Source organism: Rutidosis leptorrhynchoides, chromosome 3 (assembly GCF_046630445.1).
Source record: "Rutidosis leptorrhynchoides isolate AG116_Rl617_1_P2 chromosome 3, CSIRO_AGI_Rlap_v1, whole genome shotgun sequence".
Lineage (NCBI taxonomy): Eukaryota > Viridiplantae > Streptophyta > Magnoliopsida > Asterales > Asteraceae > Rutidosis > Rutidosis leptorrhynchoides.
In genome coordinates this window covers 72,939,967-73,012,055 of record NC_092335.1, presented here as the reverse complement: position 1 = coordinate 73,012,055, position 72,089 = coordinate 72,939,967, and the positions used below count along the sequence as shown (strand labels likewise).

The 72,089-nt window shown below is 34.0% G+C and overlaps 2 protein-coding genes and 1 long non-coding RNA gene across 6 annotated transcripts; 2 read left to right on the top strand and 1 right to left on the bottom strand.

Moving 5' to 3' along the window:
- Positions 1-18,611: 18,611 nt before the first annotated feature.
- On the top strand, positions 18,612-22,388 carry LOC139896330 (uncharacterized). 2 transcript variants are annotated; one of them, XR_011776210.1, is made up of 3 exons: positions 18,612-18,743; positions 19,282-21,034; positions 21,141-22,388. It is a non-coding gene; the product is annotated as an uncharacterized lncRNA (long non-coding RNA). The 2 variants fall into 2 exon arrangements; XR_011776209.1 differs by having other exon boundaries at positions 19,282-19,721; positions 20,974-22,372.
- Positions 22,389-39,666: 17,278 nt separating this feature from the next.
- On the bottom strand, positions 39,667-42,215 carry LOC139896329 (UDP-glucose 6-dehydrogenase 3-like). 3 transcript variants are annotated; one of them, XM_071878955.1, is made up of 2 exons: positions 42,161-42,215; positions 39,667-41,388 (listed from the first exon to the last, which is right to left on the bottom strand). In XM_071878955.1, the coding sequence occupies exon 2, from the start codon at positions 41,374-41,376 to the stop codon at positions 39,934-39,936; it is 1,443 nt and encodes a 480-aa protein (XP_071735056.1). In that variant the 5' UTR covers positions 41,377-41,388; positions 42,161-42,215; the 3' UTR covers positions 39,667-39,933. The 3 variants fall into 3 exon arrangements, with proteins under 3 accessions (XP_071735056.1, XP_071735058.1, XP_071735057.1); XM_071878957.1 differs by having other exon boundaries at positions 39,667-41,376; positions 42,161-42,206; XM_071878956.1 differs by having other exon boundaries at positions 39,667-41,379; positions 42,161-42,203.
- A 3,264-nt stretch (positions 42,216-45,479) lies between these two features.
- Positions 45,480-46,439, top strand: LOC139900098 (uncharacterized). The gene has a single exon (XM_071882900.1). It carries the CDS (start codon positions 45,480-45,482, stop codon positions 46,437-46,439), a length of 960 nt encoding a protein of 319 aa, XP_071739001.1.
- Positions 46,440-72,089: the final 25,650 nt, after the last annotated feature.

Here is a 72,089-nt window from a genome sequence, read left to right as displayed (position 1 = left end):
AGTTAATCATCATCTTCATCAAAAATCACTTCAAGAATCAAGCTATAATCATCATAGGAAGAACACTTCAAGAACACTTCAAAAATCCCTTCAAGTTTACTAATTTACTTCCAAGCTTTCTAATCCATTCCAAGTAATCATCTAAGATCAAGAAACCTTTGTTATATACAGTAGGTTATCTTTCTTATTCAAGGTAATATTCATATTCAAACTTTGATTCAATTTCTATAACAATAAACTATCTTAATTCGAGTAAAAATCTTACTTGAACTTGTTTTTGTGTCATGATCCTACTTCAAGAACTTTCAAGCCATCCAAGATCCTTTGAAGCTAGATCATTTCTTGTCACTTCCAGTAGGTTTACCTACTAAACTTGAGGTAGTAATGATGTTCATAACATCATTCGATTCATATATATAAAACTATCTTATTCGAAGGTTTAAACTCGTAATCACTAGAACATAGTTTAGTTAATTCTAAACTTGTTCGCAAACAAAAGTTAATCCTTCTAACTTGACTTTTAAAATTAACTAAACACATGTTCTATATCTATATGATATGCTAACTTAATGATTTAAAACCTGGAAACACGAAAAATACCGTAAAATCGGATTTACGCCGTCGTAGTAACACCGCGGGCTGTTTTGGGTTAGTTAATTAAAAACTATGATAAACTTTGATTTAAAAGTTGTTATTCTAAGAAAATGATTTTTATTATGAACATGAAACTATATCCAAAAATTATGGTTAAACTCAAAGTGGAAGTATGTTTTCTAAAATGGTCATCTAGACGTCGTTCTTTCGACTGAAATGACTACCTTTACAAAAACGACTTGTAACTTATTTTTCCAACTATAAACCTATACTTTTTCTGTTTAGATTCATAAAATAGAGTTCAATATGAAACCATAGCAATTTGATTCACTCAAAACGGATTTAAAATGAAGAAGTTATGAGTAAAACAAGATTGGATAATTTTTCTCATTTTAGCTACGTGAAAATTAGTAACAAATCTATTCCAACCATAACTTAATCAACTTGTATTGTATATTATGTAATCTTGAGATACCATAAACACGTATACAATATTTTGACCTATCATGTCGACACATCTATATATATTTCGGAACAACCATAGACACTCTATATGTGAATGTTGGAGTTAGCTATACAGGGTTGAGGTTGATTCTAAAATATATATAGTTTGAGTTGTGATCAATACTGAGATACGTATACACTGGGCAGTGGATTGATTCAAGATAATATTTATCGATTTATTTCTGTACATCTAACTGTGGACAACTAGTTGTAGGTTACTAACGAGGACAGCTGACTTAATAAACTTAAAACATCAAAATATATTAAAAGTGTTGTAAATATATTTTGAACATACTTTAATATACATGTATATATTGTTATAGGTTCGTGAATCAACAGTGGCCAAGTCTTACTTCTCGACGAAGTAAAAATCTGTGAAAGTGAGTTATAGTCCCACTTTTAAAATCTAATATTTTTGAGATGAGAATACATGCAGGTTTTATAAATGATTTACAAAATAGACACAAGTACGTGAAACTACATTCTATGGTTGAATTATCGAAATCGAATATGCCCCTTTTTATTAAGTCTGGTAATCTAAGAATTAGGGAACAGACACCCTAATTGACGCGAATCCTAAAGATAGATCTATTGGGCCTAACAAACCCCATCCAAAGTACCGGATGCTTTAGTACTTCGAAATTTATATCATATCCGAAGGGTGTCCCGGAATGATGGGGATATTCTTATATATATGCATCTTGTTAATGTCGGTTACCAGGTGTTCACCATATGAATAATTTTTATCTCTATGTATGGGATGTATATTGAAATATGAAATCTTGTGGTCTATTGTTACAATTTGATATATATAGGTTAAACCTATAACTCACAAACATTTTTGTTGACGTTTAAAGCATGTTTATTCTCAGGTGAATACTAAGAGCTTCCGCTGTTGCATACTAAAATAAGGACAAGATTTGGAGTCCATGTTTGTATGATACTGTGTAAAAACTGCATTCAAGAAACTGATTTCGATGTAACATATTTGTATTGTAAACCATTATGTAATGGTCGTGTGTAAACAGGATATTTTAGATTATCATTATTTGATAATCTACGTAAAGCTTTTTAAACCTTTATTTATGAAATAAAGGTTATGGTTTGTTTTAAAAATGAATGCAGTCTTTGAAAAACGTCTCATATAGAGGTCAAAACCTCGCAACGAAATCAATTAATATGGAACGTTTTTAATCAATAAGAACGGGACATTTCAGTTGGTATCCGAGCGTTGGTCTTAGAGAACCAAAAAATTTGCATTAGTGTGTCTTATCGAGTTTGTTAGGATGCATTAGTGAGTCTGGACTTCGACCGTGTTTTCTTTAAAAATGATTGCTTAACATTTTTGTTGGAAACTATATATTTTTAACATATGAATATTATGTAATATATTAATCTCTTAACGTGTTTGATATTATGTGATAGATGTCTACCTCTAGAACAAGTCCCATTGACTCACCTAATAATAATGAAGAGTCAAATGTAAATTGGAATGATTCGTGGACTGATTCACAAGTTCCCGAAGAGGAACCGGAAGAAGAGTCGGAACCGAAAGAAGAATCGGAACCGGAAGAAGAATCGGAACCGGAAGAAGAAATAGAACCGGTGGGGGAAATAATAAAATGATTAAGTAAAAGAGAATCCTCAACCAACCAACCAAGGTTAATTATGGTCAATGGTGTTTCCGCCAAGGAAGCAAAATATTGGGAGGATTACCAATTCTCCGATGAATCGGATTCCGACGAGAATTCCGATGATGTTATAGAAATTACCCCAACTGAATTTAAAAAGGTAAAAGAAAATAATAAGGGAAAGGGCATAAAAATAGAGAAATCTAATTCCAACCCCGATGAACTTTATATGTATCGTCAACCCCCGAAGTCCTTAAGTTGTAACAATGACCCGGGAACCACTAAACCACCAGGTTTTTCTAAACCAATGTGGACAACGACGGCTCGTATTAGGGGAACATCATATATCCCTAGAAACTTGGCAAAATGAACCAAAACCGAACAAGAAGAAACGAGCGAGTCGGAATAAGATAGTTGTATTCGTGTGGTGTAATATATGTAATATAGTGTGCTTATGCTTTATGATATATGTAAAAATTGCTTGTATTAATAAGTATTTTTTTTTATGAATCTAACTCTTGTCTATTTTACAGTATAAAAACACAAAATGGATAGACAACCCAATATTTTAAGAGACCTACCCGGAGACATGATTGATGAAATCTTGTCTAGAGTCGGTCAGAATTCCTCGGCACAACTATTTAAGGCGAGATCAGTTTGTAAGACATTCGAAGAACGTTCCAAGAATGCCTTGGTTTATAAAAGGCTTTCGTTCGAAAGATGGGGGATATCACATTGGGAAATCCATAAGTTACGATGTGTTTACTTTGACGCATATATTGCGGGGAACCCAAATGCTATTTTACGCAACGGGTTAAGAAATTATTTTGACTCAGTATATCCGAATATAGGACTTCGTGATTTAGAAAAAGCGGCTAACATGCAACATAAAGAAGCATGTTATGCTTACGGGTTAGTAATGTTCGCTTCTCACCAAAGTTAGAACAAGAACATCGGGCTACAACTATTAAACAAAACGTTCCCACAAGTGACGGAGTCGGTAATTGGGGTAAAAAATGAGGTTTTTAGGTTATTACGAGACTGTTGGTCATTACGTAACCCTCATCCCTTTGACGACGTTACAACACGCTGTCTTATCAACGGCCATAACGGTTATGTTCCACAAGACCAAGGATGGGAAGTAGTCCTAGTAAAACCAGAATGCATGACTTGTTTCTGGACGTATGAATTACGTGTCTTTATTGCCTTTGCTGAACGACTTGTGTACTAGCTAGAATTATCTTCACAACTATCTTGTATCAAAGTTATTGTGTGCTATATTTCATGCTTTATGTAAAATAAGCGGTATTGTAAGTTTGTAAAATATTGTATAAAAGTTTGAACGCGAAATATTATTATAATCAGTTTTTCATATAGAATTGTAGTAGTTGAATTGTATATTAGCTACTAAATATGAACTTAACGGGTAGGTACTACCCGAATTTAAACTTATAAAACGCTAATATGAAGAAAAAGCTTTTATAAATGAGTTTATATTATGCTACGAAATACTATTAACTACTCTTAATATTCTGTATGATTAACTTGTTCCATTTGACTATTTTGAAGGAAATGGCACCGACTACTCGACACACCGTGAATATGAATGAAGAGGAATTCCGTACTTTTCTAGCTTCAAACATAGCCGCAGTACAGGCTGCGCTACATACCAACAATAACCTTGGATCTAGCAGTACAGGAAATCGTGTAGGATGCACCTACAAAGAATTCACTGCCTGCAAACCTTTGGAATTTGATGGAACCGAAGGACCGATCGGATTGAAACGGTGGACCGAGAAGGTCGAATCGGTGTTTGCCATAAGTAACTGTACTGAAGAGGACAAAGTAAAGTACGCTACGCATACCTTCACAGGTTCTGCATTAACATGGTGGAATACCTATCTAGAGCAAGTGGGACAAGACGATGCGTACGCACTACCGTGGTCAGCATTCAAGCACTTGATGAACGAGAAGTACCGTCCCAGAACCGAGGTCAATAAGCTCAAGACAGAACTTAGAGGGTTACGAACCCAAGGATTTGATATTACCACGTACGAAAGACGATTCACAGAATTGTGCCTATTGTGTCCGGGAGCATTCGAAGATGAGGAAGAGAAGATCGACGCGTTTGTGAAAGGATTACCGGAAAGAATCCAAGAAGATATAAGTTCACACGAGCCCGCCTCCATACAACAGGCATGTAGAATGGCTCACAAACTAGTGAACCAGATTGAAGAAAGAATTAAAGAACAGACTGCTGAAGAGGCCAATGTGAAGCAAGTCAAAAGAAAGTGGGAGGAAAACGGTGATAAGAATCGCCAATACAACAACAACAGGAATTACAACAATAATCGCAACAATTATCCCAACAATCGCAACATCAATCGCAACTACAACAAACGGCCCAACAACAACAACAACAACAACAGCAACTACAACAATCATCCCAACAACAATAATAATCGCAACAACAACAACAATCAGAAGCAGCTATGCCAAAGGTGTGAAAAGTATCACTCGGGGTTCTGCACCAAATTTTGCAATAAGTGTAAAAGAAATGGTCATAGCGCGGTGAAGTGTGAGGTCTACGGACCAGGGGTTAATAGAACGAAAGGAACAAATGGTGTCGGAATGAGTAATGGCGGAGCAAGTAGTGTCGGAGCAAGTTATGCCAATGTAGTTTGTTATAAATGTGGAAAACCGGGCCACATTATTAGAAATTGCCCGAACCAGGAGAACACGAATGGACAAGGCCGCGGAAGAGTTTTCAATATTAATGCGGCAAAGGCACAGGAAGACCCGGAGCTTGTTACGGGTACGTTTCTTATTGACAATAAATCTGCTTACGTTTTATTTGATTCGGGTAAGCTATATGAGTAGAGATTTTTGTGCTAAATTAAGTTGTCCATTGACGCCTTTGGATAGTAAATTTTTACTCGAATTAGCAAATGGTAAATTAATTTCAGCAGATAATATATGTCGGAATCGAGAAATTAAACTGGTTAGCGAAACATTTAAGATTGATTTGATACCAGTAGAGTTAGGGAGTTTTGATGTGATAATTGGTATGGACTGGTTGAAAGAAGTGAAAGCAGAGATCGTTTGTTACAAAAATGCAATTCGCATTATACGAGAAAAAGGAAAACCCTTAATGGTGTACGGAGAAAAGGGCAACACGAAGCTACATATTATTAGTAATTTGAAGGCACAAAAACTAAAAATAAAAGGTTGCTATGCTGTTCTAGCACACATCGAGAAAGTACAAACTGAAGAAAAGAACATCAATGATGTTCCCATTGCAAAAGAATTTCCCAATGTATTTCCGAAAGAATTACCGGGATTACCCCTAAGCGATCCGTTGAATTTCAAATAGATCTTGTACCAGGAGCTGCACCAATAGCTCGTGCTCCTTACAGACTCGCACCCAGCGAGATGAAAGAACTGCAAAGCCAATTACAAGAACTTTTAGAGCGTGGTTTCATTCGACCAAGCACATCACCGTGGGGAGCTCCTGTTTTGTTTGTCAAGAAGAAAGATGGTACATTCAGGTTGTGTATCGACTACCGAGAGTTGAACAAACTTACCATCAAGAACCGCTACCCACTACCGAGAATCGACGACTTATTTGATCAACTACAAGGCTCGTCTGTTTATTCAAAGATTGACTTACGTTCCGGGTATCATCAAATGCGGGTGAAAGAAGATGATATTCCAAAGACTGCTTTCAGAACACGTTACGGTCATTACGAGTTTATGGTCATGCCGTTTGGTTTAACTAATGCACCAGCTGTGTTCATGGACCTTATGAACCGAGTGTGTGGACCATACCTTGACAAGTTTGTCATTGTTTTCATTGATGACATACTTATTTACTCAAAGAATGACCAAGAACACGGTGAACATTTGAGAAAGGTGTTAGAAGTATTGAGGAAGGAAGAATTGTACGCTAAGTTTTCAAAGTGTGCATTTTGGTTGGAAGAAGTTCAATTCCTCGGTCACATAGTGAACAAAGAAGGTATTAAGGTGGATCCGGCAAAGATAGAAACTGTTGAAAACATACGCCAGTTTTTAGGACTAGCTGGTTACTACAGAAGGTTCATCCAAGACTTTTCCAGAATAGCAAAACCCTTGACTGCATTAACGCATAAAGGGAAGAAATTTGAATGGAATGATGAACAAGAGAAAGCGTTTCAGTTATTGAAGAAAAAGCTAACTACGGCACCTATATTGTCATTGCCTGAAGGGAATGATGATTTTGTGATTTATTGTGATGCATCAAAGCAAGGTCTCGGTTGTGTATTAATTCAACGAACGAAGGTGATTGCTTATGCGTCTAGACAATTGAAGATTCACGAACAAAATTATACGACGCATGATTTGGAATTAGGCGCGGTTGTTTTTGCATTAAAGACTTGGAGGCACTACTTATATGGGGTCAAAAGTATTATATATACCGACCACAAAAGTCTTCAACACATATTTAATCAGAAACAACTGAATATGAGGCAGCGTAGGTGGATTGAATTGTTGAATGATTACGACTTTGAGATTCGTTACCACCCGGGAAAGGCAAATGTGGTAGCCGATGCCTTGAGCAGGAAGGACAGAGAACCCATTTGAGTAAAATCTATGAATATAATGATTCATAATAACCTTAGTACTCAAATAAAGGAGGTGCAACAAGGAGTTTTAAAAGAGGGAAATTTAAAGGATGAAATACCCAAAGGATCGGAGAAGCATCTTAATATTCGGGAAGACGGAACCCGGTATAGGGCTGAAAGGATTTGGGTACCAAAATTTGGAGATATGAGAGAAATGGTACTTAGAGAAGTTCATAAAACCAGATACTCAATACATCCTGGAACGGGGAAGATGTACAAGGATCTCAGGAAATATTTTTGGTGACCGGGTATGAAAGCCGATGTTGCTAAATATGTAGGAGAATGTTTGACGTGTTCTAAGGTCAAAGCTGAGCATCAGAAACCATCAGGTCTACTTCAACAACCCGAAATCCCGGAATGGAAATGGGAAAACATTACCATGGATTTCATCACTAAATTGCCAAGGACTGCAAGTGGTTTTGATACTATTTGGGTAATAGTTGATCGTCTCACCAAATCAGCACACTTCCTGCCAATAAGAGAAGATGACAAGATGGAGAAGTTAGCACGACTGTATTTGAAGGAAGTCGTCTCCAAACATGGAATACCAATCTCTATTATCTCTGATAGGGATGGTAGATTTATTTCAAGATTCTGGCAGACATTACAGCAAGCATTAGGAACTCGTCTAGACATGAGTACTGCCTATCATCCACAAACTGATGGGCAGAGCGAAAGGACGATACAAATGCTTGAAGACATGCTACGAGCATGTGTTATTGATTTCGGAAACAGTTGGGATCGACATCTACCGTTAGCAGAATTTTCCTACAACAACAGCTACCATTCAAGCATTGAGATGGCGCCGTTTGAAGCACTTTATGGTAGAAAGTGCAGGTCTCCGATTTTTTGGAGTGAAGTGGGGGATAGACAAATTACGGGTCCGGAGATTATACAAGAAACTACCGAGAAGATCATCCAAATTCAACAACGGTTGAAAACCGCCCAAAGTCGACAAAAGAGCTACGCTGACATTAAAAGAAAAGATATAGAATTTGAAATTGGAGAGATGGTCATGCTTAAAGTTGCACCTTGGAAAGGCGTTGTTCGATTTGGTAAACGAGGGAAATTAAATCCAAGGTATATTGGACCATTCAAGATTATTGATCGTGTCAGACCAGTAGCTTACCGACTTGAGTTACCTCAACAACTCGCGGCTGTACATAACACTTTCCACGTCTCGAATTTGAAGAAATATTTTGCTAAAGAAGATCTCACTATTCCGTTAGATGAAATCCAAATCAACGAAAAACTTCAATTCATCGAAGAACCAGTCGAAATAATGGATCGTGAGGTTAAAAGACTTAAGCAAAACAAGATACCAATTGTTAAGGTTCGATGGAATGCTCGTAGAGGACCCGATTCACCTGGGAGCGTGAAGATCAGATGAAGAAGAAATACCCGCATCTATTTCCAGAAGATTCGTCAACACCTTCAACAGCTTAAAATTTCGGGACGAAATTTATTTAACGGGTAAGTACTGTAGTGACCCGAACTTTTCCATGTTTATATATATTAATTGAGATTGATATTTACATGATTAAATGTTTCCAACATGTTAAGCAATCAAACTTGTTAAGACTTGATTAATTGAAATATGTTTCATATAGACAATTGACCACCCAAGTTGACCGGCGATTCACGAACGTTAAAACTTGTAAAAACGACATGACGATATATATATGGATATACATATGGTTAACATGAGATTATGATAAGTAAGTATCTCCATAAGTATATTAACAATGAGTTATATACATATAAACAAGACTACTAACTTAAGGATTTCGAAACGAGACATATATGTAACGATTATCGTTGTAACGACATTTAAATGTATATATATCATATTAAGATATATTAATATATCATAATATCATGATAATATAATAATTTAACATCTCATTAGATATAATAAACAATGGGTTAACAACATTAATTGAGATCGTTAACTTAAAGGTTTCAAAACAACACTTACATGTAACGACTAACGATGACTTAACGACTCAGTTAAAATGTATATACATGTAGTGTATTTAGATGTATTAAAATACTTTTGGAAGACTTCAAGACATATATCAAAACACTCATACTTAACGAAAATGGTTACAGTTACTTTTCCATTCTTTTCTTTCATCAAGAATTCTAGTCGTATTCTTACCCGTATTATACACAGCTTCAAAACGTACTTACTATGAGTATATACCAATAGGAACTAGCATGGGATTCCACTCTTGATTATGTCATGTATGACTAATCAATTTTAACTTCTACCATGAGCTAGTCAACTAACTAGAACTCCTTTTAACCCCACTCACCACTCACCAATTACCACTCATCATTCACTCCATTTCACTTCCAATTCTCTTTCTAATTCTCTCTCAACACACACACACTATTATGAACGTATTTTTCCAGTAGTTAATCATCATCTTCATCAAAAATCACTTCAAGAATCAAGCTATAATCATCATAGGAAGAACACTTCAAGAACACTTCAAAAATCCCTTCAAGTTTACTAATTTACTTCCAAGCTTTCTAATCCATTCCAAGTAATCATCTAAGATCAAGAAACCTTTGTTATATACAGTAGTTTATCTTTCTTATTCAAGGTAATATTCATATTCAAACTTTGATTCAATTTCTATAACTATAAACTATCTTAATTCGAGTAAAAATCTTACTTGAACTTGTTTTTGTGTCATGATCCTACTTCAAGAACTTTCAAGCCATCCAAGATCATTTGAAGCTAGATCATTTCTTGTCACTTCCAGTAGGTTTACCTACTAAACTTGAGGTATTAATGATGTTCATAACATCATTCGATTCATATATATAAAACTATCTTATTCGAAGGTTTAAACTCGTAATCACTAGAACATAGTTTAGTTAATTCTAAACTTGTTCGCAAACAAAAGTTAATCCTTCTAACTTGATTTTTAAAATTAACTAAACATATGTTCTATATCTATATGATATGCTAACTTAATGATTTAAAACCTGGAAACACGAAAAACACCGTAAAACCGGATTTACGCCGTCGTAGTAACACCGCGGGCTTTTTTGGGTTAGTTAATTAAAAACTATGATAAACTTTGATTTAAAAGTTGTTATTCTGAGAAAATGATTTTTATTATGAACATGAAACTATATCAAAAAATTATGGTTAAACTCAAAGTGGAAGTATGTTTTCTAAAATGGTCATCTAGACGTCGTTCTTTCGACTGAAATGACTACCTTTACAAAAACGACTTGTAACTTATTTTTCCGACTATAAACCTATACTTTTTCTGTTTAGATTCATAAAATAGAGTTCAATATGAAACCATAGCAATTTGATTCACTCAAAACGGATTTAAAATGAAGAAGTTATGGGTAAAACAAGATTGGATAATTTTTCTCATTTTAGCTACGTGAAAATTGGTAACAAATCTATTCCAACCATAACTTAATCAACTTGTATTGTATATTATGTAATCTTGAGATACCATAGACACGTATACAATGTTTCGACCTATCATGTCGACACATCTATATATATTTCGGAACAACCATAGACACTCTATATGTGAATGTTGGAGTTAGCTATACAGGGTTGAGGTTGATTCCAAAATATATATAGTTTGAGTTGTGATCAATACTGAGATACGTATACACTGGGTCGTGGATTGATTCAAGATAATATTTATCGATTTATTTATGTACATCTAACTGTGGACAACTAGTTGTAGGTTACTAACGAGGACAGCTGACTTAATAAACTTAAAACATCAAAATATATTAAAAGTGTTGTAAATATATTTTGAACATACTTTAATATACATGTATATATTGTTATAGGTTCGTGAATCAACAGTGGCCAAGTCTTACTTCTCCACGAAGTAAAAATCTGTGAAAGTGAGTTATATTCCACTTTTAAAATCTAATATTTTTGGGATGAGAATACATGCAGGTTTTATAAATGATTTACAAAATAGACACAAGTACGTGAAACTACATTCTATGGTTGAATTATCAAAATCGAATATGCCCCTTTTTATTAAGTCTGGTAATCTAAGAATTAGGGAACAGACACCCTAATTGACGCGAATCCTAAAGATAGATCTATTGGGCCTAACAAACCCCATCCAAAGTACCGGATGCTTTAGTACTTCGAAATTTATATCATATCCGAAGGGTGTCCCGGAATGATGGGGATATTCTTATATATATGCATCTTGTTAATGTCGGTTACCAGGTGTTCACCATATGAATGATTTTTATCTCTATGTATGGGATGTATATTGAAATATGAAATCTTGTGGTCTATTGTTACAATTTGATATATATAGGTTAAACCTATAACTCACCAACATTTTTGTTGACGTTTAAAGCATGTTTATTCTCAGGTGAATACTAAGAGCTTCCGCTGTTGCATACTAAAATAAGGACAAGATTTGGAGTCCATGTTTGTATGATACTGTGTAAAAACTGCATTCAAGAAACTGATTTCGATGTAACATATTTGTATTGTAAACCATTATGTAATGGTCGTGTGTAAACAGGATATTTTAGATTATCATTATTTGATAATCTACGTAAAGCTTTTTAAACCTTTATTTATGAAATAAAGGTTATGGTTTGTTTTAAAAATGAATGCAGTCTTTGAAAAACGTCTCATATAGAGGTCAAAACCTCGCAACGAAATCAATTAATATGGAACGTTTTTAATCAATAAGAACGAGACATTTCACTAGTTACCAAATGATGATTCCCACATGTGTTAGGTGACTCACATGGGCTTCTAAGAGCTGATCATTGGAGTGTATATACCAATAGTGCATACATCTAAAAGCTGTGTATTGTATGAGTACGAATACGGGTGCATACGAGTAGAATTGTTGATGAAACTGAACGAGGATGTAATTGTAAGCATTTTTGTTAAGTAGAAGTATTTTGATAAGTGTATTGAAGTCTTTAAAAAGTGTATGAATACATATTAAAACACTACATGTATATACATTCTCACTGAGTCGTTAAGTCATCGTTAGTCGTTACATGTAAATGTTGTTTTGAAACCTTTAGGTTAACGATCTTGTTGAATGTTGTTAACCCATTGTTTATTATAACAAATGAGATGTTAAATTGTTATATTATCATGATATTATGATATATAATATATCTTAGTATGATATATATACAGTTAAATGTCGTTACAATGATAATCGTTACATATATGTCTCGTTTCGAAATCATTAAGTTAGTAGTCTTATTTTTACATATGTATTTCATTGTTAATACACTTAATAATATATTTACTTATCATTTAACATAATTAACCAAGTGTATCAATATCTTAATATGATTCATATGTACCTAGTAAGACGTTGTTATAACGATAATCGTTATATATATCGTTTTCGAGTTTCTTAAATTAATAGTCTCATTTTTATGTATATAACTCATGGTTAAAATACCTAATGAGATACATACTTATAATAAAATCATGTTAACTATATATATAACCATATATATGTCATCGTATAGTTTTTACAAGTTTTAACGTTCGTGAATCACCGGTCAACTTGGGTGGTCAATTGTCTATATGAAACCTATTTCAATTAATCAATTCTTAACAAGTTTGATTGATTAACATGTTAGAAACACTTAATCATGTAAATAAAAATTTCATTTAATATATATATAAACATGGAAAAGTTCGGGTCACTACAAAGAATGAGTGGGACCTTGGTGTCTTCCTCAATATCCATAATGACGAAATCGATGGGAAACGCAAACTTATCCACTCTAACTAGGACATCTTCAGCTATTCCCCGAGGAATCTTAACTGATCTGTCCGCGAGTTGGATAGTCATTATGGTAGGCCTTAAGTCATTTAATCTTAGCTTTTTGATTAACATGAGCTGAATCTTTGAAGCGAATTGACATCAACTTTAATCTCACATTCGATCTGATCAACTCGAATAGCTGCTCCACCGATTTATCTTTCCGTTTAAACACGCGGTTATTCCTTTCTTGCCAAATAAAATACACAGTTGCTGCATAACACAACTTAGCCACCACAACCATAGACCAATTACGACTAGCAACCTGGATCAAAATATCTCTACATAACTGCCACTCATCAACCATATCAAGACGAATTAGAGACCACATACGCCGCCAAACCAGACCCGGAAACGAACATTTGAAGAATAGATGTTCATGCGAATCCATGCATTGATTACAAAACACGAACAACAACACCGAATTAGTACGAATCTACCATGGTTTCAGCTTATCATGAGTCTTAAGCCTTTCACCCATTAACAACCACATAATAAAAGCATGTTTCGGGATACATTGAGAAAACCAAACCACTTTGAACCAATTCACCAAGGGACCTCTCGGTCGAATAGAGTCCCAAATAGCAGCAACAGACCCCGACTTGACTAAATTATCGTGACCCTTAAAAACCAATTTATCATCTTGCGCATAGAAAACTGGAAGGATAATCGATTGCAAAGCAGGGAAACGAATCGGCCAATCCATTGGCCAAACAGCACCACTCGGACCAACAACATCACACACTTTGTCATATTTATAGAACCCTTCGTTAACGATAATCTCAATTGGGATAATGTCAACTAACGGGCCTACATTAGACCAAATATCAAGCCAAACAAAAGGATTATGACCATTACCAACTTGATACACAAAAGAATGACGAACAAGAGGCCGAATCTATAACAACTTACACCAACTCCACGAGGCATTAGCGTCAACACCTATCTCCCAAAGGCTACGATCAGCAAGCTTATAATCTTTGACCCATTCAACCCAGATCGAATTCTTAGCTGTTAATAAACGCCATAGAAGAGAGGCCATAAGAGCCGTATTCCAAGATTTTAATCTTTTAATACCGAGCCCTCATTCCTCTTTAGGTAAACACACATCATCCTACCGAACCTTAGCCTTACCACGTTTGAGCTCACCTTGGCACCAAAGGAAACCACGAATAAGCTTTTCAATATCTTTAATAATAGCATCCGGAAGAATGAAAACCAAGCACCAATATAATTGCATAGCTGTGAGAACGGAAATAATAAGTTGAACCCTACCCGCAGAGGATAGGAATTTATTTTTCCAATCACCAATCTTAATACGTATCCTGTCTACCAACACTTTACAATCCCGATACATAAGGCGAGTCGAGACTAAAGGGACACCTAAATAACGAATGGGTAACGAACCAACTTCAAAAGGAAACACAAGGTGAATGAGCTGTTGTATCGGTTGGGGGATATTACAAAAGAAGACAGTACATTTCGGAATACTAGGAGTTAAGCCCGAGCACCGCTTGAACTCTTCAATCGCATCTCGAATCAACACCACCGAAGCAATATTTCCATGCGAGAAAAGGAATAAATCATCCGCAAAACACAAATTGATGATACGATGTTTCTCACATTTTGGGTGATATTTAAACATAGTTGAACTCTCAATGTTTCTTTTAAGCATTAACGTGAGGACTTCCATAACAAGCGCGAATAAATACGGGGACATAGGATCACCCTGTCGGAGCCCCCGTTTACCCTTGAAAAAACCATGGAGATCCCCATTGACACAAATAGAATACGACGTCGTTGAAACGCATGTCATGATCCACTTGATCATCAAACGAGGGAAACTGAACCAAGTAAGATCAGATTCCAAAAACTTCCAATCAACTGTATCGTAAGCTTTTTAGATATCTACTTTGAAAGCACAACGTGGAGTACCGCGATCAAGGTGATAATTTTTCATAATTTCCTGAGTAAGGAGGACACCTGGGATAAAAGCAGATTGGTTCTTACTCACAACATCATCAAGGCTACCTTTAATTCGGTCCGATATAATCTTGCTAATACATTTATAAATAACATTGCAACACGATATAGGATGATAATCATTAACTTTGTTTGGGACATGAACTTTAGGTAAAAGAGTGATAATAGTGTTATTAATTTCCTTCAGCAACTGACCATTACGGAAGAAGTCTTTGACAGTTTGAGTCACATCATTACCTATAATATCCCACGTCTCTTTGAAGAAAACTGCGGAGTACCCGTCGGGACCAGAAGATTTATTATCACCAATCCCAAAATAGCCTTTTTAACCTCATCATTCGAGATAGGGCGTATCATATGCATAGCATGCTGATGAGAAATTCGCTTCGTAAAGAGAGAGCTAGGATCATGCAAATCATCACAAACCGAAGTATTGCCAAGAAATTTAGTATAGTGTTGAACAGATACGTTAGGCACAACATTACCTTCAATCAAATTACCTTGATCATCTTGAATAGAAACTATGCGATTTCTATTCGCACGCCCTTTCACGAATTAATGAAAATAACTCGAATTTTGGTCACCAACCCAAAGCCATTCAATTTTAGATTTTTGTTTAAGAAAACACTCTTCTTCTATTATGGCAAGATTATAATCTTTCAAGGCCTGAGCAGCATTAGTACGAGCATGGTTCGAATACGGGTTACTGTCTAAAGCCTTATGAGCATCATTCAAAACACCTCTACATTGAATCACACGATCATGTAGATTACCTTTGCTCCACATCAATTTTCTAATTGGTTTCTTAAGGTTTCGCAATTTTTTCACAACCCTATACATAGAATGCCCTTGAACATTTACCTGCCACTCGTCTTCAACAATTTTTTTGAAATTATCATGATTAACAATATAGTTACTGAATTTGAATGGCTTTGGCTTACTTTTTACACCCACCGGGATCTTAAGGACAACGGGACAGTGATCAGAGATACGATACGGTTGAAAAATAACATGTGCATTCGTAAAATTATTAATAAAAACATCATTTGCAAGCACCCGATCGATCTTTTTCAATATACCTGTATCAGAATTTGGCCGCTGATTCCACGTGTATTGAAGACCACTATGATTCACATCCGCCATGTTCAAATTATCGAGACAATCTCTAAATTCTAACATCGCTAAAGTGCAACTCGATGAGCTAGCTGTGGACTCTTCAATATCAAGAGCAACATTAAAATCGCCCAATAACACCCATGGTTTATCACCAACATACCTCTTATGTAACAACAGACTATTCCATAAATGGCGCCTCTGGATATAGTAGTTATCAGCATACACGAACGACACAAAACTCTCCCAATCTCCATAAAGAGTCTTAACCACACAATGCACAACTTGATCCGTCATATCAATAAACATCAATTGTACCACACCCGGATCCCATCCCACAATAATGCGAGTCCCATTCAAACACACATTATTATTAGACGACCAACTCCAATTTGGAAAAACAAAATTACAAACGTCATTAAGTCTAGAAATAGAGACATGAGACTCTAAAACTGCACAAACACAAAGCTTATTACTAACCACCACATCACGAACCTCATTTTGTTTAGGGATTAGGTTCAAACCCCTTATATTCCAAGATGCGAGACTAATCATTGTAACACCCCTATACCGGGAGTGCTTGCCCCCTCAGATATCTTTGATGCAACAAATCTAGACGTCTCATCATCATTAACCTCAACATCACTATCCTCATCCACAAGATTAAACTTAACACTCAATTTGTTAACGTTCTCACCCCCACTGATATTATCGGCATTGAACACGCCAAACATGTTTGAAGTCTTAACAGTAGAAGATGATGGGCCTGCTTGCGGCTATCCATTATGAATGGGCTTTTCAACAGTAACCTTTTGTTTGGGCCTATAAATTAGATTTTGTTTCCCTTTGCCCACTTGAAAACTAACCTGCTTTGGTTTATCCCCAACCTTTGTCGTATGCTTCTTATTCACCACCTGAGTAAATCCATCATCATCGACCACCTTTGTTTTAACGGCCTCCTTGATAATTTGTTTTGGGCATTGAGCATTACGATGATCGAATACTTTGCAACAAGAACAACGAGGTGGTTTCCATTCATACCCGATTGTAACAACATCCGCGGTGCCCACTTTAATTGTATCTCTTAACTCTTTATCGGATGAGACTTCAATCATAGCCCGAGCAAAATTTGGACGACCCCATGCCTATAAACACATAGTACTTGTATAAGAATTAAGCATCATTGGTCTTCCAATCTTAGAAGCGATAATACTTAACCCCGTTTCAGTGAAACCGGTTAAAGGAACGTCATGCAATTTAACCCAAACTGGCACTTTGGTTAAATCTTCCTTTGTAAGTGAAACATTGGATGACCATACATTCAAAATAATTGGCATTGTTCTAATCATCCATGGGCCGTTTTGCATAACATTTAACATGCCTTCTTTAGAGGAGAACTTAAAGAAAAAGAAACCTTTAGCGTTCATCATGACCTTTTCTACCCCATATTTTTTCCATGTATTCATAGCATAGTTCCGGACAACCGGAAACGCCACTCTACGACCCAGAAAGTAACCATACAGCGTGTTCGTATACCTCTTAGTTGCTTCTTGAACAGACTCGACTGGAAGCAAAACATCAATAGATTCGTCCTGGGGTTGTTCCTGCTCAATGAATCTGAAATTAACAACATTTTCTTTCACTGAACCAGCAACAACCTTAACATATGAGATTGAGATTGGTGGAGTGTTCGTAACAGGAACTTCAACTTGTTTTTCTTCGGTATCTTTATCGCTAACCTGTTTCATATACCCATCGTTATCATCAGAGTCCTCATCGTGAACGCTAACATGATCATCATCAGTCTGCTTATTAATCGCATCAGACTTTCTCTACTCTTGAGAGTGTTTCGTTTTCGGTAGAGAAATGACTTATATTTATTTTAGAATAAGAGAATGATTGTCTACTTCCCACCGCCCCATAGACTTAACATGAGCAGTAACTTGGCCCATTAGGTACCAAGGAAATCACCAGCAGGCCAAGTAGGCCAGAAGCCCATATGCCCAACGAGGCCTAGTTGCTGAAACAATACCAGTGTAATCCGTATTAGGGTTACGGTAGTATATACTCCCTCCGTCCCTAAATTATTGTCCAGTATTCCATTTTGGGATGTCCCAAATTAATTGTCTACTTCCATAAATAGAAAGGAAAGGAGATATTTCATTGGTGGATCTGGAGAGAGAAGATATTTCATTGGTGGAGAAATAAAGTTAGTGGGATTTCCTAAAACTGTGTGTTTTTTGTTGGGGACAATTAATCTGGGACGGAGGGATTATAACATATAACATAACACTGCAATAATAAGTCAATGGCTTCAGTTCAGTTTACTATCCGAAGCATTTTATTCTCTATTAAGTTTTCATATTTAACAACTACTTCAGATTCGAAGTCTTTGTGCTTTGATTTCACACGTGGTTCATGTTTTAAACAAGGTTTGTATTTGTATTGTATTATCAAGTTTTTGTTTTTGTAATAGATCTGTATCCGAAGATTAGAGAAATTAAAATTTTTAGATTTAATACTCTCGGATTATTTACTTGTAGATCTGTTCTAAATCTAATACACTTGAATCACAGTCGATTTATTGAGTCTCAACGTTTCTTGTAGATCTGTAATTTTGGTTTTTACTATGAATGATTAAGAAAGAAGATATGTACAAATAAATTTGTTAGCTACTTTGTGTTTTGAAAATCGAATCATACTCACTTTCTATAAAAAATTTACATCTAAATATGGGGAAAAGATAATCATTAATTTTTGAAAATCGAAAGCTTTTTATATTAGCCCTTTTCAAAACCCTAACTATACAATTCACTTTTTAAATAATTTTTTGTAAACCAAATTGTATGGTTCAAATCCATGATTTTAATTCAGATTTGTTAAAAATCAATTACTCATGTTATATTTATTTTAAAATATAAATACTGCTTCATATAAAATTTTGTACTAATAAATAATATGCTGTTTCAGGGTAGTTCAAACAACAGACTGAATCTCGTGTCAAAGATTAGTCTTTTATGATACCGCATATAGACGATATACCTATATAGCTTTCGTTTGTAATTAAAATTTCAGGTATTTATCTGAAATGTGATTCAGGTATCAAGGTTTTCATCATCATCGTTATCTGTTATGTTTGTTATTTTGATTTGTTTCTACCTGTTTGCTAATGTTTTTTTACCTCATTTGGTATCTGTTTAATTTAAAGCTGAGTATGAATAATAAAGTTTTAGATTTTGGTTGTTGATTTTGTTCGTGTCTTTCCTAAGTGTGTGAAGATATGTAAATTTAGAGTTTCATATATATGTACATTTATAAAGAAAGTACAGGAGATGTGGTCGTAGAGCGAATGCAAGAAAAGCATTCTTACATAGAGCAACACTAACTGCAAAGAGAAAACGGAACAGAAGGTAGAAATTTCCAATTTGTTATTCTGTATTTCTTCATATGACTTTGTTATCCTATAAAAATTCTTCATTATTTTGCGATGCAACACCTTTCAGATGTCCCTCTCCCTTTCATCAAACTTATACAATTTGTAATATAATTTTCCTCCTTGTTTGCACCTTTCTCGTGTCTACTTTTTATTTCTTTATTTAAAGTGGTTATGTTTTCATTTTCCTTTTTTAAATTGTTCACTCGATTCTTTGTCTCTTCAATTCTTTTTCTACTTCTTTCCTCTTCTCTTCTTACATTTTGAACAACTTATATCTTTCTTTTCTCTTTATTAAAAACTATGATTGCATTTTCTTCCTACTCTTCTCGATCTCTTTTTGAAGTTTCTTTTATTACCTTCATTTTTTTTGCATGTTCAACAGCTTTTTTGTTTACGTTTTCGCATCTTCTAGCTCTTTATGCACTTCTTCATTCTCCTTTAAAACTCTCACCCAATATTGTTGCTGTTTCTTCAATTGTTTTTCCAAGTTGTCTTTTTAATATTAATCGTCTCTTTATAAAGGCGTCTTTTTGTTGATATGCTTGTTAACCTTGATTTTTTCTTTTTAAATAGTCTTCTACTACTTTATTTTTTCGGTGCGTTTTTCTAAATCCTCGGTAAGCTACCGTATCTCCCCCCTTCAAGCTTTGTTTTCTCCCTTCAAGCATTGTTTTCTCCCCGGCAAGTATTTCATTCAATCTTTGTACTCATATACAAAAAAATGTAAAATTAGACCCTCTTGTACATCTAATTGAAACCTATGTTAATCACAACAAAAACTTATACTTTAACAGCTTTTGTGTTTGGATTTCAGCATTGTTTTTGCTCTCCGTCAGGATCAACATAGTTCTTACTCTCGAATCATATAATTCCCTTGACTTGATATGTCAAAAAAACATGAAATATTAGACTCTCTTGAAAATTTCATTGTAACATTGTTAATCACAACAAAAATATACTACTACCTCTTTTCAAGAATTTATACCTCTTATTTCTGCCTTTGCAGCATCTAAGTCGACATATGGTTTCATCTTTTCTGCTAAAACTTGAAATTTATGAATTTTAGGTTAACAGATACGTTTTGTCCAAAATCTTTAAACTGATTAAAAGTCATTTGTAAATTATGCGAGTTATTGATTATCGAGTCACTTTTCAAAGTAACTTTTAATCAGTTTTACAGATTTTGGGCAGAAGCTATTTGCTAACCTAAAATTCATAAATTTCAGGTTTTAACAAAAAATGAAACCTTATGTCGACTTATGTTGCTGCAAACGCGGAAGTGGAGAAGTATAAATTCTTGAAAAAGGAGTTGTAGTATATTTTTGTTGTGATTAATAATGTTTCAATGAAATGTACAATAGGGTATAATATTTTATGTTTTTTGACATATCAGGTTGAGGGAATTATATGATTCGAGAGTAAGAAATATGTTGATCCTGACGAAGAGCAAAAGTGCTGCTGAAAGTCAAACACAAAAGTTGTCGTATAGATTTTTGTTGTAATTAACATAGGTTTCAATTAGATGTACAAGAGGGTTTAATATTACGTTCTTTTCGTATATAAGTTTACGAAGATTGAATGAGATAGTTATCGGGGAGAAAACAAAGCTTGAATGGGAGAAAACAAGACTTCAAGGGGAGGCATAAAAGCTTACCGAGAATTTAGAGAAACACGCAGAAGAAGATCAAGAGAGAGACACCTTTATAAAGAAAAATTCAAGGTTTCGGATAACATGCTTACAAAAGCATATCAAGAGAAAGACACCTTTACAAAAAGACAATTAAAAAAAAAGCAACTTGGAAAAAACAAATGAAGGAACCCCAACAATATGGGGAAAGAGTTCTAAATGAGAAGGAAGAGGTGTGTGATGAGTTAAAAGATGCGAAAGCGTAAGCTGAAATTATTGTCGAACATGCAAAAAAAAGAAGTAGAAAATTTGATGGTTTCAAAAGAAGTTTGGAAAGAGATCGAAAGGAAGACGGAGAAAATGCCATCATAGTTTTAAATAAACGGAAGAAGCTGCTCTTGAAAATGCAAGAGACTAAAAGAAAGCTGGAAAATGAAAAAGGAAAATGATGGAGGCAGATCAACGATTTAAAAAAGAAAAATGAAAACTTAGCAAGTTTAAATAAACTGGAAAGTAGATTCCAGAAAGCTGTAGACACGAATCGCAATAAAATGAGGTATAGGATAACAAAGTCATCCGCTAGGTAAGATTTCAACTAAGTATCATTGTCATCCGCTACGAAAGATGACATCATAGAGTAAGTCACCACCATATGGAAGAATTTCGGCACATGATGATTCACCGTAGAACCTCCACCTTCTTCTGGATATTTGGTCAAGTCTTTGGAGGTCTATTGTCCAATTACTTACCCACTAATATAGTTTTAGTACAGTGACAACCCATTCCATCGCGCACTTTCCATTTTACTCGATTTAATTTAATTGCACCGTTACTGTAGTAAATTAATGAATTTTTATTTTTTGACGTTTACCCATTTAGATCACACAGTTAACCGAGTATGAAGAGCATCGTGACAGATTCTTAGCATACCCTTATTAACATTTACGTTACGATTATTTATAATAAAGAAGGTTAATTTAAATTTGTATTTAATTCGATTTTTTTTTTTTGAAAGAGCACGCACGTGTATTTAATAGAATTGTTAAAAAGGTTCAAGTTTACATTGAAAACTTATTTCCATTGTTATCTAAAGCTTAGTTTGGACTTGTTTTGGTTACTTTATTGTATTTGTTAATAAGACATAAAAAAGTGGCCGACAAATTTGTACATAAAGTCAAAAAGCAAATCCTATTTGATATCTCATGAATGAATTGTACAGTGGAATTTGAGTAGTATAAATAAGGATCGATGAATGTAAATCAAATGTACCAAAAATTATAATATACTCTCTTCCTCTCTTTTATCTTCTAATAATCAATAGCCTACAGTCAAGAACCAGACCACTAAAGGTAGTTATACTGCTAAATTATAACACGTTATCAGCACGATTATCTCAACATTTATACTAAATATGGTTGGCCCTGCCACCTAACTAATATATGGTCGGTTATACCACCTAAATGATCTATGGTCGACACTGTCGCCTAATTTACATTTATGTATATAATATTTATTTATGTATACTAACATTTACATTTATGTTATCTAACATTTATTTATGTATATTAACATTTACAGTTATGTTCACTAACATTTATATTTATGTTATATATGGTCGGTTATACCACCTGAATTATATTTCTGTAATCTAACTCTTATTAACTTCACTAACATTTATATTTATGTTATCTAATATTTATGATTACTTATACAATTAATCATTATTTATTTCATGCATACTAATGTTTATTTTTATTTGAGTCTTCGGGGTCACACACATATACACCGTGACGTCAAATAAAATATATATATGATGTATATATATTACTCAAGTAACAAAATAGTAAATCGAAATTAATTCATTTACTATTCATATGAATAGTAAATGAAACGAAATTAATTAATTTACTATTCACATGAAAGTGACATAAATTATTAATTATAAGTTACATAACATACCCCTAAAGTATTTGAAAAATACGACTTTTTAAATACATAAGATTTTCAAAATCAACAAGTTGATAAATTGATCTCGTATATATACTCCGTATCTTTTTGAAAGATTTTGTCTTTTGTTTTTTTTTTCTTCTTCTTTACGTTTGATATAAGAAAAAAAATCTTGTCCTTTATATTACTCATACGTGTTTTGATATAGTGACTTTATTCGTTAACGTCAACTAACGATGTTACAACGGTCATATATACATAACGATTGTTAACGTCAACTGACGACGTTACAACAATTATATTTTTTAGATATAAATTAAACATCCCCGTTTTCACATTTTCACAAATCAATCTTCATTTTCTCAAATTACTACTCTCAATTTTTTTTTTTAAAAAAAAAGGATGATTAACTCAAGGATGATTTTTCCTACTGTATTGGTCATAATAGCTATCATCCTTGTTGCTTGTACACCACTAGATGAACCTATATTTTATCATTCCCTTATGATTTTATTATTTGTAATCATACCATTATTCCTTTGTTTGCTACTTATGAATCTAAACTAATTCTAATTTCATGTTGTTATTTGTCTATTGATTATGATTATGATTTATGTTGTTCATCTGTCTTAAAATAGAAAATGTCAAACTTATCAAAGCTTGAGTTTGATGCCTTAGACGTATCGGGAACAAACTACACATCATGGGTTATGGACGTAGAAATAAATCTTGGATCACTGGGTATTCTAGAAACTTTAAAAGAAAACAATACTTGTTCCGATCAAGATAAATTAAAATCAATTGCTTTTATTCGCAAACATATTGATACCACCTTAAAACATATGTTTCTCACTATCAAAGATCCAAATATTTTATGAGAAAGTATCAAGAGTAGATTCGATAATCAAAAGGAAATATTACTCCTAGCTGCGAGGGAAGAATGGAGAAATCTAAGGTTTCAAGATTTCAAAAAGGTAAGTGAATACAGCTCGGCCATGTTCAAGATCCGTTCAAAGCTTCAATTCTGTGGTCAAGAAATAAGTGATGCTGATATGATGGAGAAAACTTTCTCCACAATGCATTCTGCAAACATAACTGTGCAAGAAAATTTAAGATTGCAGAATTATAAAACTTTTTCCAAACTTCAAACTTATCTCTTAGTTGCAGAAGTTAATAAAGAATTACTGATGAAAAATCAAGAATCTCGTCCTACCGGTGCGTTAGCATTTCCTGAAGCTAATGTTATTAACAATAATAATAATAAAAGAAGAAATGCACATGGACGAGGGCGTGGACAAGGTCGTAGCCATATTGGCCAAAACCATCATCATGTAAATTACCATAACAATAATAAAAATCATAATTATGTTCGAAATCACCCTTATGGTAATGGTCGTGGTGGTGGTCGTGGTTGTGGTCGTGGTCGTGGTGGTCGTGGTCGTGGACAAAGAAATAATAATCCACAAAATTATAAAATCCAAACACCATACAATCTCACAAATCACAATGTTGAAGAAGGCTCTTCAAAGAATGTTGAAGATTCTTGTTACCGATGTGGTAAAATTGGCCACTGGTCTAAAAACTGCCGAACAAATCAACATTCTGTTAATCGGTATCAAGAATCCCTAAAGGGAAAAGGAAAAGAAGCAAATCTTGTGGATGACTTTGATACTAAAATCACTGAGCCAACTTGTGACTACTTTAATGAATAAATTTCTAATATCTATATATATAGATATCCTATTATATGTTCTCGTTAAATAAATGGTTGTAGATTTTAAATCTACACCATATCTAGTTTACTACATATTTCCTTATTATGTGCTATCGTTTGTAACATGTTTTGAATGTAATATATTGATGAATTATGTACTCATTATTTGTTTCTCATATTTTTTTTGAAGTTCATGATGTATACTGCTGGAGTAAGAAATCAGTCAAATGGTGGAGATATTTGTATTGCAGACAGTGGTGCTACTCACACCATACTCAAATCTAAAAAATATTTCACAGACTTGAAAGCAACGGAAGGAACTATACATACTATATCAGGTCCTGTGAACTTAATAAAAGGAATGGGAAAGGCAAAATTCATGTTACCAAATGGTACGAATTTTCTGATAAATAATGCCTTATTTTCTCCCATGTCAAAGAGAAATTTGTTAAGTTTCTCTGACATATACCAAAATGGATATGATTATCAGTCAGTGACAACAGAAAATGAAAAATATTTAAGTATCACTGATAAGAATCGTGTAATTGAAAAACTACCAAGACTTCATTCTGGTTTACATTATACACATATAAATGTACCTGAAGTAAATGTGGTAGTTAAAGAAAAATCATGTGATCCTGTAATGATCAGTTTGTGGCATGAGAGATTAGGCCACTCAGGATCAACAATGATGAAACGAATAATACAAAATACACATGGACATCCATTGGCGGATCAAAGGATCCCTCATGATGCACTTATCCCATGTACATCATGCTCACTTGGAAAGTTGATAATAAGACCATCACCTCTTAAGGTTGAAAAAGAATCACCAATGTTTCTTGAAAGAATTCAAGGTGATATATGTGGACCAATTCATCCACCATGTGGACCATTTAGATATTTTATGGTTCTAATAGACGCATCTAGTAGATGGTCTCATGTTTGTCTATTATCAAGTCGAAATATGGCATTTGCAAAATTTCTTGCTCAAATTATTAAATTGAGAGCACATTTCCCTGATTATACTATTAAAAGGGTGAGACTAGATAATGCCGGTGAGTTTACGTCTCAAGCATTTAATAACTTTTGCATGTCTATTGGGATTATTGTTGAACATCCCGTTGCCCATGTGCATACACAAAATGGTTTAGCTGAATCATTAATTAAACGATTGCAGCTAATAGCTAGACCATTGATAATGCGAACAAAACTCCCAGTATCTGTATGGGGCCATGCAATTTTGCATGCTGCATCATTGATTCGCATTAGACCAAGCGCAAGTCATACATATTCTCCCTTGCAACTTGCTTTTGGCCATCAGCCAAATATTTCCCACCTTAGAACATTTGGTTGTGCGGTTTATGTCCCTATCGCACCACCACAACGCACTAAAATGGGTCCTCAAAGAAGGATGAGAATATATGTTGGATATGAAACATCTTCAATAATAAAATATATTGAACCCATGACGGGTGATGTTTTTACAGCACGTTTTGCTGATTGTCACTTTAATGAAACATTATTCCCTAGATTAGGGGGAGAAATAAAAAATAAAGAAAATGATGTTTCATGGTGTGAACCTCAATTAATGTATCTTGATCCTCGCACAAAAGAATGCGAGACCGAAGTTCAAAAAATAATGCATATGCAAGAACTTGCGAATAAATTTCCGGATGCATTTACAGATACAAAAAGAGTGACTAAATCATATATACCAGCAGCAAATGCTCCAGCTCGAATTGAAATTCCAAAAACTGGCAATAATGTCATTCTTGAGTCTTTGCCACGCCAAAAACGTGGGAGACCAATTGGTTTCAAAGATAAAAATCCTCGAAAAAGAAAATCAGCTGATAATAAGGTAAAAGAAAGTGTTCAAGAAGAACTACAAATCAATACTCCTTCTGCAGAGGAGATTGATGATGTCAATACGGAATTTTCAATCAATTATGTACATTCAAAAATATTATGGAACCGAAATGAAATGAAAAATCTTGATGAGATATTTTCATATAATGTTGCATATGACATCATGAATGATGATGATGATCCAGAAACAAAATCTGTCATGGAATCTCAAAATAGACATGATTGGGATCATTGGAAAGGAGCAATACGAGCCGAATTTGAATCGCTCAATAAAAGAAAAGTTTTCGGATCTATCATTCTCACACCTAAAGATGTGAAACCTGTGGGATATAGATGGGTTTTTGTGCGAAAAAGAAATGAGAAAAATGAAGTTACAAGGTATAAAGCTAGACTTGTAGCTCAAGATTTTTCTCAAAGACCAGGAATTGATTATGAGGAAACTTATTCTCCTGTTATGGATACAATTACTTTTAGATACTTAATCAGCCTGGCAGTTTCTAAAAATTTAGAAATGCATCTTATGGATGTTGTGACTGCTTATCTTTATGGATCACTTGATAGTGATATATATATGAAGATACCTGAAGGATTTAAGGTATCAGAAGCAATCAATGCAAAACCCAAAGAAATGTACTCAATCAAGTTACAAAGGTCTTTATATGGGTTGAAACAATCGGGTCGCATGTGGTATAAACGATTAAGTGATTACTTGATAAGCAAAGGGTATACTAATAATCTTATTTGCCCATGCGTTTTCATTAAGAAAACATCATCCGGATATGTCATCATAGCTGTTTATGTTGATGATCTTAATATCATAGGTACAAATAAAGAGATCCATGAAGCCATTCAACTTCTAAAGAAAGAATTTGAAATGAAAGATCTCGGAAAAATCAAGTATTGCCTTGATTTACAAATTGAACATATGCCTAATGGTTTACTTGTACATCAAACAACATATACTGAAAAGATTTTAAAACGTTTTAATATGGACAAGGCAAAACCATTAAGTACTTCTATGGTTGTTAGATCACTTAATGTTGACACTGATCCATTTCGTCCCTGTGAAGACCATGAAGATATCCTGGGACCAGAAGTACCATATCTTAGTGCAATTGGAGCTCTTATGTATCTTACAAATTGTACAAGACCTGACATTTCTTTTGCAGTTAATTTGTTGGCAAGGTTCAGCTCAGCTCCTACCAAAAGACACTGGAATGGGATCAAACACATATTTCGATACCTTCGAGGAACTACTTGTACCTACCCGTTAAATAAATTTCGTCCCGAAATTTGAGTGAGGTGGTCATGGATAACAATAAAAATGTTTTCATGACGAATATGAGTTGACAAATAGAGTTTTATTGCCATTGAGTAATAAGGAATAAATAATTTGATTATTCGAAGAGTATAAGTGACGCAGTCGCAAAAGATTGAAATACATAAATAGAGATTCGTTTTAACTTTTGACGTTCTCTTGGTTGAATTCCGAAATTCGAGGTATTTAAAGAAAATCTTCGAAATCTAAAAGATCTAATTCTTCGTTGAATAAGGTAATTAAGATCTCTTAAATTAAATGCGGATATCTGCCTCGATTGCTATGTCGGATTCTCTTATTATAAATTTACCTCTACCGTTCCATTATTTTCACCACTTCTATATTTTCTTTCCTTAATTTACATTTCCAAGGATTTGTGAAAATGCTTAATCCAGTTCTGATCATTGTTCTTATTTTGACTATCGCAACATTCATTCTCCTCTTCCAACTCCCACCGGAGGAATCTGTTTTCTTCTACTTCGCTCTTGGGGTTATAGTATTTTTAATTCTCCCGTGTCTATATGTTGCGATAAACATTGACATACACGGTTTGTAATTCCTGTGTTGTTATCGGGCTTTGTATACTCCTTTATATTTCGGGGCTCCATGCTTTTGTTTGCACTTCCCGACTTTAAGTCAAGCGAATAATGGTCCAGAATTCATAGGTATGGATTTTCGATTGAACATACTTAAGGTTCTAAGTGAGATGGTGATAGCACGATCTTGATTGATTAAATTACCAGAATCACTGAGAATGGAACTATCAAGAATATAATTTCTTGATATGTTCAGAGATTAAACAGAATGAAAGAGTTGTGTAACATGGCACATGTTGACGTTATGATCTGTGAATCATCACGTTCCATTAGAAACTCAGCATGACTTACTGTAATATAATCACGTTGGCCAAGTGTCATTATATTATACTAACTCATGCATCAATTTCCAACACTACTTTAAAATCATTCATAATTCAAACTCAAATTTTAAAGAAATTTAGAAACTAAAGTAGTTTCCTTTATGATGTAATATAGATAGCAGGAAGAGATAAATAATTTTTGGACAAGAATATTTATGAAAATATCCTCAGAAATATCAAAGATATTTATGATGATATTTTGAAATTTCTAAGTTCGATGGTTGATGGAGAAATATTTTCCGCAAGATTTTAACATGAGTACGGAGCAAGATATTCGTTGAAGGTTTCATCAGATCCAGAATTACTTGGATTCTTTGAACATATAGTATGTTACTTGTATTTGGCCTTGGTCTCCATGGTTTGCTCAATCTGTTTTTCAGTACCAAATTTTCTATTGCGCGTTCCTAACACTCCCTTCTTTATCATTAAACTTTTGGCCGTTTAGACCATCTACAATTTTTCTGTTTCCTCTGCATTTAATGCTACGATATCTGAATCATCGGTTATCAATCCGAGGTGGTTTCAGGAGAATTGTGTTTTTAGATGATTAAACGTTGATGGTAATATGGTGGAATATAAAAGGTTCCCCGGTAACAATAAAAGAGCACGCGTATATATCAAGATTATAATAAGGTTGTTTCGAACGAAAAGTCGAAGTTGACTTGCTGGAGCTGTGACAAAATTGACTAATTTTGAAAAGGAATTGTAAAGTTATTTTTGGTAATAACAATGCCAAAAAATTTAACACAGATACGTGTTTAACGTTTACTCAGGTTCCGAGTGTTTTCAGGTGCATAACTATATGCATTAACCTTTTCTTCCGTAGATGAAGTGCGGTTGGTTCATCCACTCGATTGAGGTGTTTTCAAGAATCATAAAAGGTTTGAAAATAGACTGGAATTGTCAAGATACAAATGAGGTTTAAGATTAAATCAAGTGGCAACTTGAAGAATTATTTAGTTTCATATGTTATAATCAATATTTTAATTCATTTTGATTGTCCAATATTATTCGTCCACAGTTAACAGTTCAATAATTTATATACAGTTTAATATATAATATTCAAAGTAATTAATACGTGTCGTGACCCGTATACGTCTCAGACTCGATCACAACTCAAAGTATATATATTATTGTAGAATCAATCTCAACCCTGTATAGAGAACTCGATCATTATTGCATATAGAGTGTCTATGGTGATTCCAAATAATATATATAGATGCGTCGATATGATATGTCAAAACCTTGTATACGTGTCCCGATATTTAAAGTGCGTAAACTAAATAACAGAAATTAAATAACGATAAATAAAGTGCGTAAAGTAAATAACAGAAATTAAATGACGATAAATAAAATTGCGAGAATGTAAATTGTGATAAAATAAATTGCGATAAATAAAATGTAATCAGTTAGCTAGGATCAGTTAGCTAGGATTTTGTTAACGTGGATTCTTAATAGAATTTCATATTGTTAATTAATCTGTTTCTAATCAAGTTTTATTGTGTCCATTATTTCTTCGTTGTGCCACTTGATGGATTCTGATAGATCAAAATCCAAATATGTAATTGGATGAATATGGTTATTCTGTGGTGAACGGATTTGTATATCGGTGGATGTAAGTAGGATAGTATATGATTTGTTGAAACAGATTCGAAGAACGTACAATGTAACTTATTAATGTGAAATTTAAATAGTCCTCGGGTATTACCTACCCGTTAAAATATTTTCACCATTAACAGTTTGTACAAGAGAATTTTTAATTACAATCTTTATGAAAACATATATACATATATATTTTCTTCAGATTTATTCATGGATTTAATGAGTTAATATGATATTAAACTCATTTGCTTTTCGGTTGGAACTAGAATAAATAATCTCTAAAACTTTAGAGATTACATATTCGCCATGTCGAACGAAGATAAATGAGGTAGAGCGATACGTAGAACGAAGATCATATCCAAAGTACATATGATGATATTGAAGCATGGATTGTTGATGGTACTGGTGCTGTTATTGATTGTACTGTTGGTGCCGGTGATGTTGCTGATGCTGGTACATTTTGCACCATATTCTCCGAATAGATTTTTCGAGCGCGAAGTTTGTTGACTTATTACTCCAGGATGATTGTCGGCCGGAAAGAGCGGATGAATAAAGTTCAGAATTGTGGATAGAATATAATCTTTTCGAGTTACTTTAGAAATGAGGGTGAAGATGGTGTCTCGAACAAGTTCGCAGGTAAACGCTTCAGGTTCTTTGTCAAGAGGTGAATTCGGTTGGTGGAAGAGATCGTCTTTTTCGCTCTTCTTTGTTTAAGTCGACTACGAACTCATCAAATGAATTGGGGATGACTGATTGGTTGATTCATCCCGGTGACGCTGATAGGTGAAACTCCATATCGGAATAGTTATCGGAATCCGAGGAATTTAAACTGGTTGAGAGATTTATCTCGTACGTTTGGAAGAAGGATTTTCGATAAGAATAGATTATAGAATGTAGATTAGTACCCTGTAATACATAATTTACATATGCATATATAATACTAAAATCCCATAAGTTACGGAGGAATCTACGGAAGCTGTCAGGTAGAGATAACAATAACAGGTACGTTAAGATATGAAGTAGCAGATACGCTAAGATATGTCTATACACTATTCAAGCAATCATTCCAGTAAGAGGTATCTAGACTAAGAATGACAAGTAGGTAATTTCCTAAGGATGATAAGCAGATGATTTTCGACTAGAAATGATAAGCAAAACTTTTGACATGCAGACACGGTCGAAGTCCAGACTCACTAATGCATCCTAACGACTATCAGTTAGACACACTAATGCAAGACCCGGTTCGCTAAGACCACCGCTCTGATACCAACTGAAAGGACCCGTCCTAATCCATCTGGACAAAGTCACCAACAACTGGTTCCATTGCGATGATCGACTCCAAATAGCGTCTTTAAAATGAGCAAATGCACAGCGGAAATGTTTCTTTCATACCTGAGAATAAACATGCTTTCAAGTGTCAACCAAAAGGTTGGTGAGTTCATTAGTTTAACATAAATAATCATTTCATAATTTTAATAGATCACAAGATTTCATATTCCCAATTCTCATAAATAAACATCCCATGCATAGAGACAAAATATCATTCATATGGATTGAACACCTGGTAACCAACATTCACAATATGCATATAAGAATATCCCCATCATTCCGGGATCCTCCTTCGGACATGATATAAATTTCGAAGTACTAAAGCATCCGGTACTTTGGATGGGGCTTGTTGGGCCCTATAGATCTATCTTTAGAGTTCGCGTCAATTAGGGTTTCTGTTCCCTAATTCTTAGATTACCAGACTATATAGGGTGATATTCGATTTGATAATACAACCATAGAATGTAGTTTCGATCACTTGTGTCTATTTCGTAAAGCATTTATAAAAGCAGCGCATGTATTCTCAGTCCCAAAAATATAATGAGTAAAAGGGAGCAAATGAAACTCACGCATATAATTATTGTAAAACAGTTAATAAAGCATTTGCATGTATTCTCAGTCCCAAAAATGTAAAGAGTAAAAGGGAATCAAATGAAACTCACGCATATAAATATTGTAAAACAGTTAATAAAGCATTTGCATGTATTCTCAGCCCAAAAACGTAAAGAGTAAAAAGGGCAAATGAAACTCACGCATATAAATATTGTAAAACAGTTATTAAAACAGTGCATGTATTCTCAGCCCAAAAATGTAATGAGTAAAAGGGAAATGAAACTCACCTAATGTATTTTGTAGTAAAAATACATAGAACGACATTGAACAAGTATAGGGTCGGCCTTGAATTCACGAACCTATATCATTGATATATATATTAACACATATAATGGTAATCGAACAAATTTATGTTTTATTATTAATTTTTATGTTAGTAAATTGTATGTTTTCATTAATAACTAAATTAACTATACTTTATTTTACATACTTTAGATAAATAATTTAGTATTTATTATACGAATATCAGTATAGTTATGTTATATGTAATAAATATATTTTCCTTATATATAATATTTATTGAGTAAATTAATAATAGTAATCCTAGTAGTGATAATGAAAATAATAATTTTTGATAATAATAATAATCAAATTTGTTTGTAGTAATAATAATATTGTAACAATGATAATAAAAGTAATGTAATTAAAATTATGTAAAAAAAAAATCATGTTAATGAATGTAATAATAATGATAGTAATATTTTTAATTATAATGTTAATTATAATGTTAATGATAATAACAATATTAATGATAATGATAATAATAACAATAATAATAATAATAATAATAATAATAATAATAATAATAATAATAATAATAATAAGAAAGGCTACCTTATAGTATCAAGTTTAAAAATAAACGCCCATGCCCGGGCTCGAACTCGAGACCTCTCGCTAACATTGTAACACACCAAACCACTCCTCCAAAACCATTTTTCTGTTATTATATGGAACCAAATGTAGTTAACCCGTTTTTAAAATCAAGTCCAACAGCATATCTAGTCTTCAATCCATATCAGTTACGGCCCAACAGGATGGGCAGTCCAATAACAGGTTGTTATTGTTTAAATTAAAAAAAAACTGCAGGAGGCTAGGCTCGAACTCAGGACCTACTGTGTAACCAACACTTCCCTAAACCATTGTTCTAACTGTTACTTTTTGATTTAATTCACAGATTAATTCTATTTAACAATTACTTGTCTGTGTTCATCTTCATCATAATCATCATCACTTCTAACATCAGACTCCATAACCCTAATAAATCATCATCATCGTCTATCATCCTCATCAATCTCATCTTCTTCTTCAATCTTATTTAACGAGCATCATCTAAATATCCTAATTAACCCGTTATCGATTCAATATTATTATCAATATCGTAACTTAGAATCATCGTTAACCATTCTCATCATTATCCTTATTCTTTCATATCATTATCATCAATTTAGTTATACGTATTAACTAACCCTAATCATAACAAAATCATGATTATAATCATAAGCATAACCATAATCATAACCATTTTATCATTATCTATAAATCATGTTATCAATATCATCATCCATATTTTAATCATCCCGATTATTATTTCCTAACATCATAATCACAATTATCCACCACCATCATCATCATCATCATCAATTCACTGACTTCATCTGCAGGTTTCGTGTGGGTTTATTAATCAAACAGAAATATGATGGGTTATAAAAATAGTTGTGAGAAAGTGAAACAATAAATGAAGCGAACCTAGCAGCCAGTATTCTTCATAGCAGCCCAAAAGATACATGGGTTGGGTTTCGGTTCACTAGTAACATCAATAATAACTCGGCCCAAGTACAAAGCTCATAGCCCGTTCGATTTTCCATTTGATTTGAAGTCGACAGTTTAAAGATAACAAGATAACCTCAGCCATTATTAAATTGATAGTGGGTTATTTGGTGTAGGAATTGTCGGCAAAAGCATAAAGTGGCAGCATGATCATCGGGTACCCACTACAACTTGCAATATTAATTAATAGTTCAAGTTGTCATGTACTAATTTAAAAAAAGCAGGTGATAGCTTGATCACGTATCTGCATTATCATACCGATCATCATCATCTTTATTACTCTTGAGTTATTCGAACAATAATAGGGATATTAACAAGTGAGCTGTGGCGTACAAACAACAGAAAACTTGCTGTTGCAGGTGGCGGTGGTGGCTGAAAAAAAATGGAGGTGAAGTGGGTGGTTTAATAGAGGTGATGTGGTGATGAAGGATGGTGAATGATCGTGGAAGATGTTTTGGGTTGAACAGAAAATGGTCTGCAGCACAGTAGTAGTACATGCTCACGGTGAAGGTCTTGTGTTGTGATCGATGTTAGTTCTTGGTTTAAATGATTAGAAGGGAGAGAGATAGAAGATGAGAGATGATGGTTGTTTTATCGAATGTGAGAGTAAAGTGGCTTTAACGATTTTTGTGTGATTGCTAAAGTTAGTAATAGGTTTTATGATTTACGTATGAACTGAATTGGTTCATTGTATAGGAAAACTTGGTTCTCAATTTCTCAATCAGACAAATTAAAGTAGAGAAATTAATAAAATACAATAAAATCTAATATAGTTGGTAATTGATTGTACTACTAATATCGATATGAATCTAATTTGAAGAACAATTCGTACCAATTTAATACAGTTGATGTTAACATGTAACTAATTAAGAATTCTATAATTCATACGCAAGAGTTATATACTTATTGTTAATATTCATAATTATGTTACTAATAAACTAGATACAGTTAATAATAATAATTAATAATATTTATAATAATAATAATATGTCATAATAATAATATGTCATATTAATTTTAATGAATTTAATAATAATAATAATTATTATTTTCATAATATTTATAATGTTAGTAAAAAATAAATGATAATAATAACATTATTCATAATAGTAAATATTAAATTGTATTACTTATAACAATAACAATAATAATAAAAATGTTAATAATACTAAAAGATATTAGTTCCTAATAATAATTTATAATAATACTAATGACTCCTAACGGTAATAATATCTAATATTACAAGTGATATAAAAGATATACCAAGTTACATGTATTCTATTTTCATATTAGAATATTGATATTAATCATAATGATATTGATATTAATATTAATAATAAGGTAATAATCATACAATTATATTTTCAACTTGTAATTTCATTTAATATGTTACTGTTATGATTTATTAATTGTATCATATTTTATATATTATAAAATAACATACATTGAATATTAAGTCTTTATAAACTTTATATATATTCCAATATATATACTACTTATGTAAAAGTTTATATATTGTATTATATTAATTCGAATTAATATATACACTTATATTTACACTACCTATTCATTTGCACATAATGGTTCGTGAATTGTCGGGAATAGTCAAAGGTTAAATGATTTCATAAAACAGTTCAAAAATTTTGAGACTCAGTAATACAGACTTTGGTTATTGTATCGAATTCATATAAAGATTAAGTTTAAATTTGGTCGGAAATTCCCGGGTCGTCACACTACTGATTTAGGATTATTTTATTCTAACGAATCAAAACAAGATTTGGTTGGTTATGCAGATGCAGGTTATTTACCTGATCCACATAAAGCTAAATCTCAAAATTGATATGTATTCCTAAATGGAGGTACCGCAATATCATGGCGTTCTCAAAAACAAACACTTGTTGCAACATCATCAAATCATGCCGAAGTGATTGCATTACATGAAGCTACTCAGGAATGTTTTTGGTTGAGATCAATGACACAATTCATTACTGATTCTTGTGGACTGGAACGCGATAAAAGTCCAACAACTATCTATGAAGATAATGCAGCTTGCATAGCACAGATGAAAGAAAGGTATATCAAAAGTGACCGAACAAAACACATACCTCCTAGATTCTTCTCATACACTCAAAATCTCATTAAGGACAACCAGATTGAAATGAGATATGTGCAGTCCAGCAAAAACTCTGCTGATCTTTTCACGAAAGCACTTCCAACTGCTATTTTCAGAACACACGTTCATAACATTGGCATGAGACATGTTCAAAAGATGTAACAACTGAAGCAATGTCTACTTGAGGGGGAGTCAACTCCATGCTGCACTCTTTTTCCCTTAGCTAAAGTTTTTTCCCACTGAGTTTTCTTTAGCAAGGTTTTTAACGAGGCAGTAACTTATAGTTGATCTCCAACAAAATAAAATTGTCGTCCAAGGGGGAGTGTTATAAGACATAAAAAAGTGGCCGACAAATTTGTACATAAAGTCAAAAAGCAAATCCTATTTGATATCTCATGAATGAATTGTACAGTGGAATTTGAGTAGTATAAATAAGGATCGATGAATGTAAATCAAATGTACCAAAAATTATAATATACTCTCTCCCTCTCTTTTATCTTCTAATAATCAATAGCCTACAGTCAAGAACCAGACCACTAAAGGTAGTTATACTGCTAAATTATAACAGTATTTTATTTTTGCGCTTTCTAAATATAGAGTAATTACTTATGCTAAAGACCCATATACACGGAGCATATTTTTATTTTCTATTATATCTGGATTCTTTTCTATTTATATTTTTGTTTAGTGGTTGTTTGTATTCGAGTTTGTAAGATGATTATTTTATCATTATATTTTTGTTTTTATATTTAAATCGTAAATGATCAATTCCAACAATAATAATGATTAATAGTGTTACAATTTTAGTTATCGAAAATGTACAAAATAAAAATCATGTTACCTCCTCTTACAGTAGCAAAACATGATAAATTAATTATTTCTATTTTCTGCATAATTTCTTTGCTAATTACTAGTATATGTTATTTAAATCATAATTACATAAACGCGTGATGACTTTTCAAAATGCAAATTTAAACTCTTAAATAATAAAAAATTACTTTGTCATTCACGTTAATAGAAAGCTCTACAACATAAAAAAGTAAAATGAAAGCTACCGAGTCAACTAAACAAAGAACTGAAGATGAAGATGAAGCATAAATGACAAGTTTACCCTCACACGCGTTGCACATGACCATCTTTAACGGACCTTTTTAACGGAAGTTTAACGGAAGAACTCTGATTGCACTATTTTGAAAACTAAAGTTTTCTAAATGCAAAAAAAAAACCCTGAGGAACTCTAATTGTAAAATGACGTATAATCAAGGGACGAACGGTGAAAAAAGTCAAAGAAAAACATACTAAAAATACTTAATAATTCGAATTATTTGATTTTTAAAGTATATAAAACTAACCACATCTATATGTTTTTATAACTTCTTGCTTATAATTCAAGTCGCAAATTATTGTTGAATCTTTCTAACAACGGTCTTAGAGGGAGTCAATAAATAATTCATTAGAGCCGCATATAATTCGAGAGAGTCAATAACACGATTTTTAAGTCAAAGTCATTGAAGAGCCGAGATCTGAATTACTTCATTTTTTAGATTTAACTTGTGTCACAACAATCGACTCAACACACAGATCAATCAACTATGTTACAACATACTAAATTGAATTTTATTTTACCAAAATGAACTAAGTAATTATAATTTAATTTTCTAAGTAAATATATATTTATAAAACCAAACATTTTACAAATGAACACGTCAACACTTATAAATATTTTGTACATATACACTTTTGAACTACTTCGTCTAAATTTACACAATTTAGAACATGAACATAAACGCTTTTGACACAGTTTATTCAATTCTATACACTTTTTAATAAGGGTATAACTTCTATATATAATAAGGGCATAACTGAAATTGCACTGAGTTATTAATATCATTACGAGTAAGATATATTTATTTTGAAACATACTTTAGCTTAGTCAACATCCTCAAGTAACAGTTTTAAGTATGTATTGTTTCTTTATTTACGACTTTAATATTCAGTAATAAACGGCCTTTGTTAGTAACGGGGGTATTACATTTCCACCTTACCAAAACTAAAAAAAACTAAAAAAAAAAAAAAAGAAAAAAAGAAAAAGAAAAACAGAACTTGTAATAGAATTGCTTGTTCAACTGTTCTATTAATTAGTTAAGAGGCCTAATAAAAATCACACCTTAAACAGTAAGCAATATTGTGTATTGTGTACACAATTTAAGTATTGCAATTGCAATTTGCAAGATAAAAGAAGTAAGTTGGAGATTAGAGTATACACTTATCAGTAACTATCATCTATACAGCTGCACTGCAAAACAGTGGAGCCTACAGCACAAGTCGAAGAGATCTGTACAACGTCATTGCAAAAGCATAAAACTTACTGAACTATAGCATAAAACTTACTGAATTGATAGTTCTGTACGGCATCTAATATAGACACAAAGTGAAAATGCATTAAAAGGATTTGATCATCCTCACAGTGGGAAAAACAACTTGAGCAGTTAAACGTAAGACAAATTTGAGTTGTATTATCTCATAACAAATACAACACCATGTATAAGTGTATACGCCTCTCTATCTATGTTTTTTGATTATGGCTGTGCATTTTGATTGTTTACATGTCTACTTGATTTTACATATTTCTGCGCATTATATTATCCATGCTATTTGTCATACTGTGGTGCATTACTGCTATTTGTGTTTTCTTTTATGGATACTTTGTATGGTTGCTTTTTCTGCTCATAACTCTTACAGGTACGTATGCTCGCACTATTTCGTTTTGAGGAGCATTTTCTGGTCGGAGGTCCTTTAGGAAGCAATCTCTTGGCTCTCGAGTAGAGGGAGGGACGATCTTATCTAGTCACGGGTTCTATACCCGCGAGTGGAGTAGTGACTTCTTTCTAATCTAGGGTTCGAGGAATGATTGTCTACACTCCACCTCCCCATACCCTACATTCGTGGGATTGGGTATTGTTGTTGTTGTTGTAAATACAACACCATGTAAAGTCAACAAGAATACATCAATACATCCATCCTCCAATCACATATTCCTTGAACTATATTAACAATTGTTTAATCAAAAGCGGTCATATTAAGGTTCACTAAAGTTGAAAAATGCAACAATATCGACTGATACAGAGTAGGATGAACATAAAGCTGAGTAAACATATATGGTAAGTGGTAACCCACATGAATGTTTTTTTCACCACAGGGAACAAATATGAGAATAAAAGAAGTGAGCAACCAAAAATAGTAAAAGATTGAACCGACTAGTGCGCTGAGGTTCCACCAAAAGCCACTTGATCATAACAAACTGTTCCTTTAGACTAAAGCAGGCATGTCCTTGAGCCAGGCATCCAATGGCTTACCGATCGAGTAAACAATAAAACCAATCTTTCTCAGTTTCTCACTATCAACAACATTCCTACCATCAAAAACAAAAGCGGGTTTCTGCATATTATCATATATCTTCTGGAAATCAAGATTTTTGAACTCGTCCCATTCAGTCAAAATACACACACCATGTGCATCCTTGGTGGCTGCATAAGCATCCCAAACAACACCAACTTGCTTCACTGTAGTAGGACTCATTGGCTGAAGGTGCAGAGGATGGTCCCAGTCAAACTTCTTCATCGAAAGATCTCTTTGGATCTGATCCTCTGTAACTTGCGGATCGTAGATACTCAACATAGCCTTGTCCCCAAGCAAACCTTTGCAAACATCAATTGCAGGGGTTTCACGTGTGTCACCGGTATCTTTCTTGAACGCAAATCCAAGTATTGCAATCTTCTTGTTTGACACCGTGTTAAACATAGAGGCTACAACACGGTTTACAAAACGGGTCTTTTGGTAATCATTAATCTTGATGACTTGTTTCCAGTATTCAGCCACTTCAGGTAGCCCATTGCACTCGCAAATGTAAACCAAGTTCAAAATATCCTTCTGGAAACAAGAACCACCGAATCCAACACTCGCGTTCAAAAACTTTGGACCAATTCTAGTATCCTTTCCAACTGCATAAGCAACCTGGGTAACATTTGCACCTGTTGCCTCACAAAGAGCTGACATGGCATTAACTGAAGAGATTCTCTGTGCCAAGAAGGCGTTGGCAGCAAGTTTTGACAGCTCAGCAGACCATAAATTGGTAGTGATGATATTTTCCACCGGGACCCAGTGAGCATACACGTCCTTCAACGCCTTAATAGCTGCCTGTCCACCTGGCGTTTCCCTACCACCGATGAGGACTCGGTCGGGTTTAAAAAGATCTTCGATTGCGGTTCCCTCAGCTAAAAATTCAGGGTTCGAAAGAATCTGAAAGTTAATTCCTTTACTGTTATGTGTCAGAATTTTTTCAATCGCCTCAGCTGTTTTCACAGGGACAGTTGACTTTTCAACAACAATTTTGTCTGATTTTGACACATCAGCAATCATACGAGCAGCACTTTCCCAGTATGTAAGATCAGCAGCTTTACCGGCACCAAGACCGCGTGTTTTTGTCGGGGTGTTAACCGAAACAAATACTATATCAGCTTCACACACATGCTTCTCAACATCGGTGCTGAAAAACAGGTTCTTGCCACGACGCTGCTTCACGACATCATCAAGACCTGGTTCGTATATAGGAAGCTGGTCGCTATTCCAAGCTGTGATACGAGGTACGGAAATATCAACTACAACCACTTCGATATCAGGGCACTTGAGTGCTATGACAGCCATGGTGGGTCCCCCTACATACCCAGCTCCAATGCAGCAGATCTTCACCATCTTCTCGTGTTCCTGTATACCACAATTCCAAAAAAAAAAAAAAAAAATTCACCATTCAAAAAGAGTCCCATAAATCATATGATGCATCTAGCTCAAATTGTATTCTATCCATCATAGAATCAAATAAATACTAAGGGTAGGTACACATAATTGTGTCCAACTTATTACATAGTACACTACTATATGAGTAATAAGCTTTCAATTCAACCTGTTGTATGTATTGGACCTGTAACTTGTTAACCGATAGTGTAGCGCAAGATTTGGATGACGTGGTACATTACATGGGTGCCACGCTAGTGATGTTTACATAATTTTATGAAGTTTATGGCTACAGGATGTAAAAAGCAATGAATTGGATACATTTCCATGCCATTAAACCTTAACTACAGGCATAATGGAGCTTTATAAACGAGCATATATTGTACAGAGAAATTTGTTTGAATTTAGGTAAACACTCAGATCTGCTTCAGATGTAAGCAACTATAAAAAATAAAAAGCTAATTTCATCTAGCTTATAATCATCATTGTTAACATCAATTGAACAATCTAAACAACACAGATCTCATGTTAATATTACCGATTCATACTTAACAACCTACAAATTCAGCTGACTATAAATAAAGACCTAAAAATGTTAGATCAGAACTTAATTATACAAAATGTCAACATGATGTCATGATCTGATTATAAGAAATAGCAATTAGAGTAAATAACAGTTTGATTCAAACAAAAATATAAAATTAGGATAAAATTGAAACGTAAAGTTACGAGTCGGAAATGTTACCGGATAGATCAGCGTTCAGCGATCGGAAAGTTTGAAAATGGAAGAGATCTGTTTCTGTTATGTGTAATACAAAACAGAGATAGCGGGTGTATGTTTATATGGAGTAATAATTTAAAACGTACAGAATCAACCCTTTAAATTTAATAAATATGACACTAAAGGTCCCTCGGAGAAACTTTTTTTTTTTTTTTTTTTGGCAAATATATATATATATATATATATATATATATATATATATATATATATATATATATATATATATAAGATCGCAAAGATCCAGTGGTAAACACGAACGACAAATATTGAAAGGTCTCACTCTGATCGTCCTACAAATATTGGACGATAACATTGGAAGAAAGCGAGCACATTGAAAAAGTAAAAGACAGTACATACGTACAAACCACCAAACCTAAATCTAAAACATACATAAAACCGATCTCGTATCTAACACTATATTCGCCGCTACATAAAAGCCGCACGACCAAAATGAACGTCAGGCACTCCAGCAGCACCTAACCCGAGGCCTGCAAACCAAAGTAACCTCTCGTACCCAATAAACCACGTATCAACTTCAGAACTAGAGAAACGCTAGCCCGTCGAATAAGATTAAATCCCCGTTCGAGCGAAAAAAGGACCCCAAGAGAAACACTCTAGTAAATATCAATTTTCCGAGGTTAACTAAGTTTTTATTTCTAAGATCTTGTTTTTCAATGACAACACGAGGAGTCCACCAACGTGCATTTGGTAGAAGGAAAGGGAGTGATCAAGTTATAAAAATACTTTCTGCTTTTAGCATTTTGTAACCATGAAGTTTTTTTATTTGTCCTTTAGACCCCGAAAGTAAAAAAAAAAAAAAAAAAAACCTCGTTTTATAGTCATTTTGTATGTCAAAACAAATGTAACAAAAACCTCTTCATTCATATTCTTTTTAAGTTAGATGAACAACGAGAATGTGATTTCATTATTCCGCACGATAATGTAGCTTCTAACATATATAGTTACTTAGCGTTTGAATATTAATAGACAACGCTCAACTCACATAACCGATCACGTACGCTCTTCATTCTAGAACTTTTGCATGGTATTGAGGAAGCCACGAGCATTTGAATTAAATGGCAAAAGTGAAACCTGCATTTTAGTTTAAAAGGTGTAGATTGACAATAATATTTAAACCATGTGTCTCCTATTAAAACCCACCAAACTCGCTCCATAAGAATCGGATGCAAGTAAGATACATTCACTGAACATCCCTTATATGACAAGAATGAGGTTGATCTCACTGTGTAAGAGGTATAAATCTTTGCCACAAGTGATGCTCGAACATGGGCCCATACTTCCAAAGAGTTTTTACATAGCAAACGCCGACTTTTACTTTCTCTAATTTTATTTATAAATTTTATAAAATGCGATATGGTTTTAAATCTATTAATTTCATACATTTCTATCTTTAACGAATAATAAAACCACTCTTATCTAAAATCGCTCTCATTTTGTCCTCATTAGTCCTTACATTTAGTTCTCATCTTCGTGTTTTATTAACTTATGTATTTGAAAATGAATGTGTTAAATAAATTGGTTATGCGTATAGCACATGTACTTTGATTTGATGATTGATAACTTATAATTTATTGGCTCTAAGTTTTAATGATTATGCTATGGATGATAAAATTTAGTTCTCATTCATATATAGTAAGATCCGAAAGCTGTCTCTACTTCGCGTATAGGGACGACTATTTCTACTCTTACTAGAAAAATGATTTCCCAATACGTGATTGAAGAAACGACTTTTCAATTATGTGGTATGTGGAGTGATTGTCTATATCTCACATCCTCTATACTCTACATTTGTGAAATTGTGTATTGCTTGGTTGGTGTAGAAAGAAGTTTTAGAAGGTGTTGACATGACGTCCGTGTATAGTCGTTTATTAATGAAAATTTAGTGATAATCGAAAGTATTTTAATCTAAATAGGATTGTAGGATCGTAAAATTACATGATAACGACGTGTGTGACACGTGGGCAACTTTTTCCAAAGGCCATTTCATCTTCCACTTCACTTCACGTCCATTCTAGTAATTAATTAATTAACTTATTAAAATCCTTAATCATTCGTGCGACGCTAGTGATGCTTAAACAATCATTGGTGCTTCTTAAACTCACATCCTATTTATATTTGTTATCAAAATCCTTATACATAATTTGAAAAATATCAATTGAAGGCGTAGCTGTAAATTAATTAAACTAGTTTTTTGGCCCTCGCTTTCGCTGCGGGTTGGTTTCGGGAAGAAAAAAAAAAGAAGTACTGTAGCTACAGTAGCGGGTATTCGGGTCGGGTTGGTGGAGCTGGTCAGGGGATCCGAATGGTATTGGGTTAGTGGTTTGGGGGTGTTGGCCAAATCATGTTTTGAAAAAAAAAAAAGTTACTATTAACGAATGGTGTTAACCAATCATAAGTTGACACCATTTACCACAATTTATATTTATATATATATATATATATATATAAATTCTTTGTTTGTTTTGAACACTATGTCACTATTTATATAGTTTAATTAAAAAAACATTTAATTATATAGTTTTTCAAACTAATTAAATAATGGAGTAGTGCATATTAGTATCCCTAAATATTATTTTGTAATATTGCATGTCGAAATAAGAAAATCTGGTTATTAGATACACACTATAATAATCATGCGAATTTGATAGTCATTCTTAAAATACTAATTATATGTTGTATATTAAATTAAATTAGATTAAAATTAAGATTAGTGTTGAGATATATTAATTATCATCCTAATACAATACCAATTGATTTAATATTCCAATTAGTATATGCTTCTAGTTTTGTGTTTCCTTATTTGTAATTGTTTCCTTTTACATATTGGTTTCTTAATTGGCTATATTAATAAACAATTCTTCAGTTGCCTAAATTCTATATGGTATCAAGAGCAAAGATCCAATAACCAAATTAAACTCAAAACCCATCGGTTAATCACACCGATCAAACTCCACAAAATCACATACGCCCAATGCACTCAAAAAAAAAAAAAAAAAAAAAACCCTAAATCACAAATCGATTCGTTCAAGAATCAATTCACAAGACGAATCAACCGATTAACAATCTGTTAAATATCAGAATCAATTAAAACTCAAAATCTTCAATCAATCGACAACTAAATATGACAGGAGGAGAAAGCATCACAAAAATCACCATCGACATCACATCACCATATTACTTGACGCCATCTGATCAACCTGGATAGAATTTTGTAGGAGATGATATACTCAGAGATGGGTATTACAATGATTGGAAAAGTGAGATGGCTAACGCTTTATTTGCCAAGAACAAATATGGTTTTGTGGATGGTTCAATTTCTATGCCAAAAGAAGATTCTGCAGATTTTATGAATTGGAAGCGCTGTAACGCAATGGTGAGGGGATGGCTAGTGAGTTCAATGGTTAAAGAAATCAAAAATAGCGTAAAATATACTGCCACTGCAAGGGACATCTGGGTAGATCTTGAAGAACGATTCGGGAAAGAAAACGCACCACGTGCTTACGAATTGCGAAGAACTTTGACTGCAATTCATCAAGGTAACATGTCTATATCCGCTTATTACACCAAATTAAGAGGGGTATGGGATGAAATTCAATCTGTGACCATCATGCCAACATGTAGTTGCAATCTGTGTACGTGTGATATTGGTAAAGCCATAGGAATTATGCGAGATAAAGAGCGATTGTATGACTTTTTGATGGGTCTTAATGAAGAATACAATGCAATTAGAACTCAGATTTTGAGCAGCACTCCTATACCATCTGTTGGTGCTGCGTTTCACCTTGTAAGTCAAGATGAACAACAGAGAATGATTGGTAATTCCAGGAATAACAACACAGAGGCCTCTGCCATTCAAGTTACAGGTAGAAACATGCGTGCATCAGGAAAACCAAGTAGTCAATACGCTTACAAAAGAGATGAAAGAATTAAAGCAGAAGAAAAGGAATGCACATACTGTAAGAAATCTGGACACACAGTTGATGGTTGTTTTGAGATCATCGGGTACCCGGAGTGGTGGAATAAAAAGCCGATTGGAAGCAGGCCTCAAACACAACCTGCAACCAAGACTGCTGCTGTCATGGAGGAGAAACAGTCACCGTATTTCACAAAAGAAGAGTATGACCAGTTGATGAGGCTAATTCGAGGCGGCAAAGTCAAGGAATCGAATCCAAACATTAACATGACAGGACTTACATTCGAGGAGCCCGATTGGGATGGGTGATCATTCTAAAAAAAAATAAATAAATAAATAAACCAAAAAAAAGTTAAAAAAAAAGGTTAAAAAGAAAAAAAAGAGAGAAAATCGGCGTGGGTATGAGCCGCCTAGCTTGACTAGGTTCCAAACCCTGTAAAAAAATGATGAATTCTCCAAGGCGAACCAAACAAGGTTCAAATCGAACTGGGTTCATGTCTGGAGACTAAATATCCTAGACGAACCAAACAAGGTCCAAGAAGACTAGGTTCAAGTCGGGAGATGAAAACTCCTGGCGAACCAAACAAGGTTTAAGAATGAATTGGGTTCATGTCCGGTGATCGAAAAAAAAGGAGGTTCAAGTCGGGAATCGACTGAACAAAATTGAAGGCTAGCTCGTGATTGACTAGACAACAGGAAGACTCCTCAACGATGTATTGGGATAGCTTACTTCAAAGTTGTGGAAATTGATATTTTTCAAAACCCTAAGCATTGGATCGTTTTGAATTCTTCCATGTCAAGTTGAATGTTCGAGATCTTCACATTCCAACTTGAGGGGGAAGTGTTGAGATATATTAATTATCATCCTAATACAATACCAATTGGTTTAATATATATTAATTATCATCCTAATACAATACCAATTGGTTTAATATATATTAATTATCATCCTAATACAATACCTATATTCCAATTAGTATATGCTTCTAGTTTTAGTTTTGTGTTTCCTTATTTGTAATTGTTTCCTTTTACATATTGGTTTCTTAATTGGCTATATAAAGCCCTCATTGTACGTATTATTTGATATCAATAAATAATTCATCAGTTGCCTAAATTCTATAATTAGCCATTCACTTATATTAAAAAGGCATTGAATTGAATTTGAATTTGAATAAAAGTATAAAGTGTAACTTGAAAACAAAGATTGAAAGGTCCTACGGCATAGGGACTACAATAGCATCATTGTTAAGGTTTGTGTAAAATCTAAGTATCAATTCTTCCCTACCAATTATTCATATTTCATTTTCATATATATAACAAACAAACAAACAAAGTCGATGTATATGCTGGCTTTATTTGTTTTTTTCTTCTAAGTTAATGAGATATTTATCCATTTAGGTAGCACCAATTAAACTAATCATTGTTTAAGCATTGTTTATGGTACTTATTATGATTATGTAGATAGATTCAGCCTGTATCAATCTTTTTATACACTTCATAAATACAAGTAGAAGAACTGCATGTACTCGTACACATACACATGGGAAAGAGACTATGATCGTTGTCGAGATTAAACATGTGTCGGCCTGCCAGGTGACTGAAATCCTCTATTCCTCTGAGGTCAGCATAACATAGCATCTCACTTCCACGCGGGTTATGATGCAAGTGGCAACGTGACTATGTGGTTCGTTGTTGAGAAGGTAGTTGCGCGCGGTTGTTTGTGCCATGAAGGTGCGGGAGAAGCCACGACTAAAGATTGCAATTGAAGACGTATTTACCGGGAACATCCAGAACGTGTGCGAGTTTGTAAATTGCTAAAAAGAATATCATTACAACTTACTCAACCACCTCTATATCTAGTTCGAGCCAAATCTTAACCCATTGCTTTTCAACCAACCGTAATAGAATGACCGACCGATCCGACCCGGTTTGTCCCATATACACAGTTGAGAGTTTATATAAGAAGCCGTGGGGTCACGGGACACCACTAGTTTAAAATTTTTATGTAGAAAATATTCTTTAAATTGTACAAGACACCGCTAAATTTAACTACAGGACCTCATATATTTTTCGAATATATATATATTTTTTAAATTGTATAGAACACCACTAAACTTAACTACTCGAACCACATATATATTTTTAATTTAGTTTTTTAAAGATAAACAACCACTAAAACAACATTCAAATATAATTAGCACTTATAAATTTTTTTTGAAACCTCATTAAATTCTAATCCTGGAATCGCCACTGCATATACACCCCAATCATAAACCCGAAGTTAAAGAAATTATAAAACTAGCCGTTATAATAAGTGCCCCTCTAAACATCGATATATATCATCAAATTTTCAATTTTACCGACCGGTTAAGTCCGAAATCATTTACTTTGTTAATACGGAGTAATCGTTTAGGTTTTTGTTAACACGTTTTAAAATGTTGTACATTTATGTAACTATCGTCGCTAATTTAATAAGTAATCGTTATGTGCAACTCTCTAAAGCGCGAAATTGTAATTAGCAGAATCATTTTTATTACTCAGCAGTTGATTTTTATTGCCAAGAAAATTTAATGAGCGTAAAAGCTAAACTTGAAACCCTAGCAACAGTTAATTGCAAAAGAAAATTGTAGGCCAAAAAAGTGTATGTTGCTTGTAATATCCCAGGTAACACGTTCCCCGTAGCATGATATTGTCCGCTTTGCCCGTAGGCGCACGGATTTTTCTTGGCCACCAAACACGACGAGCACTTTCCCAGGAGGTCACCCATCCTGGTAGTGCTCTCGCCTGAGCACGCTTAACTGCAGAGTTCTCATGGGATCTGCTGCGCTTGTGGTCCCAAAACGCGTCATGCTAGGAAAGGTCTCCACACCCTTATAAAGTATGCTTCGTTCACCTCTCCAACCGATGTGGGACGGATGTAACACGGATGTTACAATCCTCTCCCCTAATGGGACACAACGTCCTCGCTGTGCACGTTTGGTCCGGGGCCTGGCTCTGATACCATCTGTAACATCTCAGGTAACACGTTCCCCGTAGCATGATATTGTCCGCTTTGCCCGTAGGCGCACGGATTTTTCTTGGCGACCAAACACGACGAGCACTTTCCCAGGAGGTCACCCATCCTGGTAGTGCTCTCGCCTGAGCACGCTTAACTGCAGAGTTCTCATGGGATCTGCTGCGCTTGTGGTCCCAAAACGCGTCATGCTAGGAAAGGTCTCCACACCCTTATAAGGTATGCTTCATTCACCTCTCCAACCGATGTGGGACAGATGTAACACGGATGTTACATTGCTTATAAGTCTTAGGAATTCTAAAGATGAATTTTCAATATCCTAAATCATAATCTAATTCTGTAAAAAATAGTGAAAATGTTAGTGCAATTGTTAAGAGAAGAAGGGGTAAATCATTAAATTGTTAGAAGATGCAAGGCAAAGTAATATTCAAAGGGATGTGGGAGAGTAATGCATTGAGGAACTTGAAGACGAGAATCAAATGGTTTTGAAGTGGGAATTATCGGAAATGAGACCTCGAGCTCTGCTGACTGAATTCTCTTATCCATTACTTGTATCGACACGTGGGAGCTTGAGATTGGATTCAAATGGTTCTTTAGGTAGTCTGGGTAGGTTAGTGATCATAATTTTCTTTTTGTTGAATTTTATTTGAATATTTTTCTGAGGGGATGATTTGTTTTGTTTGTTTTGTTTTTGTGAGTTTAAGTAGACGTGTAGCAAACCAAAGGCTCATTGTTTAATTTGCGGTTTCCATAAGACTCTTTCCAACGCGGCGTCAGATGGGCCTGCTGAAATGTCCCGTTCTTATTGATTAAAAACGTTCCATATTAATTGATTTCGTTGGGAGGTTTTGACCTCTATATGAGACATTTTTCAAAGACTGCATTCATTTTTAAAACAAACCATAACCTTTATTTCATAAATAAAGGTTTAAAAAGCTTTACGTAGATTATCAAATAATGATAATCTAAAATATCCTGTTTACACACGACCATTACATAATGATTTACAATACAAATATGTTACATCGAAATCAGTTTCTTGAATGCAGTTTTTACACAATATCATACAAACATGGACTCCAAATCTTGTCCTTATTTTAGTATGCAACAGCGGAAGCTCTTAGTATTCACCTGAGAATAAACATGCTTTAAACGTCAACAAAAATGTTGGTGAGTTATAGGTTTAACCTATATATATCAAATTGTAACAATAGACCACAAGATTTCATATTTCAATACACATCCCATACATAGAGATAAAAATCATTCATATGGTGAACACCTGGTAACCGACATTAACAAGATGCATATATAAGAATATCCCCATCATTCCGGGACACCCTTCGGATATGATATAAATTTCGAAGTACTAAAGCATCCGTTACTTTGGATGGGGTTTGTTAGGCCCAATAGATCTATCTTTAGGATTCGCGTCAATTAGGGTGTCTGTTCCCTAATTCTTAGATTACCAGACTTAATAAAAAGGGGCATATTCGATTTCGATAATTCAACCATAGAATGTAGTTTCACGTACTTGTGTCTATTTTGTAAATCATTTATAAAACCTGCATGTATTCTCATCCCAAAAATATTAGATTTTAAAAGTGGGACTATAACTCACTTTCACAGATTTTTACTTCGTCGGAAAGTAAGACTTGGCCACTGGTTGATTCACGAACCTATAACAATATATACATATATATCAAAGTATGTTCAAAATATATTTACACCACTTTTAATATATTTTGATGTTTTAAGTTTATTAAGTCAGCTGTCCTCGTTAGTAACCTACAACTGGTTGTCCACAGTTAGATGTACATAAATAAATTGATAAATATTATCTTGAATCAATCCACGACCCAGTGTATATGTATCTCAGTATTGATCACAACTCAAACTATATATATTTTGGAATCAACCTCAACCCTGTATAGCTAACTCCAACATTCACATATAGAGTGTCTATGGTTGTTCCGAAATATATATAGATGTGTCGACATGATAGGTCGAAACATTGTATACGTGTCTATGGTATCTCAAGATTACATAATATACAATACAAGTTGATTAAGTTATGGTTGGAATAGATTTGTTACCAATTTTCACGTAGCTAAAATGAGAAAAATTATCCAATCTTGTTTTACCCATAACTTCTTCATTTTAAATCCGTTTTGAGTGAATCAAATTGCTATGGTTTCATATTGAACTCTATTTTATGAATCTAAACAGAAAAAGTATAGGTTTATAATCGGAAAAATAAGTTACAAGTCGTTTTTGTAAAGGTAGTTATTTCAGTCGAAAGAACGACGTCTAGATGACCATTTTAGAAAACATACTTCCACTTTGAGTTTAACCATAATTTTTGGATATAGTTTCATGTTCATAATAAAAATCATTTTCCCAGAATAACAACTTTTAAATCAAAGTTTATCATAGTTTTTAATTAACTAACCCAAAACAGCCCGCGGTGTTACTACGACGGCGTAAATCCGGTTTTACGGTGTTTTTCGTGTTTCCAGGTTTTAAATCATTAAGTTAGCATATCATATAGATATAGAACATGTGTTTAGTTGATTTTAAAAGTCAAGTTAGAAGGATTAACTTTTATTTGCGAACAAGTTTAGAATTAACTAAACTATGTTCTAGTGATTACAAGTTTAAACCTTCGAATAAGATAGCTTTATATGTATGAATCGAATGATGTTATGAACATCATTACTACCTCAAGTTCCTTGGATAAACCTACTGGAAATGAGAAAAATAGATCTAGCTTCAAAGGATCCTTGGATGGCTTGAAAGTTCTTGAAGCAGAATCATGACACGAAAACAATTTCAAGTAAGATTTCCACTCGAAATAAGATTGTTATAGTTATAGAAATTGAATTAAAGTTTGAATATGATTATTACCTTGTATTAGAAATATAACCTACTGTAAGTAACAAAGATTTCTTGATCTTGGATGATTACTTGGAATGGATTTAGAAAACTTGGAAGTAAACTTGCAATCTTGGAAGTATTCTTGATTTTATGAAACTAGAACTTTTGGAATTTATGAAGAACAATTAGAACTTGAAGATAGAACTTGAGAGAGATCAATTAGATGAAGAAAATTGAAGAATGAAAGTGTTTGTAGGTGTTTTTGGTCGTTGGTGTATGGATTAGATATAAAGGATATGTAATTTTGTTTTCATGTAAATAAGTCATGAATGATTACTCATATTTTTGTAATTTTATGAGATATTTTATGCTAGTTGCCAAATGATGGTTCCTACATGTGTTAGGTGACTCACATGGGCTGCTAAGAGCTGATCATTGGAGTGTATATACCAATAGTACATACATCTAAAAGCTGTGTATTGTACGAGTACGAATACGGGTGCATACGAGTAGAATTATTGATGAAACTGAACGAGGATGTAATTGTAAGCATTTATGTTAAGTAGAAGTATTTTGATAAGTGTCTTGAAGTCTTTCAAAAGTGTATGAATACATATTAAAACACTACATGTATATACATTTTAACTGATTCGTTAAGTCATCGTTAGTCGTTACATGTAAATGTTGTTTTGAAACCTTTAGGTTAACGATCTTGTTGAATGTTGTTAACCCATTATTTATTATAACAAATGAGATGTTAAATTGTTATATTATCATGATATCATGATATATAATATATCTTAGTATGATATGTATACAGTTAAATGTCGTTACAACGATAATCGTTACATATATGTCTCGTTTCGAAATCATTAAGTTAGTAGTCTTATTTTTACATATGTATTTCATTATTAATACACTTAATAATATATTTACTTATCATTTAACATAATTAACCAAGTGTATCAATATCTTAATGTGATTCATATGTACCTAGTAAGACGTTGTTATAACGATAATCGTTATATATATCGTTTTCGAGTTTCTTAAATTAATAGTCTCATTTTTATGTATATAACTCATTGTTAAAATACCTAATGAGATACATACTTATAAAAAAATCATGTTAACTATATATATAACCATATATATGTCATTGTATAGTTTTTACAAGTTTTAACGTTCGTGAATCACCGGTCAACTTGGGTGGTCAATTGTCTATATGAAACCTATTTCAATTAATCAAGTCTTAACAAGTTTGATTACTTAATATGTTGGAAACACTTAATCATGTAAATAACAATTTCATTTAATATATATATATATAAATATAAACATGGAAAAGTTCGGGTCACTACAGTACCTACCCGTTAAATAAATTTCGTCCCGAAATTTTAAGCAGTTGGAGGTGTTGACGTATCTTCTGGAAATAAATGCGGGTATTTCTTCTTCATCTGATCTTCTCGTTCCCAGGTGAACTCGGGTCCTCTACGAGCATTCCATCGAACCTTAACAATTGGTATCTTGTTTTGCTTAAGTCTTTTAACCTCACGATCCATTATTTTGACGGGTTCTTCGATGAATTGAAGTTTTTCGTTGATTTGGATTTCATCTAACGGAATAGTGAGATCTTCTTTAGAAAAACATTTCTTCAAATTCGAGACGTGGAAAGTGTTATGTACAGCCTCGAGTTGTTGAGGTAACTCAAGTCGGTAAGCTACTGGTCCGACACGATCAATAATCTTGAATGGTCCAATATACCTTGGATTTAATTTCCCTCGTTTACCAAATCGAACAACGCCTTTCCAAGGTGTAACTTTAAGCATGACCATCTCTCCAATTTCAAATTCTATATCTTTTATTTTAATGTCAGCGTAGCTCTTTTGTCGACTTTGGGCGGTTTTCAACCGTTGTTGAATTTGGATGATCTTCTCGGTAGTTTCTTGTATAATCTCCGGACCCGTAATCTGTCTATCCCCCACTTCACTCCAACAAATCGGAGACCTGCACTTTCTACCATAAAGTGCTTCAAACGGCGCCATCTCAATGCTTGAATGGTAGCTGTTGTTGTAGGAAAATTCTACTAACGTTAGATGTCGATCCCAACTGTTTCCGAAATCAATAACACATGCTCGTAGCATGTCTTCAAGCGTTTGTATCGTCCTTTCGCTCTGCCCATCAGTTTGTGGATGATAGGTAGTACTCATGTCTAGACGAGTTCCTAATGCTTGCTGTAATGTCTGCCAGAATCTTGAAATAAATCTGCCATCCCTATCAGAGATAATAGAGATTGGTATTCCATGTCTGGAGATGACTTCCTTCAAATACAGTCGTGCTAACTTCTCCATCTTGTCATCTTCTCTTATTGGCAGGAAGTGTGCTGATTTAGTGAGACGATCAACTATTACCCAAATAGTATCAAAACCACTTGCAGTCCTTGGCAATTTAGTGATGAAATCCATGGTAATGTTTTCCCATTTCCATTCCGGGATTTCGGGTTGTTGAAGTAGACCTGATGGTTTCTGATGCTCAGCTTTGACCTTAGAACACGTCAAACATTCTCCTACGTATTTAGCAACATCGGCTTTCATACCCGGCCACCAAAAATGTTTCTTGAGATCCTTGTACATCTTCCCCGTTCCAGGATGTATTGAGTATCTGGTTTTATGAGCTTCCCTAAGTACCATTTCTCTCATATCTCCAAATTTTGGTACCCAAATCCTTTCAGCCCTATACCGGGTTCCGTCTTCCCGAATATTAAGATGCTTCTCCGATCCTTTGGGTATTTCATCCTTTAAATTTCCCTCTTTTAAAACTCCTTGTTGCGCCTCCTTTATTTGAGTAGTAAGGTTAGTATGAATCATTATATTCATAGATTTTACTCGAATGGGTTCTCTGTCCTTCCTGCTCAAGGCATCGGCTACCACATTTGCCTTCCCCGGGTGGTAACGAATCTCAAAGTCGTAATCATTCAACAATTCTATCCACCTACGCTGCCTCATATTCAGTTGTTTCTGATTAAATATGTGTTGAAGACTTTTGTGGTCGGTATATATAATACTTTTGACCCCATATAAGTAGTGCCTCCAAGTCTTTAATGCAAAAACAACCGCGCCTAATTCCAAATCATGCGTCGTATAACTTTGTTCGTGAATCTTCAATTGTCTAGACGCATAAGCAATCACCTTCGTTCGTTGCATTAATACACAACCGAGACCTTGCTTTGATGCGTCACAATAAATCACAAAATCATCATTCCCTTCAGGCAATGACAATATAGGTGCCGTAGTTAGCTTTTTCTTCAATAACTGAAACGCTTTCTCTTGTTCATCATTCCATTCAAATTTCTTCCCTTTATGCGTTAATGCAGTCAAGGGTTTTGCTATTCTGGAAAAGTCTTGGATGAACCTTCTGTAGTAACCAGCTAGTCCTAAAAACTGGCGTATGTGTTTCGGAGTTTTCGGGGTTTCCCACTTTTCAACAGTTTCTATCTTTGCCGGATCCACCTTAATACCTTCTTTGTTCACTATGTGACCGAGGAATTGAACTTCTTCCAACCAAAATGCACACTTTGAAAACTTAGCGTACAATTCTTCCTTCCTCGATACTTCTAACACCTTTCTCAAATGTTCACCTTGTTCTTGGTCATTCTTTGAGTAAATAAGTATGTCATCAATGAAAACAATGACAAACTTGTCAAGGTATGGTCCACACACTCGGTTCATAAGGTCCATGAACACAGCTGGTGCATTAGTTAAACCAAACGGCATGACCATAAACTCGTAATGACCGTAACGTGTTCTGAAAGCAGTCTTTGGAATATCATCTTCTTTCACCCGCATTTGATGATACCCGGAACGTAAGTCAATCTTTGAATAAACAGACGAGCCTTGTAGTTGATCAAATAAGTCGTCGATTCTCGGTAGTGGGTAGCGGTTCTTGATGGTAAGTTTGTTCAACTCTCGGTAGTCGATACACAACCTGAATGTACCATCTTTCTTCTTGACAAACAAAACAGGAGCTCCCCACGGTGATGTGCTTGGTCGAATGAAACCACGCTCTAAAGGTTCTTGTAATTGGCTTTGCAGTTCTTTCATCTCGCTGGGTGCGAGTCTGTAAGGAGCACGAGCTATTGGTGCACCTCCTGGTACAAGATCTATTTGAAATTCAACGGATCGATGTGGGGGTAATCCCGGTAATTCTTTCGGAAATACATCGGGAAATTCTTTTGCAATGGGAACATCATTGATGCTCTTTTCTTCAGTTTGTACTTTCTCGACGTGTGCTAGAACAGTATAGCAACCTTTTCTTATTAGTTTTTGTGCCTTCAAATTACTAATAAGATGTAGCTTCGTGTTGCCCTTTTCTCCGTACACCATTAAGGGTTTTCCTTTTTCTCGTATAATGCGAATTGCATTTTTGTAACAAACGATCTCTGCTTTCACTTCTTTCAGCCAGTCCATACCGATTATCACATCAAAACTCCCTAACTCTACTGGTATCAAATCAATCTTAAATGTTTCGCTAACCAGTTTAATTTCTCGATTCCGACATATATTATCTGCTGAAATTAATTTACCATTTGCTAATTCGAGTAAAAATTTACTATCCAACGGCGTCAATGGACAACTTAATTTAGCACAAAAATCTCTACTCATATAGCTTCTATCCGCACCCGAATCAAATAAAACGTAAGCAGATTTATTGTCAATAAGAAACGTACCCGTAACAAGCTCCGGGTCTTCCTGTGCCTCTGCCGCATTAATATTGAAAACTCTTCTGCGGCCTTATCCATTCGTGTTCTCCTGGTTCGGGCAATTTCTAATAATGTGGCCCGATGTTCTTTTTCTCACTTTGGTGAGAAGCGAACATTACTAACCTGTAAGCATAGCATGCTTCTTTATGTTGCATGTTAGCCGCTTTTTCTAAATCATGAAGTCCTATATTCGGATACATTGAGTCAAAATAATTTCTTAACCCGTTGCGTAAAATAGCATTTGGGTTCTCCGCAATATATGCGTCAAAGTAAACACATCGTAACTTATGGGTTTCCCAATGTGATATCCCCCATCTTTCAAACGAAAGTATCTTATAAACCAAGACATTCTTGGAACGTTCTTCGAATGTCTTACAAACCGATTTCGCCGTAAATATTTGTGCTGAAGAATTCTGACCGACTCTAGACAAGATTTCATCAATCATGTCTCTGGGTAGGTCTCTTAAAATATTGGTTGTCTATCCATTTTGTGTTTTTATACTGTAAAATAGACAAGAGTTAGATTCATAAAAAAAATACTTATTAATACAAGCAATTTTTACATATATCATAAAGCATATGCACACTATATTACATATATTACACCACACGAATACAACTATCTTATTCCGACTCGCTCGTTTCTTCTTCTTCGTTTTTGGTTCGTTTTTCCAAGTTTCTAGGGATATATGATGTTCCCCTAATACGAGCTGTCGTTTTCCACAACGGTTTAGAAAAACCTGGTGGTTTAGAGGTTCCCAGGTCATTGTTACAACTTAAGGGCTTCGGGGGTTGACGATACATATAAAGTTCATCGGGGTTGGAATTAGATTTCTCTATTTTTATGCCCTTTCCCTTATTATTTTCTTTTGCCTTTTTAAATTCAGTTGGGGTAATTTCTATAACATCATCGAAATTCTCGTCGGAATCCGATTCATCGGAGAATTGGTAATCCTCCCAATATTTTGCTTCCTTGGCGGAAACACCATTGACCATAATTAACCTTGGTCGGTTGGTTGAGGATTTTCTTTTACTTAACCGTTTTATTATTTCCCCCACCGGTTCTATTTCTTCATCCGGTTCCGATTCTTCTTCCGGTTCCGATTCTTCTTCCGGTTCCGACTCTTCTTCCGGTTCCTCTTCGGGAACTTGTGAATCAGTCCACGAATCATTCCAATTTACATTTGACTCTTCATTATTATTAGGTGAGTCAATGGGACTTGTTCTAGAGGTAGACATCTATCACATAATATCAAACGCGTTAAGAGATTAATATATCACATAATATTCACATGTTAAAAATATATAGTTTCCAACAAAATTTGTTAAGCAATCATTTTTCAAGTAAACACGGTCGAAGTCCAGACTCACTAATGCATCCTAACAAACTCGATAAGACACACTAATGCAAAATTCTGGTTCTCTAAGACCAACGCTCGGATACCAACTGAAATGTCCCGTTCTTATTGATTAAAAACGTTCCATATTAATTGATTTCGTTGCGAGGTTTTGACCTCTATATGAGACATTTTTCAAAGACTGCATTCATTTTTAAAACAAACCATAACCTTTATTTCATAAATAAAGGTTTAAAAAGCTTTACGTAGATTATCAAATAATGATAATCTAAAATATCCTGTTTACACACGACCATTACATAATGATTTACAATACAAATATGTTACATCGAAATCAGTTTCTTGAATGCAGTTTTTACACAATATCATACAAACATGGACTTCAAATCTTGTCCTTATTTTAGTATGCAACAGCGGAAGCTCTTAGTATTCACCTGAGAATAAACATGCTTTAAACGTCAACAAAAATGTTGGTGAGTTATAGGTTTAACCTATATATATCAAATTGTAACAATAGACCACAAGATTTCATATTTCAATACACATCCCATACATAGAGATAAAAATCATTCATATGGTGAACACCTGGTAACCGACATTAACAAGATGCATATATAAGAATATCCCCATCATTCCGGGACACCCTTCGGATATGATATAAATTTCGAAGTACTAAAGCATCCGGTACTTTGGATGGGGTTTGTTAGGCCCAATAGATCTATCTTTAGGATTCGCGTCAATTAGGGTGTCTGTTCCCTAATTCTTAGATTACCAGACTTAATAAAAAGGGGCATATTCGATTTCGATAATTCAACCATAGAATGTAATTTCACGTACTTGTGTCTATTTTGTAAATCATTTATAAAACCTGCATGTATTCTCATCCCAAAAATATTAGATTTTAAAAGTGGGACTATAACTTACTTTCACAGATTTTTACTTCGTCAGAAAGTAAGACTTGGCCACTGGTTGATTCACGAACCTATAACAATATATACATATATATCAAAGTATGTTCAAAATATATTTACACCACTTTTAATATATTTTGATGTTTTAAGTTTATTAAGTCAGCTGTCCTCGTTAGTAACCTATAACTGGTTGTCCACAGTTAGATGTACATAAATAAATCGATAAATATTATCTTGAATCAATCCACGACCCAGTGTATACGTATCTCAGTATTGATCACAACTTAAACTATATAAATTTTGGAATCAACCTCAACCCTGTATAGCTAACTCCAACATTCACATATAGAGTGTCTATGGTTGTTCCGAAATATATATAGATGTGTCGACATGATAGGTCGAAACATTGTATACATGTCTATGGTATCTCAAGATTACATAATATACAATACAAGTTGATTAAGTTATGGTTGGAATAGATTTGTTACCAATTTTCACGTAGCTAAAATGAGAAAAATTATCCAATCTTGTTTTACCCATAACTTCTTCATTTTAAATCCATTTTGAGTGAATAAAATTGATATGGTTTCATATTGAACTATATTTTATGAATCTAAACAGAAAAATTATAGGTTTATAGTCGGAAAAATAAGTTACAAGTCTTTTTTGTAAAGGTAGTCATTTCAGTCGAAAGAACGACGTCTAGATGACCATTTTAGAAAACATACTTCCACTTTGAGTTTAACCATAATTTTTGGATATAGTTTCATGTTCATAATAAAAATCATTTTTCCAGAATAACAACTTTTAAATTAAAGTTTATCATAGTTTTTAATTAACTAACCCAAAACAGCCCGCGGTGTTACTACGACGGCGTAAATCCGATTTTACGGTGTTTTTCGTGTTTTCAGGTTTTAAATCATTAAGTTAGCATATCATATAGATATAGAACATTTGTTTAGTTGATTTTAAAAGTCAAGTTAGAAGGATTAACTTTTATTTGCGAACAAGTTTAGAATTAACTAAACTATGTTCTAGTGATTACAAGTTTAAATTTTCGAATAAGATAGCTTTATATGTATGAATCGAATGATGTTATGAACATCATTACTACCTCAAGTTCCTTGGATAAACCTACTGGAAATGAGAAAAATAGATCTAGCTTCAAAGGATCCTTGGATGGCTTGAAAGTTCTTGAAGCAGAATCATGACACGAAAACAATTTCAAGTAAGATTTCCACTCGAAATAAGATTGTTATAGTTATAGAAATTGAATTAAAGTTTGAATATGATTATTACCTTGTATTAGAAAGATAACCTACTGTAAGTAACAAAGGTTTCTTGATCTTGGATGATTACTTGGAATGGATTTAGAAAACTTGGAAGTAAACTTGCAATCTTGGAAGTGTTCTTGATTTTATGAAACTAGAACTTTTGGAATTTATGAAGAACACTTAGAACTTGAAGATAGAACTTGAGAGAGATCAATTAGATGAAGAAAATTGAAGAATGAAAGTGTTTGTAGGTGTTTTTGGTCGTTGGTGTATGGATTAGATATAAAGGATATGTAATTTTGTTTTCATGTAAATAAGTCATGAATGATTACTCATATTTTTGTAATTTTATGAGATATTTTATGCTAGTTGCCAAATGATGGTTCCCACATGTGTTAGGTGACTCACATGGACTGCTAAGAGCTAATCATTGGAGTGTATATACCAATAGTACATACATCTAAAAGCTGTATATTGTACGAGTACGAATACGGGTGCATACGAGTAGAATTGTTGATGAAACTGAACGAGGATGTAATTGTAAGCATTTTTGTTAAGTAGAAGTATTTTGATAAGTGTCTTAAAGTCTTTCAAAAGTGTATGAATACATATTAAAACACTACATGTATATACATTTTAACTGATTCGTTAAGTCATCGTTAGTCGTTACATGTAAATGTTGTTTTGAAACCTTTAGGTTAACGATCTTGTTGAATGTTGTTAACCCATTATTTATTATAGCAAATGAGATGTTAAATTGTTATATTATCATGATATTATGATATATAATATATCTTAGTATGATATATATACAGTTAAATGTCGTTACAACGATAATCGTTACATATATGTCTCGTTTCGAAATCATTAAGTTAGTAGTCTTATTTTTACATATGTATTTCATTATTAATACACTTAATAATATATTTACTTATCATTTAACATAATTAACCAAGTGTATCAATATCTTAATATGATTCATATGTACCTAGTAAGACGTTGTTATAACGATAATCGTTATATATATCGTTTTCGAGTTTCTTAAATTAATAGTCTCATTTTTATGTATATAACTCATTGTTAAAATACCTAATGAGATACATACTTATAATAAAATCATGTTAACTATATATATAACCATATATATGTCATCGTATAGTTTTTACAAGTTTTAACGTTCGTGAATCACCGGTCAACTTGGGTGGTCAATTGTCTATATGAAACCTATTTCAATTAATCAAGTCTTAACAAGTTTGATTGCTTAACATGTTGGAAACACTTAATCATGTAAATAACAATTTCATTTAATATATATATATAAATATAAACATGGAAAAGTTCGGGTCACTACACCCGCGTCAGACTCGCTGGCAGGAACTGACGCCCCTGACGCCATTAACGGGGCGTCAGATTTTGACGATGGGGGGCGTCAGTCGGGGATTTGACTGAAAAAAGGGATTCAAATGGTGTGGTGGCTTGATCTGATCGGGTGGGGTAATATATCCGTTACCCAACGGATATATACCAGTTTTTTGGTTTTTTTTTTTTAAAATTCAATTTTTACTCCATTTTACTCCTATTTAAACCCAAACAATCATATCATTTTTCACACAATTCATTCTTACTTACTCTATTTCTTTCTACTTTTTTTTTTTTTACAAAAGTCTATTAGTTTATAAATGGGTTCGAGGTTACGGGGGTCTAATTCTTACTCCGAAGATTTGCAGATTGTTCAATTAATTCAAGAAATAGAAGATGATGATTCCGAAGTTGAATCGGCACCATCTATTTACCATTTTAATGTAATTTATTTTATTTTGTTGTATTTATTTACCATTTTAAATCATTTGAAGAAAAAAAAAACTGGTGGACCCTACTGAATTTGACACTGTCATTTGACACTTGGGGTTATTGGGGGGTCAAAATTTGACACTGTCATGTCACAGGCAGATGCACTTTTTGAGCCAAAATTACAAATCTGCTCGTGATGTCACAGGCAGGGTTAGAAACAGTCTAATTGATTTTTGTGTTGCTTATTTTGATTGTGAAATTGCGATTTAGTGTTAATAATAATGTTTGATCTTGTAGAGTTGTGAATCATCTGCGACATGAGGTGTAATCGAGGCAAGACAAAGACACTTAAAGCTACACCTGAACAACCCTTTGGTGATCACACATTGTCGTTTATTACGGATTATCTTTAATTATATTTCTAGAAGACAAAAAATATGGGTTTGTAGTATTTTTTTCATACCTAAAGATCGTACAAGACATGATGATCGTGTTAGACTTATTTATTACAAATGTTAGACTTATTTATTACTCCTACATTAATGTGTCATAACCTATTAATAACAAGTCACCATCTTATTGATATGATGAGATCACAAGATATCATTATTAATGACAAGTCACCATCTTATTGATATGGTGAGATATCAAGACTCTTGACATGTTGTCTTTTATGATCATACTTAAATACCATAATGAATGCACTTAACTAATCTTGATGGGAGATATTAAGTTGCATACTTGTGATGACCCGTCCAAATCCACTTGACGAATACATTATTCATCGATTTCATAGTGAGGTACTGACCTCTACATGATACGTTTTGTTAACATTGCATTCTTTTGAAAAGGCACACCATTAATGAATATCAAATTCCAAAGTTTTTGACATCTGATGATTTCTACATAAAGACAATCACCGTAAATAATAGTTTACCATAATACATCCGTTGACAATGCAGTCAAAATAAGATACATGGTGATGATTTTGTGAATGCAAAGTTTTCTCGAATAAAGCATGTATGACTCCATGCACATAGCTTATATAACGTATAAGCAAACAACGGAAGACTTCTAGGAACCTGAGAATAAACATGCTTAAAAGTGTCAACACAAAGGTTGGTGAGTTCATAGTTTTAATGTTGTGCATAATCTGTATATAAAGGTGGATCACAAGATTTCAGTTGTTTCATCCAGAAACGTTTATCAAAATATTCTACGAAATTGAGCACCATGGTAACTAAACTTTAACGTTATTATAAGTACCCCTGTTTTAACATACATGCAACCTGTTGGAGTATGATACAAATTCAAAGCGAGCGGAAGCATTTTTTAAAACTTTACAAAATCATACTCTTCCACGGATCATTGTACAAAACTTTGGCAAACAAAATAAATTAACGAAACTGAACAAGAGAAGATTAGAATACAACCTTTGTAGCCTTTTGAAGATCGAATTTGAAAACCCAAAGAAGAGTTCCTCTAAATGGTAGACACCCAAAGTTCCAACCTTGCTTCGATCTATACCTTCTACTTAACGGATATTTTCTTCTTCGTTATTTCCACCAAAAACCGAACCCAATTATAGATTCCAAGTATTTTTGGTTACTTGAAAATAAGAAAGAAAAATAGCATTTTTTGTATGTGTGTTTTTGTATCTTTTTCTATATTTTTTCAAATACCAAGACTTGGTATTATATATTACATAATTGATACAATTAATACATCTAGTACAAATGTAATAAATAAAGATTTGGAAAGATTTGCAAAATTAAATCTTTATATAAAATAAGATTTACAAAATCAAATCATATTTTATAAATCAAATCAAATCTTATATCTTATATAAAATATGATTTGCAAAATCTAATCAAATCTCTACATATTTAGATTTGTAAGTATATGTATACACATAAAAAAAACTTACTTAATTTATTAAACCACTAACTAATGATTAATAAATTAATTTTCGATTAGAAGGTATATCAAACAATTCTACGATTGGCCTTTGTGTGTGATCGAATAGGATAAATGGACTTTTATTATTTAATGTCTTGGGCATATCTTCAGAATATATGTACCATGATCAAACCACGGTAGAACCGTAGCCAACCCGAGAACATATTTCCAACAGACTCCCACTTGCACTGACATTAATAATATTGGTCTGTCTTAAAAGACACACCATGTGTAACAACTAGTCTGCTACGTTACACTCCTATATTTTGATTTATATCAATCATCCTTTTGTTCAAGATATCTATATGAACGTGTGACATGGTTAAGTGTCAATCATCATCGTTCAAGACTATGTTTCCCGATGGAGATTTGTGGTGATCAAATACACTGCAATTGCATTAATTCAGTCGTAGCATGACCATGCATTTAATTCAGCACAAAACAACGAGGGGCCCAGAGATATCGCTTAAACTCGCTTAAAGAAGAAGGAACAAATTGCTTCAACTGTATAGACATCCACCACATTCCATGATATACCCAATCTGCTCCCTTCTGACCGACATTTACGCACAACATTAGAAACAGGTCAAAGTATAACATAGTTTGTGTCAGGATTTCTCATACATATCCACTCTAGGATAAATGATGTTGCCATCTTAGAGCTTACATTTTAACTTAAAACCATGAAGTAATGTCTAAGTGTGGTCATTCCAGAACCTTGAATCAACTATCAAGTTCCTCATGAATGTAGTTTCATATAAGCCTATATTACTACACTTCATAGCAGCCTTAATTCAATTCTCTCTTCCTTAGAGAATGACCGACTGTGGAAGTTTATGAAATGATATTCATTGGAAGTTAAAACATGCAAAATGAAACATGGCAATATACAATGAAATGATCGCATCGTGCGTATAATATAATCTCAATAAATTAATCATCAGATCAATTGCAACATATATTATTACCCAATGTTTAAAGTTTCAAACTTAACATAAAAAATACAATCAAACTTTATCATTAATGACACGAATGCCAATAGACATGCTATGAGCATCATGCTTAGTCTGTGGCAAAGGCTTGGTGAAAGGATCAGCCAAGTTCTTAGTCGTGTCTACTCTACTTAATAATATGTCATTTTCTGCTACAAGTTGACGGATGTAATGGTACTTTCTGAGTATGTGCCGTGTGCGCTTTTGTGACCTCGGTTCTTGAGCCAAGACAACTGCACTCACATTATCGCAGAAAATCTCAACAGGATCATGAATTGTAGGAACCACACCTAGATCCCCGATGAATTTCTTTATCCACATGGCCTCTTTAGCAGCCTCATTTACTGCTATATACTCAGCTTCTGTCGTAGAATCAGCAATAGCACTTTGCTTGCCACTTCTCCATGTGACGGCTCCACCATTCAACATAAATACAAATCCTGATTATGAAGAGCAATCATCTCTATCTGATTGGAAACTAGCGTCTGAGTATCCTTTGACGCTCAACTCGTCATTCCCACCATAGACCAAGAACATCTCTTTAGTCCTCCTAAAATACTTTAGAATGTTCTTGACTCCTATCCAATGAGCTTCACCAGGATTGGCCTGATAACGACTAGTCATGCTTAGTGCATACGACATGTCAGGCCTAGTGCATATCATCGCATACATGATCGATCATATAGCTGAAGCATATGGAGTCCGACTCATGGTAGCTGACTCCAAGTCAGAATTAGGACATTGAGACTTGCTCAATATCATTTCAGGGTTCATAGGAACGCACCCTTTCTTGGAGTTATGCATACCGAATTTTTTCAGTATCTTATCTATATATGCACTTTGGTTTAGCCCAATTAATCTCCTTGACCTATCTCGATAGATCTTTATTCCCAAAATATATGATGCTTCTCCTATGTCTTTCATGGAGAAACATTTCCCTAGCCAAGCTTTGACATCTTTCAATGTCGGGATATCGTTTCCCATGTGTAATATGTCATCGACATATAGAACAAGGAAGACTACAACACTCCCACTAGACCTAACATAGACACATGGCTCATCTTCGCCTCTAATAAAACCAAATTATTTGATTTTCTCATTAAAGCAAAGATTCCAGCTACGAGAAGCTTGTTTAAGTCCATAAATGGACTTTTGAAGCTTGTACACACTATTAGGATACTTAGGATGTACATAACCCTCAGGTTGTGTCATAAACACATCCTCTGTTAGCTTACCATTAAGGAAAGCTATTTTTACATCCATTTGCCATATCTCATAGTCATAAAATGCAGCTATGGCAAGAAGTATTCTAATGGATTTCAACATAGCTACTGGTGAAAAAGTTTCATCATAGTCTACACCATATTGTTGCGTGTAACCCTTAGCCACCAGTGTAGCTTTGAATGTGTGTACATTTCCATCCATATCGGTCTTCTTCTTGAAGACCCACTTACACCCAATGGTTTTAGTACCTGGTATATGATTAATCAAGGTCCAGACTTGATTATCATGCATGGATTGGATCTCGTTGTCCATAGCCTCCTTTCATTTGACAGACTCGGGGCCTATCATTGCTTCCTGATAGGTAATAGGTTCATCAGAATCTATATTTTTGTCGTTACCCTCAAATATGTGTAAATTATATTTCTTTGGTGTTCGACGCACTCTATCAGATCTACGTATGGGTGGTGGCTGTAGGTCAGTTTCTCTTTCAACTGCAGGCTCATCGACCTCTTGAGGAGAATCGGTTCCAATATCGGTTTCCATGTCGGTTGATTCTTGAATTTCTTCAAGGTCAATTTTGCTCCCACTGGTTCCTTTTGATATGAGATCCTTTTCAAGGAAGACTCCCCTTCGGGACATAAAGACTTTGTTCTCAGTAGGGTTGTAAAACAAATATCCAAAAGAATCAGTCGGGTAACCAACAAATAAACACTTTTCAGATCTGGGTTCAAGTTTATCTTGAGCTTCATGACGAACGTAAGCCTCACAACCCCAGCTTCTTAGATATGAGAGAGACACAGTTTTACCATGCCATATCTCATAAGGTGTTTTAGAAACTTTCTTGGTTGGGATGAGGTTAAGGATCCATGCGGCAGTTTGTAGGGCATAACCCCAAAAACTAATTGGAAGCTTTGTGCGGCTCATCATGGATTGAACCATATCAAATAATATTCGATTCCTCCTTTCAGCCATACCATTCTGTTGTGGTGTTCTAGGAGGAGCCAATTGTGAGATTATCCCACAACCTCGTAAATGATTACGAAATTCATCATTAAGATATTCACCACCTCTATCAGATCGGAGAATCTTAATTCTTTTGTTCAGTTGATTTTCTACTTCATTTTGGTATGCCTTGAACACTCCCAAAGTTTCAGACTTTTGTTTAATTAAATAAACATAACCATATCTACTGAAGTCATCAGTAAATGTAACGAAGTATCGTTCCTGGTGTCTAGTAGGCGTTCTGAATGGACCACACACATCAGTGTGTACCAACTCCAACAGATCATTACCCCTTTCACAGTTTCCTGGGAAAGGTGCTTTTGTCATTTTTCTTAACAAGCAAGATTCACATTTGTCATATGATGTAACATCAAATGATTCTAAAATTCCATCTGACTGAAGTTTTGCTATGCGTTTCTTGTTTATATGGCCTAAACGACAATGCCATAGATACGTTTTATCCAAAAAGTCTTTGGATGAATCAACATTGTAGATTGAACTATCATTTAACTTTGCTGTGGTTTCTAAGATGCCTTTACAAGGACTAGCCTTGAAATAAAACATCCCATTTTTGTGAACAAGTATTGATCCATTATCAAAACTAAAATCAAAACCATCATTAAATAAAGCATTAAAAGATATAATGTTTCTTGCCATTTCGGCACTGTAGCAAACATTAGATAAAACAATACATAGACCAGAATCAAAAGAAAGCTTGTATTCTCTAATCATGTTAACAGAGGCAACGTTCTTATTCCCCATGATTAGATTGAGCTCTCCGGTCTTCAGCTTCCTACTTCTTGTGAGTCCCTGCACATTTGTACAAATGTGAGTACCACATCCTGTGTCCAATACCCAGAAATTAGAAATAGTAGTATTGTTTAGTTCAATCATGAACAAACCTGAAGGTACGGCGACTCCCTTAGCCCGTAGTTCATTAAGTTCCTTCAAGTACTTGGTACAATTGCGCCTCCAATGTCCTTTCTCCCTACAATGGAAGCATATTGCTTCTTCAGGAGACTTGGTTTGCGGGATCTTTGAAGTAGAAGAGTTAGCAATGCCCTTAGATTTAGGTTTGAAGTTGGACGTGCCAACCTTACCCTTGCCCTTGTTCTTGCCCTTTGCTTTGTTTTTCTTCTTCTTGATCCCACCTTCACGAATGGCTAGAACAGTAGTTCCGGGTTTAGCTTTGGCCATGTTAGCCTCAGCGGTTTTCAACATGCCATGGAGCTCCATGATTGTTTTCTCCATATTGTTCATATTATAGTTCATAATGAATCCTTCATATGCACTAGTCAGCGAGTTCAAGATAAAATCCGTTGCAAGCTCCTGACATGTGGAAAAACCAAGGTGCTCCAGTCCGTCTATGTACCCTTTCATTTGTAGTACATGGACACTAACGCTACTTCCCATTGCCATTTTACAAGATACGAGAGCTTTCACGGTGTCAAACCTTTCTTGCTTTGCTTGTTGTTGGAACATGTCTTTGAGTTGGTTAAGTATGTCAAACGACCCTAAGCTCTCCATGCCCTTTTGGAGCTCCGGAGACATGGTCGCCAACATCAAGCATGCTACCTCATTAGACTCGGAATAACGTTTTTCAAACTCGTCCCTAGCCGCTTGAGTAGCTCTCGATCCGGGTTCTGCCGGTAAGGGTTCCTTGATGTTAAAGCGAAGGGGTACAAAATAGTTATATTTTTACTACAAAATACTATTAAATACGATACAATTTTACACAAGTTATTTATTTATTTATAGAGTGGATATACCTAAACCTTGCTACAACACTTATAGGCAGTGTACCTAATCGTACAATAGTGTAGTTTTTAGTAAGTCCGGTTCGTTCCACAGGGATCTTAGCCAAGTTTAACGCTATATTTTTAAAAACTATATTTCTAAAAATATAAATATATATATAAGTAGTATTATTATTATTATAAAAAGGGGGTTTTTACCGTTTAATGACCGGTTTGTCGGTTTTAAAACTTAAATCGCAGTTAAAACCTAATGTAAAATATTAAAAATAAATATAACTTAATTTTAAGCGTAAAGTAAATAACGATAATGAAATTGCGATAAATAAAAATGCGATAAATAAAATGACGATAAATAAAATTGCGATAATTAAGAAGTACGATAATTAAAAGTGCATTTAAATAAAATGACAGTAAATAAAAGTGCGATAATTAAAAGTGCAATTAAATATGAAATAAAGGAATTATGCTTATTTAAACTTCCGTAATCATGATGTTTGACGTGTTGATTTTAGTTTATTACCATGGGTTAATTGTCCTTTGTCCTGGATTATTCAATATGTCCGTCTGGTTTTTGTCCATAACAGTCCATCAGTCATAAATATAAAGTGCGAGTGTCCTCGTCAAATTATCCTTATATCCGAAGTCAAAGATTCCAACTAATTGGGGACTTAAACTATAATTACACCAAGTGTCCTTGTATATAATTCACCCCTGTTTTAATAAGTCCATTAACTATTAATCCATTCCTGTGTCCGGTTAATTGAACGATTATTAGTACTTATAAATATCTCGCCCATCGTTTCCGATCGAGTGTATATGGTTATTTATAGGTACGTCCAATTGAAAATCTTTATATTAAATTAACAAACTATCATTTAATTAAACAAATATAAAGCCCATTAATAGCCCATAGTCTAATTTCTACAAGTGTCGTTCTTTTGTCCAAAGCCCAATTATGGTACAAAGCCCAATTACCCCGTCTTAATATTTTAGCCCAACATCATGATTACTTCGGCTTAAATAAGCATAATAATAACTTAGCTACGAGACATTAATTTAAAAGGTTGAACATAACTTACAATGATTAATAATAGCGTAGCGTTACACGGACAAAATTTCGACTTACACCCTTACAACATTCGCTAACATACCCTTATTATTAAAATTAAAATTATAATATATATATATATATATATATATATATATATATATATATACGTTTGAGATAGAAAGATAAGAAAAAGGTGTGTTTTTGTTCAACCAAAACTGCGAAATTTATAGGACCTGACCCTCAAATTGGGGCCATGCGATCGCATGGAATTTTCACTTCCAGGCCATACGATCGCATGGCCTGCTTTTCCAGCTCACATTTTGTTGTTTACTTCTTGCCGACGGTTTTATAAATATATATAATATATATATAATTTTTAAGAATTATTTATATATTATATTATATTTATGTTCATAGTTAACTTGTAATTTTAGATTCGTTGCGTCGAGTGTTGAGAGTTGACTCTGGTTCCGGTTCCGGATTTTCGAACGTCCTTTCGTACTATTTAATATCTTGTACTTTGCGTTTTGCGTCTTGTACTTTTGTAATTTTGAGACGTTTCTCATCAATAATTTGAACCACTTTGATTGTACTTTGTACTTTTGAGCTTTTTGGTCGTTTGCGTCTTCAATTCGTCGAATCTGTCTTTTGTCTTCACCTTTTATTATTTAAACGAATATCACTTGTAAATAGAACAATTGCAACTAAAAGCTTGTCTTTCTTGAGGGATAATGCTATGAAATATATGTTCGTTTTTAGCATTATCAAATATTTCCACACTTGAGCGTTGCTTGTCCTCAAGCAATATAGTCTTGAAATAAAAACATACTTGAATCACTTCTTTATTCTTCACACTTTGTACATCAGTGATTTCTATACGGCGGTATGAACAATGGTAGTAATGATGTGGTTTACAGTCCTACATGACTATAAAAATTTAGATCCTTAAGAAAATTGGATCTTTATGAAAACATTTGATCTTTTGAAAATTAAATCTAGCTTTTACCCTAGATAAGTTTTCAGGAATAACCCTTCACCGGTGTTTGCAAAATGTTTTTTTATGGGTTTGGTGGGTTTCAGATTTGAAAATTTTAGCTCAAAACTTATGGTTTTGTGTCACCCACTTGCTAACCTTGTATTAGGAAAGCAACACGTCCAGTATACTTGCTCCGTATATTACCTTTCGGTAAACTACCGTCCGGTTATAAAGGAAAGCGTTGAACAAGCAACTGTTAAGGCAATGTCCCGTGACATGCTTTTAATTATGGTCTATAACGTGTCAGATGCAATTACTATCCTTTGTAGGAGCAATAGTAAAGATCACCCTATAGTTTTTCGGTCTGGTACAAGGTCATGTCTTTGACCATGCTATGCAACCACCGTTCTTACGGTTGACACCCGATTTGGTTCAGGTGACCTAATGAATTCCAGGTGAATTCCTAGGATTTTACATTCATTGGTAATGAACGCTTTGAAAATAGGGTTTTTAGAAAACAAATCGGTTTGTAATTTGATCAAAATATTTTCTCATTCAAGCTCGAGTTTAGATATCATTGAATTCCATGAGTTTGAATTCTCAATCTTTAAGGTCAATCTCAAGGATTGAGTAATATCAGTTTTAAAAGCTGATTTTTAATCTTTAAGGAGATTATCCTTTCTGGGGGTCTGATTCATTAGTCTTATCAAGCTAATTTGTACGGCGCCCTCCCCATTTTACGAGACAGATCCTCTCATGGTTAGGATAAGTCTGACCACTTGGCAACCCTGTTTGATGCTGAGGTCCGTGGATTTCCAGCTGAATTTTGAGAAAACTTTTCAAGGTTTTTCGTAGACTCTACAACTGGTCTGGACGACAACTTCCTGACCTAAATCAAGAAGCGCGTGTCTTTTTCGAAAGACTTTACTTCTTTTTAATGATGGAATTGATTCATCGTGTAGATCCTTCTTTCTTTCAAATATATTATAAAAAATTGGGTAAAACTGATAAAATTGTC

What these genes read in the sequence shown, in the direction of transcription:
- LOC139900098 (XM_071882900.1), top strand. Translation starts at nt 45,480, where the DNA reads ATGGCTAACGCTTTATTTGCCAAGAACAAATATGGTTTTGTGGATGGT.
- LOC139896329 (XM_071878955.1), bottom strand. Translation starts at nt 41,376, where the DNA reads ATGGTGAAGATCTGCTGCATTGGAGCTGGGTATGTAGGGGGACCCACC.